Here is a 72,089-nt window from a genome sequence, read left to right as displayed (position 1 = left end):
CCTCTACAATGCAAGCCTACGGCCTATGCCTTCCTCTCTAGGGAAAAGCCCATCTCCCTCCACAGAACTTCCTAAGACTCACCCTCCCTTTCTTTCCTAGGGCTGGCGAGGGGGGGGGGGGGAGCGGAGCTACTAAATTCAGTTATCTTGCTATAACCACTCAACCCATTACCAATGGGTTACATATCAGACTTGTGTGTGTATTATTACAAAGTCTTCATTGATTTCCTCCACAGCTTGACCATGTGGACTGCCAAGATGGTAGCCTAGTTGGCTGACAAATACATCTGCTGAAGTCTAGAAAGAAGAAAGCTTTTTCCTTCTCCAGATGACATCAGGCACGTGATTTCTCCCCGGAATCACACAGGCCATGCCCCCCCCGCCCCCATTCCACCCCATGGCTGGCAGCGCTCTGATGACCTTCCGCGAAAGCAGAGCCCTTTGGGAAGAGGCCAAGGGGTAGGGCTCCTGTGCTGCGTGCCTAGGTCAGCACTAGCTAAGCAGGGACTCAGAAGTTATTAACAGCTGAGCAGAACTCTAAACCTTCTGTTCCTAACACATCTCTAACACCTTTCAGCATCCACACTCGTTATCCAAAGTCATTTGCAGCTGTGAGGAAAGGGGGGTGAGCAGGGTAAATAAATACACAAAGAGTTTCTACGTGGAACGCTCAGCTCAGCACAGCTTGAAGTTTTACCGCCCCCCCATCTTGGAGTAAGGCAACCTACACAGAGCAGGTTTCTTTGTCTTTCCCGCTCTCCTGCAGGAGAACATACTGCTAACGTCAGTCAGGTAGCAGATCCCGGTATGGAGCGCTTATTGCATGGAAAGAGCCATCTTAGTGATGCCGAGGACACAAATAGCTGATAAAGATAACGACCATTTGGGATGGCCCTGACCCAATGGCAATGATTCTTAAACATTCTGAACATATAAGGTGCCCTGTGGATAAGGAACAATAACTATGAACCAGCAGGGAACTCCAAATCCACCAAAGGCAGGAGAAACTCCCTTTGCTTTGACCCCGACATCTGCTGTGTTTCCCAACTTCACTGCCTCTGGCTTCTAAGCATTTAAATGGTGGAAGAGATTGAACATGGAGGCTCAATCACTTAATACTTCACAGAGGCATAATAAAAACTAACTGACTCCCCTCTACCCCTCCACCACACACACACACCAAAAAAATGGTTTACTAGTTTCTGAAGATCTGGCTGAGAGGGTTTCTGATAGATTTTAAGGTTTGAATATTATCTAAGTTAGAGTGTCAAAAAGAGAAGGTAAATGATTGAGCTGAACCACCAATGATTAATGGATACAGCTAGCCAGCTATCTTACAAACATTTATTGAGTATTTCTTCCATCTCCACAATGTCAGCCATTGTACTAGTCACTGAGGATGAAATGATGACAAAGACATATTTCTTGCCCTTGAGATACTCACGGGCTAGTGAAGGAGACAGAGAAATAACTAGGTATCTTGCACATGGTATGACATACAATATCATCATGGCCGGCATGGGATAGTGTGGGAAGCAATGGGAGTGGACAGTGGAGGAAGGAGTTAAGTAGGATTTCTAGAAAGAAGGGATCCTTGGGATAAGTCTTCAAGGACAAGAAGAAGTTAGCCAGCTGGATAAAAATGGGAAGGATATTTCAGGCAAAGTGTACAGCAGGTGCAAGCGTTTATAGAGGAATGAGAATACCAATAGCATTTGGAGAATTTCCACCAGTTCTGTGTGATTGAAATCTAAGCTCAGTGTGGGAGTGTCAAAGAATAGGTCTAACTCAGATTAAGAAAAGTCTTGTGAGTCATGCCAAGGAATTTAAAAATCTATCCTGAGGTTTGAGAAGGAACCTTTGGAGCATTGTAAGAGGAGAGGAATGGGCAGATTTTTTAATATGGCAACACCAGTTGCACACAAATATAGAGGGTAGAGACAGGTAAATGAGTAGAGTGAAGACAAAAGACAGGGAGACCTATGTAGGGATCATTAGAGAATTTCAGGTGAGAATAAATAGGCTCCTAAGTAGAAAAAATAGCAATACGTTTTGAAAATAAACATTTAGAAGTGTTTTTATTTCAAAGTATTTTGATTCCCATGAGTGGTCTCCTCAATTGAGAATGAACCACACAGCACACCACTAATAATACTAATTTCATCACAACGACAGCATCACTGCAAACATTAAAATAGTGAGCTGACTTAGAAACCTAACTAATGCACACAATATTTTTATGACATTTCTAATATCAGGAGGAAGGGGTATTCCTTTGCTTTTTCCTACGCAGTCTCTGACTTCAGTTCTATTCTCATTGAAATAGGAGCTGGTAAGGAAAGGTACTGAAATCCAGTGAATCTGAGTCTGGCGAATTTATTCATACTGAGATATGAATCAGCTTATCGCATTATTCCTTCTATCGTCTTCCTCTTCTACTTCCTACCCTTCCCTCAGCAAACCAAGATTTAACTTAAGCTAAAGGATAGATTCACCAATCATGGAATCTGTTGACGCTGAAGTGAAGAAGAGGTAAGGGAAAGGAAGTCTTAAAGTCACATTCAAGGTCAAACTGGACCACAGAAGGCATTACTATAGGCCTCTCCAAGCTTTGCCATGTGCCCTCAGCCAGGGAATGTGGACTAGACTCCTTTCCTGCGGGAATCTGGTGTCACTAAGAGGCTCCAGGCCTTGAAGTCAGGCAGCTCGGGACCTGGATCCAGCCTGGTTTCTCATTGTCAAATGAAGGGAGGGGGTCCTGCCTGCAGGGACAACAACTTGGAATAACATGTGTGAGGTGCCAGCACAGAGTCTAGCTCAGGGTTTCTCAACCAGGGTGATTTTTGTCCCTGCAAGACATTTGCCGATGTCTGGAGATATTTTTGGTTATCACAACCTGTGTTGGGGAGGTGCTACTGGCTTCTAGTCCATAGAGACCAGGGATGCTGCTAAACAGTCTAAAAGGCATAGGATGGCTCCACAACAAAGAATTACTGGGCCCAAATGTCGATAGTGTCAGGGTTAAAAAACCCTTGTCTAGCTCAATAAATGTTCCTTTGAGCTCCTCTCTCGCGCGATCCCCCCACCCAGTGCAGATGAAGAGGGATCCCCCAGGCAGAGAGATCCATCCTGGGACACAGCCTCGGTGCTGACGGGAGAGGGATTAACCCCGATGATTCATTCTCTCAGCTGCTTCCCCAGCGTGATTAGAATGACCAATTTGTGAGAAGTTGGCTCATGCAGGCTCCCAGGCTGTTTATTTTCCTGTTTATTATATTTTTGAGTGAATTTTAATTTTCCCCAAATTAAGCAAGAAACCCTAACATCTGGTTGGCTCACCCCTTCCCCCCATTGTGCTTTTTTTAAAAATCTGCCCCAGCCATTTCCTTTCCCCATTCTCTCACCGCCTCCTCCCTCCAAGCCCAAAGATGACTGTTTACTGACCGCAGAGCAGGTGTGTGTTCTCAGCCAGGATTCCCAGGGACCTTTAAGGGGTTGTTTTTTCACATGCATAAACCAGTTGTGCAAAGGGCTGCTCTGAGTAGGAGTCTGCATTGCAGATGGGGTCTGAGCCCCTCCCAGGCCCTCCGCCCTCGCTGTGTACACGGTGGGTCCTGGAGGCTCCGCACTGTTTGAGCAGCATCCCCTCCCCCAAGGGGATGCTCCTTCCAGACCAAATACCTGCAAACCCGTGAGAGAGAACAAAGGAAACAGCGGCTCCTCTTCCCATGATTCTTTCTCCATATATATGTATGCATGTGTGTATATGAACACAGCACATGTGACCCGGACACTCAGAGAGATGCATGCATATACAAAAGAGAAAGGTGTCTGAGCAGGATGCTTAGAAAAATGCCAGAGCCGAGGAAGCCTGGCTTCTGCCTGTGGGCTTTCAAGGGCTGATGTTTTGCTGATTCTGCCTGTATGACTTGACATGGGGAGCTCAAGGAGCTGATTTCACCCCCCTCTAGGGCCTTGGTCCCCACTGATGCTCCCGTCAGCTCTCCTCTGTGCTGTTAGGGCTCATCATCCAACCATTCATAACCTATCCCTCAGAATCAAGCAAATGCGGTGATGGACACTGGCCAGAGGCCCTAATTATTACCAGAACGAGATTTTCCAGTTACTTAGCAAATCCTCAGCCTATACATCTAAGCTTAGACAACTATCTTGGGAAAGAGAGGTTACGTGTGGAGAAGGCTTGGGGCTGCGAGGAAGCAGGTGTGAGGAAAAGGACTGGGACACGGAGCTCAGGAATCCGTGATGTTGACACCTGATCAGAGTCGGTGTCAGAACTCAGCAGTCACAGCCCGAGGCCCCGGCTCTGCACCGAGGCCAACACAGAATGAGCTTGTTTTATTCCTTCTTACTCCTGGCAATCTGGTAGAAATGGCACCTGCTTACTCCGATTGCAAGCCCAACAAAATATAGCTTTCATCGCTTTCTAGTGTTCATGCACAGTCCATGCAAAGCCCCCAAAATCAATGGCCATCGATTCCTACGCTAGAAATTCATAAACTTCTTTAAGGTCAGGGATTGATTTTTTACTTTCAGTAAGAAAATGTGAGACTCCAGACCTTTCCCTCCCTTTCTGCCACCTTTCTCATCTACAGGGACACACTCTCTTGTACACATGCTCTTCCCCGCCGGTGTGCATCCTGCCCTCCCTGCCTCAGTACCTCCAGGAGGGAGAAGCACTTAGGTGCAAGGAGAGAGAGAGACACTTAAGCACTCCTTCTGCTACATCAAAGCCTCCTCGCCCTGACCTAATCCCTGGCATTAACCTAATAATGGAACAAATAGATTTGAAGGATGGCGGCACAGGAATGAGCACGGTGGTTGGGACAGACTCCTTAGCATTTGCCAAATCCAAGCTGGGAGCAAGGGATTGGACTTCAGAGTTCACGCCAGGATCAGATCAGTGCCCTGTTCCCACCTCGATTCTGCCCATGGCCCAAGTGCTGGGTGGACGGACACTTAAACTTGCGTCCAAAGGTGGGCACCAGTTGTGTTACCAGAGGTGCCTCCTCATGGTCTGGACCTCAGTTTACCCACATATAAAAAAAAAGTTGAGACTATATCTACCTCCTAGATGGCTATGGAGACCAAATAGATGCAAAAGCACAGTTTAGACTTGAAGTTTCAGGTGAGAACAAGATGGCGATTACTACAGGGCTCTAGGTCTTTCTTAGGTTTTTTGTGTTTTTTTAAAAAATATAGTTGTATTGATTTCAGAGAGGAAGGGACAGGGAGAGAGAGAAACATCAATGATGAGAGAGAATCATTGATTGGCTGCCTCCTGCACGCCCCCTACTGGGGATAGAGCCTGCAACCTGGGCATGTGCTCTGACCGGGAATTGAACCATGACCTCCTGGTTCATAGGTCGAGGCTCAACCACTGAGCCATGCTGGCCGGGCTTCCTCACTCATGTTTAGAATCAAAAAGTTTCAAAGAAATTCATGAATGATATGACTGATGGGGTCATCAGGGATCTCATCTTTCTGTGTTCTAACTTTTATTTTATTGTGGTAAGAACACTTCACATGAGATCTGCCCTCTTATATGAGATTTTTCAACGCATGACACAGTATTGAACCTCTAGGCACAATGTTGTACAGCAAGTCATTAAAAGCAAGTCAGTATTCATCCTGCGTAACTGAAATTTTACTCCCCCTTCCCCTCTTCTAGCCCCTGGCAGCCCCTTTCTATCCCCTGCTTCTGTGAGTTTGGACTCTACTTCATGCAAGTGGAATCACAGAGCTACCATAGGATCCAAAATCTCCCCTCTGGATATTTTATCCCCCCAAACTTGAAATCGGGATCTCAAAGAGATATCTGCACTCCTGTGTCCACTGTGGCATAAGTCCCAGTAACCCAGATACGGACACAATCGAAATGCAACTGATGAAGAAAATGTCTCTCTCTATATATATAGTCGAATATTACTCTTCCCTGGGAAAGGAAAGCCAGCCATAGCCAACAGCATGGGCGCACCTGGAAAGCATTATGCTGAGTGAAAATAAGTCAATCATAGAAGGACAATTTTTTTTCTTTTCTTCAGATTGGACCATTTTTGAGGCTGCCAGGCATGAACTCTGGAGTCCAGCAGCACTGGAGTTGCACCAGCCTTACCACTTGTTAGCTGTTACCTGGGTGCCTAACCTCTCTGAGACTCCAGCCTCATCATTCCCAAGATGCCGTGAGCTGTGGAGTGGATCAGCAAGCAGCCTGTGAGTGGCAGGCACTGGGCCACAGGGGGCTGGTCCAGGTATCACTGCCCTCACTCTGATGACCCCCTCGCTGCCAGCTGTAGGGCTTGTGTTGTGAAGAGGAACCTCACAGCCAGGCCTTCTGCAGGACTGAGGCCAGACCCTTGGATGTCGCTGGCTGGGGGCCCTGTCCAGACCGCTCTCCCTGGCACGGTGAGCTTTCTGGGCAGCCTGAGGCAGCTGACTCTCCCTGCTCCGCGGTGAGCCAGGGGCACTCGAGTCTCTGGTCTCAGCTGCATGGGGGTCACGTGGTTTTGCGGGTGCCAGGCTGTTCAATTAGCAGCAAATCAAGATGTTCAGATGGTGCAGCCACACGCAGCGGGCCAGCCAGAGCCCCTACTTCCCGCTGAGGCCGGCAGATTGCGCCTGTGTTGGCTACCAACTTCCTGTGGGCCTTGCAGGCCTCTCTGCTGCGCGCCAGTCCCCACTCTGAATTCTCAAAGTCCTTTTTACCCTCTGGCTCTGGTCCTGCAGGCTGTCAGGGCCCTTCTGCCAGAGCTGGGGCTCAGCAGGGCCTGCCAACAGGTTCCCTCCCATTAGCAGAGCCCCCTGCTGGCGAATGGATGCAGAGCAGGCAGGGAGCCCCAGGTGGCAGAGGAGGGTGTCTGTGGCCACACAGGAGTTCCAGGTCCTGTCCCCAGAGTCCCCAGCAGGCTGCCTCTCTGGCCTTGGGTTCAGCCATATGACCCTGAGTCACAGCCAACGCTCACAGGGGGCTTGGCAGCTACGCTTTCCCTGCTGGTATGCGAGCTAATGTACCAACCCAGGCATGACCTGAGCCCAGAGTCCGCTTTTGATTATGGCTCCAGCAGACAATGCACCCCAGGTGAACTGGCAATGGCCCAGGGGCGAGATAAGCACTCCTCCAGCCAACCGGCTGAAACCACCATAAACACAGGCAGACTTGACGATCCTGGGTATACCGTGTTGCCCATCTTTAAAGCAAAGAAATAAAATGACTCTCCTTCCTTTCCACACATCCTGTGGGCATCCTTTCATCATCTTCTTTGTGACCTATATAGGATTGTGGGGCAAGGGGAGCACATGGGGAGGGGATGGACCCAAGACTTGCTCACCCCTGTTCCTGTGCTATCCAGCTGTTGGCCCCCTCAGGGCCATGCACTAGGCCCCAGAAGAGGGGCGGAGGGTGGCAGGGGGACTAAGCCAAGCCAGGCAGGCCTCTGTGCCCAAGAGGCTAGGGTCCAGCAGGGCAGCCGGCTCCCCTATGGCGCAGGGAGGATGCGTCTAGGTGCTGTGGGGGAATGAGCTGGATCTAAGGCAAAGGGATTTCAGAGAAGGGCCAGCACCACAGGCAGAGGCCTCACCTCCATTAGACCCTGAAAAAAAACACCACAAATTGAATCCCAGACTGCCTTGCCCTGGGCTTGCCACCCAAAAGGCGGTGCTTTGGAAATACCAGCTTGTTTAATGTGAGTCCTTGGGAAACATGGTTGGGAAATTAAAGCAATATAAGCCCATCCATGATGGGGAGATGGCGTCACCTGCACATTTACTGCTCCCTCTGAGAGTCAGAAATATGGTGTCAGTTACTGTTCTCTATGGAGGTGAGAAATATGGGGTCAGTTACCACTTCCTATGGGGTCAGAAATATGGGGTCAGCTTCTGCTTCCTATGAAGGTCAGAAATATGGGGTCACTTACTGTTCTTTATGGAGGTCACAGTGAGTTGAAACAGTGTCATTCCTTTTCCTCCCCGACTTCTCTTTCCACATCCAATCTTGAGAGACTGGGAAGCTCTCAGAAATGCCAAGCATCCACACTTGCTTTGGGGACTGGAGGTCTCCGTCTGCCAGGCATCAGCAGCTCCCAGCCTGCCCTCCCCATGAAAGAGGAGAGTAGCAGGGAACTCTGTTATTCTTTAGTTGGAGTGGGGACTCCTATGAAGCCCTTTGGGGTGAGCCACCCAAGCTCCTCTATGATATTCTGTTATCTCGTCTCTCTCATCCATGTCAGTATCCAGCACAGACTGGCTGGGACTCCTTCCTGAGGGCTATTGCTGGGATCATGGTCTTTCTTCCCTGTTACTCCCATATCGTCTCAGCAAAGGTCAACAGAGATGTGATTCCTCAAAACGTAATTCAAGTTCAACTTCAGGCTAGTAAGATGCTAACCCACCCCAAAGGTCCTATCACAAAATACTTGGAAAGGACAGTGTGAAGTGCATGTTCTCTTAGCTCGGAGCAAGGGCATGCAGGCGCCAGTCCTGGCTGTGGGTGGTGCCTGAACAGTACCTCTGTGTTGGGAGGTGGCTGGCAGTGGGGTGGGGTGGGAAATGGACCAGGACCTAGAATGGTCAAGTGCACATGAGAAACGGAAACTAATTTTTCAATGTACAAAAGACGTCCTTGCTTAAGGAGTTCTGGGGACTCTGCATTTACACTTGACTTTGCTAGGGTGCCTCATCTCCATACCCTATTCCTCTCAGCTTCCCCTCCTCAGTGTTCATTTTTGGGGGCAGTTGGGACAGCTCCCTCCTGATCAGTTCTCGCTGTGTTCAGTGCAGCGATGCACAGTAAAGACATCATATAGCTTCGTGAAGTTGGAAGTTTGTTGCTGTTTTATTCAACTCTGGCGGCATCTAATCTCATTCTATTCCAATGGATTTATTTCCAGGGTGTGGCCATGGCCCATAGGAGGGTCTCGGAAACAGGCAGGAATTGGACACAAGACGCACACCCCAGGATTATGTAGGGTCCCAGGCCAAGGCAGGCAGGCTGAAGCTGTTACCAGGAGTGCTAAGCCGTAGGAAGCCGGAAAGAAAGCCCACGGCAGAGAAGTCAGTAACACCAGAGACTGGAAATTTTCTAGAACAGGAAAGAGAAAAAGGCAGCGGCTACTCCTTTATTGAGCAGTAGTAATCGAATCATTTTGAGTGCAGACTGTACCCCAATTCCACCTTCGCCCCCAACGTGTCCGGGTCTTGCTGGTTCTTCTTAAAGAGGCCACGTTGGGGAGTGACATGGTTTTGGAACATTAATGACAGCATGGGAGGAGTTAGGGCCTTTCTCTATTGTTATAAATAATTTCTAATGATTCACTGGCCTCCAAAGGCAAATTCTCTAAAGTGTCTCTGGGTCCCTGGCTGAGAATGCCTGATGCGAGCAGAGACTCTGGCCTGGTTTAACCCCCCGGATGTTACACTCACGGGCAGCTGTGGAGTATCCTGTGGGCTGAAGCTGTGATGGCCGGTGTCATTCTGAGGGCAGGGTGTGGACCCCATGGGAGCCGGGGCCCCTGGGACCCCCTAGTCCAGCATTGCACTCACAGCAAGCTGTCAGGTGGGGAGAGGGACCCAGGATGGAGTCATCTCCTCACAGCGGACCACAACTCCCTGCCCTCCTCCTTACCTCGCTGGCTTCTGGAGTTTCTCCAAAGACAGCAGCAGGCACCGATGGCTAATTGCTCCGAAATAGCTAGTCTCCATTTCAGGGCGCTGCTTGCTTTTGCTTTAGGAGCTGGCAAATGAATCCTCCTAGGGATTAGAATAACCCTGTCCTGGCTGCGTTCCCTGGAATCTTGGCCTCTTTCCCTGGCACGTGTCCCAAAGGGATGGAAATCTCTCAGTATTTATCCCCTTGAAGATTCCCCGTGCCTGCCTGGCTCCCGGCCATTCTGCACACAGACGGCCCACTTCCTCCATCCTCCAGGGAGCAGATCATGCCCTGGCTCCCCCCGTCACTCATCACCGCTGAAAGCTGTATCTTCCTGCTGGGGCTGCCCACTGCTCCACCCCCTCCTCCCTGGCCTCTCTGTTGACGCTTTCATCCTACCGAGGCAGAAACACTGTTTCCTACAGCCTCTTTTCCTCCAGAAAGCCCAAGGTGAGGAGGGAAGATCCGTGATGTGTTCTCTGATGAAGAAAGATACGAGCCATCACTGAAACAGTAGACACGTGGGTGATTGTTTCCTCAAGAGCTGTCATTCCTCCTTCCTTCTAAGGAACACGTGACCCTGAGGACAGGGGTCGTGTCTACAGGTGGGTGTGCACCTGCAAACATTCACGTGGGCCATCTGGTGATGACACAGCGCTGGAGCAGAGGAGGGGCAGCCAACACTGCTCACTGCTGCGGGATATTACCCTGGGTGCCTGTGTATCTACCATCCCCTCACCCACCCCACCAGACTGAGCTCCATGAAGACAGAAACTGGGTCTTATAATTCCTTGTAGCTCCTACCACCACTGGTTAACGCCATCACCAAGAATGGAGGCGGGGGGGGGGGGGGGGAGGGAGCACAGGACTGGCATATGCTAAAAGCTCTGATGAATGAATGAACTGTGATGGCCCAGCTTGTATGCTCCTAGCATAGCCCTTTCACTGAGTATTGAGTTTTGGTGTAGGTGGGCCCTGCAGGTCAATGGCCACTTGGAATGTGAGGCTGGCCAGTGAGTGGAAAGCAAAGATGCCGCGTTCCCTCAGTCCTTAGCCACTCATCGCAGTGGGGATTGGGCGAGAGGGTGTGTAGCTGGATCCCAGCGAAGCCTGTGACTGGGTTGAGAGTGTGATTTGGGTACAGGAAGTTCAGCGCATGTTTACTCAAGTCAACCCCACAAGTGCTACACAACATTCCATTCGGGAAGATTCTCCGCTGTTTGCGTCTAAGGCAGGGGTTCTCAACCTGTGGGTCGCAACCCCTTTGGGGGTCGAACAACCCTTTCACAGGGGTCGCCTAAGACCATCAGAAAACACATATACAATTACATATTGTTTTTGTGATTAATCACTATGCTTTAATTATGTTCAATTTGTAACAATGAAAATACATCCTGCATATCAGATATTTACATGACGATTCATAACAGTAGCAAAAATTATAGTTATGAAGTAGCAACGAAAATAATTTATGGTTGGGGGCCACCACAACATGAGGAACTGTACTAAAGGGTCGTGGCATGAGGAAGGTTGAGAACCACTGGTCTAAGGGCACTTACCCTACACAGAGCCCAACTGAGCAACTCATTACAAACCCTCCGCCCCACACCAGCCAGGCCGCCCAGAGGCCCGCCAGTCCCTTCCTCTGCTCCTTGCGCCCTGACTCTCCACTTTGCAGTCCAGGCTGCTGTCTCCTGAAAGCAATATTGTGGCATTGTCTTTGGGTGCCCTTTGCCAAGTCACTGTCGGCTCTCCACGGCAATTCAAATACAATCATAATAAATAAGCAGCAGCAATTCAGGCAGCATCTAATAGATCATATAAAGCCTTTCTATGGCTGAAAGGCCCAATAAGTGGCATTTTATGAGAGAGAAGGAGGGGAAAGCTCAGAGAGAGTGTGTTTGGAAAACTAAACTGTTTTCAAGCAGCAGTTGTGAATTTCCCACATTCAACGTGAATTCATGGTTTCACCGCTCCGGAGCCAGACTGACTCTCCCAGGCAACGATGCAAAGGAGGTCAGAAAGCAGCAAGCGTGCACAAGGGGGGCCTGAAATGTGGTCAGAACAGCTTTGGTGAAATCAGACCCTTCATCAGAAGGCAGGACACAGGAAGAAGGAGAATGTCACCTGGTCTCCCACCGGCAGGGCCAGACAGACTGTGCAAAGGAAGACGGACAAACCCCCATGAGGTGAGGCAGGAAGGCAGGCAGAGGTCTCAGAAGAGGGTGCTCCCAGCAAGAAGACCTTGCTGGGAGCACCCTCTTCTGAGACCTCTGCACATATCTGTGCTCTAGAGCAAGAGAAGCAGGGGTTTGCAGAGGGCTCGCCGTTTATTAGCCTCTCGAAGCCTTTCCTCTTCTGTTAACAGGGATGGAAGTGCCTACTCCACTTATTCTGAGAACCAGTGTCACAGATGGAAGGGACCTGTCACTGCATTCAGCACATTGTAGGTCTAAGAGAGGTCAGTCCTCTCCCATGGATCCCCCAGGTAGGTCAAGGTGGCCCTCGATCAGGGGAAAGCCTTGCTTCCCTTGGGAGTTAGGCCCACACCGGTCCCACGTGGGGCCTGCTTTTGTCCATGTATTATCCTTGACACTGAGGATGTGAAGATGAATGGACAGAGTCCAGCTCTCCACAAGAAGCCTGCAAAGTAATGGAAGAATCATTCCCCGCCTCCCCCAATGCTCTGCCTGTGCCTCAGGGCAACAGGGACTCAGCGGGAGAGGGACCAGGTCAGCAATAGGTCACTGGGAAAAGCCTCAATAAATGGGCTGACGGTTGAGCTGGTTGATGAATGAGCCCCGACAAAAAAATAAAGAAGAAATTTCAAACAGAGGAAAGAGCAGGAGAAAGGGTGTGGAGGGACACCTGTGTGGGGTGGATTTGCAAGTCCCTAGGAGCGCTAGAAGCTCAGGGAGCAGGAGTGGGGGTGGGGTTGTGTACCCCTCTTTCAGCACCAGCCATCTTCACAGACCTGCGCTTCTCCAAGGCGGCCAGACACCACACTGCTCCAGAGTGCTAACCGCACACGGAATCGGGATAACAGGGAGGCCTGGGAGAAAATGATTTGGGGTGCTGGTAAGCGGATTGATGGGCCCCTCCAGTTTAGAACTTGGGGCAGGATTAGAAATGGGTGGGCGTTGGTGGAGGGGGCGAGCTGACTCTATAATTCTCTAATTGAGCTGTGATCCACTGCCCCCTCCCCCATTTTAACACCTTGTAATATAAAGAGCAGGATTCTAAAAAGAAAGCCAAAGATGACAGTTGTAGGGTAAAAAAGGTGTGGGAAATGTGCGAGGAACAGACGGCTCCGATTCTGCTCTGCTGTCAGTAACTCCTGAGGTGTCCGCAAGAAAACCGCATCAGCTGGGGGTGGGGCTGGGGAGACAGAGCCCGGGCTCAGGGACCTGAGGAAATGGGTCGGCGCCTGAGGATTTCTGACCTGATCCTTCATGCCTTCCCGGGAGGAAGTGGCTGACCCAGCTGTCATGGTGCGTCCCACACTGAGGCTGCCTGGCTTTTGTCCCAAGTCTCTTTCTGGCATGGACTTCACAGGCTGTGATGGTGATGCTCTCAGCAAAGTACTAAGCACTTTAAAAGCAGCCTCCAGTGAAATCATTGAGACCCCTGAATTAAGAGGCAAATCGTGCTGGTTGCCCAGTATTCCCTTGAGGAAAGATGGATGAGAATGAGAAAGAGCGTTTGTCTTCTAAACCAGGATGTCCTGCAATCACCAGCTAAGCCCATTTCCAAAGAAAGAAGTAGAGAGTTCCAAGTTATCCAATTCACATGCCATGTTCTCCCTAAATTGTATACCTCCCTTTCTCTCAATAACTGAGCCCATGTCTACGGGGGCTCAGTTCTCCCTGCTCCATCCGGGCGTACAGAAGCTCACTCCCTTCCTGGCCACCCTTCCAGACCACGCACCCAGCCTGTCAGGGGGCAACTCTATCACCATCATGGTCCTTCCTTCCTTAAGTTACCAGACACTTGCCTGCTTGCCTGCATGTGCCCCTCAAGGAGAAACAAGGAGAGTCCTTCTGCGGTGATAAAAAGCTATGAAAGACGAACAGTTATTTCTGGAGTTGAAGATGGGCTTTTGAAGTCCAAGGCAGCACCATTTAGGGGAAGAAATATCTCGCCGTTGACTTTATAGGTTCTTGTGGCCACATCGAGCAAGTGATTCGTTCTCCAGGAACAAATGATGTGCTGGTGTCCAGCTGAGAGATGAGCAGGGGAGGTCCACACCCAGATGTTCCCTCCTCTCAGTGTCCGAAGGCGGGGACAGTCCCACCCTCCCAGGTGCCACACCACTGGTGTCTGCCTGGCATTGGAACCAGTTTCAATTAGCTGAAAATATGTGTTGAGTGTTGTCACAGACACTCTGCAATCCATTTATATGTGGCTTCATAATGCATTATGGCAGGAGATGGGATGAGGGGGGGAGGCGGCAGTGGAGAGGTCTGGGTAGGAGAGAGTTCCTGAAGATTTATCTCTCTAATTATGCTTTGCTTAGGGCTAATATTAAAATTAGTTTGAATTCCCTGAGCACACAGCAGCTCAGGAGCATGTGGGGCACCGGGGATGCTGGCCTCGGATTTTAAATTTGCTTAGGATAGACACACATGGGTAATGGCAACCCCAAGTGTCCCTCCCAGTCGGGCTGCCCCATAGTTCACACAGGGAGGGGAGGAGGGAGCAATGGCACTGCCCTGACTGGCACTGGCAGGTGGCTTCAGCAGGTGAGCCACAGAGCTCTTTGTGATTGTTCTGTGGCAAAATCGCCCCAGATATGGTAAATAATATACAATTCCCAAATTAATACTGAACGGTGTGTCTCCTTTACCACCAGTGTCGGGACGTGTTGTGCTAATGACTGCTGCACCTGCTGAGTGTAATTAGTGACTAATCTGCGTGGGGGTGTAATTACTGGGTAAACACATGATATTTACCAATAACTTCCTGCCAGGTGAGCACAAATGAACACTAGCAGGTAGCTGTTAGGACCAAGTTCAGGTGAAATGAGAACGAGCCTGGACTTGGCCTTAAATCTAGTTGCTAATGAAAACCTTGTTCAAGGGCTGTAACTTCATTTGTGAGCAAACTCCCTACCAACCGCATGCCCTCCTGGTTGGCTTTTTCATCAGACCTCGAAGCACAGATACTAAGCATCCCAAGACATGTTATTTATGTGTGAGAAATAGCTGTGTTAGGAATCGGCAGAGCTCTGTCTGATTCTTGATACCTGGCACTGAGAGAGACACTTGAGATTAGTCCCAGTTTCTTTACCTGTAAAATGGAGATAGTCTAGTTCATGGGCTTATTCTGTCCAGTGACTGAAACACTTGACATGGGGGCAGGGTTAGAAATGTAAAAAGTTTCACAAGTATATGTTATTAAAACTAGGATCCCGGCCTGGCTGACACTATGGGGGCCTGAGAATCTTGTGTGGGAAATTGTAGGTGAGACAGATCCGGTTAGACAGGGACTAGAACCCACCCCATCCACCCAACCCACTCCCACCCTCAGTGGAATCTAGAAAACCTCCAGTACTAAAAAGGGAAGTCAAGGCTTCCCAGACTGCTTCTCCCTCCCACATGTGTCCCCATGCCCTCTGCGTGCCAATCTCGGAAAACTTTCTCATGCATAACTATTAGGCAGAAATCAGAGGAGGAATTAATGCCAGGTCTGAAGACTCCCCAAAATATGTTCAGATATTTAGTTTGAGCTTCTAGTAAAGCTTCTTAGGCAGTTTAGCCTCATCTGTATCCCATCTCCACACACTTATGGAGTTGTGCCAACCCTGGCCATAACATCGAAGCATCACAGATGGAAGAGGGGCATGTGCATGAATGGAAGGAGAGGGTGGTTGATGACTGATGAAACCTGCTAGGCCAGTGGTTCTAAACCTTCCTAATGCTGTGACCCTTTAATACAGTTCCTCATGTTGTGGTGACCCCCAATTTCATTGTTACAAATTGAACATAATGAAAGCATAGTGATTAATCACAAAAACAGTATGTAATTATATATGTGTTTTCCGAAGGTCTTAGGCGACCCCTGTGAAAGGGATGTTCGACCCCCAAAGGGGTCGCGACCCACAGGTTGAGAACCGCTGTGCTAGGTTGTCATCTGACAGACCCATTCCTGCCACAGAGGAACACTTGTGTGCACGCATCCTGTTGTATTTGCCAAGCTCTTCTCACCTTGACACTACCCTGCTGTTTGCCCCCACTTTCACATGGGGCACCTCTGATCCCCTTCTTGTCTTTCCACTCAGCAGTGAACTTCGGTGGCTCTCATCGGACTTTCACTCAGTGTTGTTCCTGCAAGGACAACAGCCGCATTCACAGTCAGCTAATCAGGATGAGGGGCACAATCTGTACCCCCTGAACAGAGTGGAGTTCATTGGTCACCTGCCAGTCAAATCCACGACCACAGCTGAGCCCTAACCAGGTGAGCTCACCATCCACAGACACACACGAGGTAACGTAATACTACTACTTCTGGGCATTCACTTTTGGTGAGACAGAAACAGATACAAAGTTAGGTGATTTTCTCTGGGTATTAACTAAAATTGACATTTTGGGGGTTTTTAAAAAAACATGTTTTTATTGATTTCATAGAGAGACGAAGGGAGAGGAAGAGAGAGAGAAACATCAATCAGCCATCTCCTGCATACCACCTACGGGATGGAGCCTAAAACCTGGGCATGTGCCCTGACCTGTAATAGAACTGGAGACCTCTTGGAGCATGGGAGGACACTCAACCAACTGAGCCACACCAGCCAGGGCAGCACTTTATTTGTGAAGTGCATTTGCCATGGCATGTTTTTACAAACATTTGGGTAACTTGATTTTCACTAGATACAATCTCTATTTTTTCATTTAATTTTTTTTTTACTTCAAATCAGTAATCAATACATTCACATGGCTCAAAATTCAAAATATATGAAGGACATCCAATGAAATTGTTTCCTCTAGCTCCTCATCAACTTCACCAAGTTCCTCTCCCTAATGTCACCCGGTTACCAATTTCTTACGAATCATTCCAGAAACAGTGTAGTACTACGTATAAGCAAATATATCAGTTCTTTCCCTTCTTTATTTTACATAGATGGTAAAATATGATTTATACTCTTCTAGGTCAAGTCTCTTTAGTGGGGATCTCCAAATATTCTTAAATGCTTCAAACCTAATTTTCTGATTTATGTAATATTTATATCCTAAAGATTGGGCCTCAGATGCCTGAAAGATTTTCCAATTCTTTGATTTTTTAAAAATATATTTTTATTGATTTCAGAGAGGAAGGGAGAGAAATAGAGAGATATAAATATCAATGATGAGAGAGAATCACTGATCGGCTGCCTTCTGCATGCCCTGGACTGTGAATCGAGCCTGCAACTGGGGCATGTGCCCTGACCAGGAATCAAACCTTGACTTCCTGGTTCATATGTCAACACTCAACCACTGAGCTATGCCATTTGGACTGATTTTTTATTTATTTGCATAAATAAAAGATATCCATCCATTTCTGGGTGCCTAGTAGGTCAAACATACTATCTTTGCATTTTTTTTTAGCAAACACACTAACTTGTGTCTAAACTCGGAGGTCATGGGGCCTAAACCAGCCATCTCCCCTCACAGAAATAAACACAAAAATAAGAGTTGATGTTGCTCTTATTTTCTCTCACTGTCCTTTAGCAGACACGGTGGCATCTGGTGATTACTGCTGAGGGCAAGGGGCACAGGAAGTAATTCAGCAACTGGTTTGGCAGATGAAGATTATTCTTCCCACTCTCAGCTAAGCCAGCGGGGCTCAGGAGAAAGTCTGCTCACAGTTCCATGGTTATTGGGGGCGGGAGGGTCAGGATTTGGAGTGGAGACTATTTTCTAAGCCCACACTCCTCCCCGCAATGTCTTGAAAGTGCTGGAAAGTCCAGGCATTTTACAGCAACATGTGTGAGTGTTAAGGTGGAGAAAATAGCCTGACGTATACTGCGGCCTTCGTGAGGCGCCAGAAATCAGGCAGAGAGCAGCACTCTCACCTGGTTGGTGACTGTCACGCCTGACTTTGTTGGAGAGATTGTCAGCGTGGGATCCATATTTGTCTCCTCTGCTGGTCCGAGCCTGCACTCACTGGAGATGCTCTAGAGCAGCGGTTCTCAACCTTCCTAATGCCGCGACCCTTTAGTACAGTTCCTCATGTTGTGGTGACCCCCAAGCATAAAATTATTTTCATTGCTACTTCGTAACTGTAATTTTGCTACTGTTATGAATCATAATGTAAATATCTGATATGCAGGATGTATTTTCATTGTTACAAATTGAACATAATTAAAGCATAGTGATTAATCACAAAAACAATATGTAATTATATATGTGTTTTCCGATGGCCTTAGGCGATCCCTGAGAAAGGGTCGTTCGACCCCCAAAGGGTCTCGATAGAGACTAAAGTGGGAGCTGCATGGAAGAGGGGAAACACCTGGAATTAATGCTTAATCATTTTTGCCTCGATATGACATCAGACAACCTACATCTCCACCCTTGCTGTTTATTTTTATCTCCATCTCAAAATTGTTGTAAATAGAAAAAAAGTGTACTTTCAATTATATCTCTAACTAATTGTGGGGAAGGACTCCCTTCTGTTTTCCTCATTGCCCCCTCTCAGTTGGCGCTTTCCTCTGGTGAGCCAGAGGATGAAGACTATAGACCTCACCTGGCCAGTGTGGCTCAATGGTTGGGCATCGACCTATGAACCAGGAGGTCACAGTTCAATTCCCGGTCAGGGCACACATGCCCGGGGTTCAGGCTCAGTCCCCAGTGTGGGGTATGCTGGAGGCAGCCAATCAATGATTTCTCTCATCATTGATGTTTCTATCTCTCTCTCCTTCTCCCTTCCTCTCTGAAATCAATAAAAACATGTTAATAATAAAAAAAAAGACTTTAGCCCTCAAACTCAGACCATGAGTCACTCCCTTTAGTACCCAAAGATGGTGCACATGCAGTATGTTTCTTCCCACTTGGCAAATAGGAAAACGAAGCCACCCTCCTGAAGGCTGGCTCCCTGGAAGGGTCTGCGAGCAGGAGCTCACCCACAGGAGCACATGGGCTGGGGCAGTGGTCAGCAAACTGCGGCTCACGAGCCACATGCGGCTCTCTAGCCCCTTGAGTGCGGCCACAGACGTTTCATTCGCACTGTACGTGCGCGCCCGCACATGGTATTTTGTGGAAGAGCCACACTCACGGGCTGCAGTTTGCCGACCACTGGGCTGGGGCTTTGGGCAGAGGCGGTAAAGGGAAGGAAAGGTGAGGTGTTTCCAATCAGTGCTCAGCTCAAGGCCCCAAAGACACTGCAAACTGTTGTGAGTAACTCAGGATCCGTTTCACTCAGCAGCACTGTTGGTCCCAGCAAGAAGCGCCAGGCCTGGGAATTCCCGTCCCAAGAGAGAATCACATTGGCCAGCTGCTTTTAGCCCAAGATGCAACCCACACCACCAACCTCCCTCCCAGCCCCAGACACAGCAAACATCTGGCTAAAGATCTCCCGATTAGCAAAATGTCCCACTGCTAAGGATCGGCGACTGATTTCTCTGAGGTTTCTGCACATTTCACTCATCCCTGGCAGCGATGTGCTGTCTCTCTCGGCCCGTTGGAGCATGCCCAGACGCAGCCACGTGGGCATTCCCAGGCCGCAATTTCTCTCCTCTTCTCGGCTCCAGTTCTTTCCCCTCCGGGAGCTCAAACTCTGAGCTGTCACACTGCTGTCAACCAGATGGGAGACCAGCCGCAAAGCTGCTAATGCCTCTTGCAAGGACAGGGCCTTTTGTCACAAGCTGGCTTTCTGTGCAGGGGTGGGTGGGGGCCTCTTAGTCACCGTGGTCACTGGAGGGTAAAGGGGCCTTTTTGTCACCAGGTTCCCAGTGGCAAACGGCCCTCATCCCTTCCCGGCAGCACTTCCCCTCGCTGTCCCTTCTGCTCTCCCCGCTTAATTGCAACCGCGTTGTAGCAGCACGCTGACAGCCATGAGCTGCCATTCCAGATGCCGGGAACATGCTCCCAGGTAAGCGCCCTGTAGGATATTTATGGCTTTAATTCCTCAGTAGAGGTTTCTGTTCTGTCACACAGCGACATATGAATCGCTGCTCATTTGCTCCTGTATTTCCACATCAGTGGCAATTACGGAAGAGCTGCTGGCTTCTTGTTCGACCCCACAAGCTCTGATCCCTACACACATCAGACTGAGCAAAGCTGGGAGGGACGGCAGACCACAGAGCTGCAGAGAAGTTGGCTCCCGGGCCTGCAGGCAGCTGTGGATGTGTGGAGGACAGGGGGGGGACATGCCACATGTTTGTTCCCAGGCCATCCAGGCAGCCTCGGTTTCCCCCAATCAGGCGTGGAAGGAGGTTTTCGGGTGGGAGGGGGTGAGAGTCTAGGCCCAGCTGCAGAGCACTGCCTCGGCTCCGCCCAGCAGCCACTACCACCTTGTCCACCTGTGACCTTGGGACAGTCACTTCCCTTCTCTGGCCTCTGCGTTCCCAGTTCTGAAATGAGGACAAGCAGCTTCCAGGCTCCAGGGGAGGGCGGAGCTCACTGGTGCAGGCACAGATGAAAGGTCTACCCAAGACCCAATCATGCTGCTCATCCTGGACCGAGGATGCAATGGGCTCATCCGTCAGCATTTTCACATTTATACACAGGCCTGGCAGAACCAAATACGCCCCCACCTGGGGAGTATAAGTCTCCCTTTCCCCTTTTTTATAATCTGCCACAAGTTCATAAAACAAAGAGGCTTTGTTTTTTCTCTTTCAATTTGTTGGTAAACCTGGCAATGAAATGCCAAGTTGAACAGCAATTTCCCCCCGGTCTGCGCTGCAATTGGCTCTGGGTGGAGAGGCTTTCCGTTTCTACATGTAAATTCTCTCCACACCCTCACTTCCACGCAGAGGCCCCAGACATCCCTGCCTCACCACCACCGCTCTGCCCAAACCCTTGCTTCCTGGAAACGACACCTGTTCATGCTGCGATGACTCCAGTGTCCTCTGCTCCAAAGCCCAGTCACAAAGCCTACACTGCTGCCAGGAACTGTGGCGAGACCCACAGGGGCCACACAGCCAGCGGGCAGGCGGAGGTGGCAGGCCGGCCAGGCAGGGCGGCGCTGGGGCTGGGATGCAGATGTCCTGAGGCCCAGGCCAGGCCTGTTTGTTTCCCAGCCACGCGCCCACCTTCATCTCTCCCCCTCCAGGAACTCGGCTCAGGTTCCAGCTGAGCCCAGACACCGAGTCACAGGTTTAGGTTCTGGTAGATTCTAAACAATTCTGGGGCCAATTACTTCCTAGCTTAGGGACTCCAGATTTAGCAAATAAAAAGATAACAAGTGATTTTTAGTATGTTTCAAACTCTCTATGAAATATATGTTTATACTAAAATATTATTCATTGTTCACCTGAAATTTAAATTTAATTGGGTTCCTCTATGAAAGCTGCGCTCAGGACCCAGTGGTGACCGCCCTGTTCCCATGGCAAGAGGACAGTCCAGTGGTGACAGTAGATGCATTTGGTGATACTACAAATTGTGCTCCTACTTCTAGGCACAATACCTACTCTCTCTAGATTCTATATATTGCTAAGGTCTTTCTTTGATCACCCTTTTATTCTTCACATTTTAATATATTTGTTATTGATTTCAGAGAGGAAGGGAGGAGAGAGGAGAGAGAGAGAGAGAGAGACATCAATGACGAAGAGAGAATCATTGATCTGCTGCTTCCTGCATGCCCTACCCTGGGGATTGAGCCCACAACCCAGGTATGTGCCCTGACCAGGAATCCAACCATGACCTCCTGGTTCATAGGTCAACACTCAACCACTGAAACACGCCTCCTGGGCAATCCTTCACATTTTAAAACTCCCACAGCAGCAGTGGTAGGTGAATAATAACTTAATACACAAAAAAGACAAAAAGCCTGGCATGAGAAAGCCCAACTCCTTGAAAAACCACTATACTCAATACACCGCTTATGGAAATCCATGTCGAAAACCCAATAATCAGTTCCTTCCCTGGTTTTGCAGAACTAAGATATTCTCCTCTTTGAATAATCTAAAACAGTCCCAGTTCATCTTTTTTGCTTTCCTAGTCTGACTTCTAATCAATTTTCTTTCACACTTTCCTATCCCTCCGATAAATCAGATGCCAATTTATCTTCCTCTCCCCTATTTTCTGCCTCCTTTCATTTCATCTCTGGCTCATCACTAATCAGCTTGTGCAAGCATCCACATGTACATTCAGAGTCTATCTGATATTTCTTGTTTGCGACAAGAATTGATACCTCAAATTCATCAGCTACCCAGACAATAAAGACGGACACTATTAACTTCCAGGAAACAAAGCAAAATATTTAAAGCGATAGAGAATTCCAGCTAGTAATGCGATTAATGCCTAATCACATTCGTATGCAGCTTTGCTAGGGCTCCAAGCACATAACAACTTGACTCCTATCTGGTCTTCACAACAGGTGATCTACCCTGATGACAGAGAGTACAGAACAGTGGAGTACAAATGGCATGCATCATCACATTGATTGGTTCTGAATTGCAACGCTGCCAGCGAATGTGTGATGTTACTTAGCTAGTACCATGCAGGCTCAGTTTTCTGAGCTCTAAAATGGGATAAGAATATCCCATGGGTTTGTGATCATGAGTAAGAAGGCATACAGAATGTCTCATTCATGTATGGTGAACTATTATGATCCTCGTTTTATGTATAAGGAAACAGAAGCCCAGTGAATTTTACAAGTTTATTCACGGTCACATAACTAATGAGTGGCAGAGCTGAGATTCAAACCTGGGCATTTATGAATTAAAGCTTCTGCTTGGCCCATTTCATCATGAGCCTTCAGTCCAATGTTCCTCGGAACCTAATGTGCATACCAACTACCTCATTAAAATGCAGATCTTAATGAAGCCTGAGGTTCCCTGCGATCCTGCATCTCTTACAAGCTCCCAGGTGATGCTTATCTTGCTGGTCTACACTTTGAATAGCAAAGATATAGACTCTAAGTATTAACTAGAATTCAGGATTATCCCCATGTGCTGAAGTTGGGCCTCTAAGAAATGAGACTTCATTGATGAGGATAGAATATAAAGGGCCATGACCATTTGTTCAAGGTGTTGGGCACCGACCGTCTGCATGGCATGGTGCCAGGTGCTGGAGACGCAATGATGAACCAGAGGTGCTGGTGAACACTACAGCAAGTGGGCTGCTGTATTTGGAGGATGATAGGGAGACCGGAAGGCGGGACATGCACTTGAAATTATAGAGTAATTGTAGATTATGGAGAACCTCGAAAGATTCATAGAGGAGTGTAACTTAGACCTAAGCCAAGAGGGATCCACATATGGTTCAAAACAAGCAATTAGAGCTTAAATCTGGGTTGAAGAAAGAAGACAGAAATCCAGGACACCAGCTACACGGCTGTCACAGAAACGGAGGCGAGCTGATGGGGACACAGACTTTGGCAGAAACTGTGAAAATGAAACATGGAAAAGAAATATAGGAGACCCTGAGGAGAAGCTCCTGTTCACATGTTGCAGGGAGCACTGGACTTTAAATATGGGGCAGCCCTGGGCTCCATTAGACATCTTCCTCTGTCCTGGCTGACTGTGGTCCTCTCTGAGCTTCCATCTTTTCATCTGTAAAATACCGATCATCCATTTAAGGGGCCTCTGTGAAGATTAAAGATAAGATAATGCCTTTGGAACTCTCAAGCACTATATAAATTAAGGAGCCATTATTATTAAGTTTCTCATGCAGTATCTGACACATTATCACTGAATTAATTAAGTAATAGAAGGATGGAATTTGATGAATGCTGGAATCTAGAGAAAGAAGAAGAAATAACCGAAGGTGGTCATAAAATGTCTGGACTACCAGAATAAGGAAAGAGTTGCATTGCATTTGATGGGACTGGGAGGAACAGCAAATCCACAGGGGAAGGGAGGTTAGGGGTTCATGAATCTTCTGAGAGACTTGGCCCTGCTGAGTGTAAGAGTCCCATAAGCAGGGCATTTCTCTGACTCTCAAAAGCAGCACTGGGATTCCTCATAGTTGCAGTGAAAAAACTTCACATAATTTTTATCATCTCTGTTACTACCCATGGCCATATGGTGCCCAGCTAGATGGCCATGGGTGAGGTTTTGACAAGCATCAGTCTCCTCATCTATAAAATGGGTGCATAAATAATGGCTACCTCAAAAGGTTTCCATGAAGACCACAGTTAATAACACAAGTTCCTCACTCTGTGTCTGCCACCCCTCTCCAGTACTATTGCCATCGTTGCCATTAGGGGCATGTTTAAAACAGAAAACAGAGAAGCCTAAAATGTGTGTCTAGATCAAAACACAAAGAGCATTAAAGGTAAAAAGAACCAAGAGGTCATGGATCCACTCCTGCCCCACCCACAACACCCTTCCACCATTTATAAATGAGGAAACTGAGGCTCACAAAGGAGGCTAGTGATCAACACCATTTCTGTGGAGTGAGCTGCTATATTCTAATACTCAGACTCTCAAGGTTTTCCCAGTGATATAGGGAGTGCAAAAAATCTCCAGGAAGCTAAGAAAAAAACTACCTAAAGCACTGATTTAGATGAGCTTACTCCATGGTTAAGGCCATTCTTTTTATCTAAGGAGAAATATATTTCTTCCAGGCTAGCCTATTAATTAAAATTCAGCAATGTTAATTTTACTGCCAACTTAGGAGATTCTTATTACATTTATTTTCCAGGTAATTGCTGCTTGTACAGGAGTTCATATAGATGTCTTTTTAGATGGCGCAATAGATCAGAATTATAATAGTTAAATTCCTCACCTTTCATTTTGCTTCCCTCTAATTCTGAGTCTGCTCATTTAAATTACACTGGGAACTCTCTCTCTCCTTCTCTCCCTCATTGCTCTTGCTCTAGCGTGCGCTCTAAATGATAGGATCTTTCAATGATAGGATCAACAGAGGCATGGAATATCGAAATAGAGTTTCAGTTTTGTTGTTCATAATTTTATCATACCATTTCCCCTCAAAGGAAACACCAAAAACAGTCCCTTACATATGTAGGGAAATATATACAAAGCACTTTTCCTTCCATCACCCATTTTTGTTCTAATTTATATACCCAGTACAGATTAATACGTTGATACTCAGATGAATGATTTCCCCAATGTCACAAAACTAATACAGTTCCACCTCTTATTTTTTAAATCTCAGCCAGGAGAAAAATTCCAGAAAAAAATTAAAATACACTGTACTGAAGGGAAAAAAAAAAAAGAGCCCAAGCTGGTTTGACTCAGTGGGTAAGGCAGCCAATCTATGTGTCTCTCTCACATTAATGTTTCTCTCTGTGTGTCTCTCTCCCTCCCTTCCACTCGGTCTAAAAATCAATGGGAAAATATCCTTGAGTGAGGATTAAAAAAAAGAAGAAGAAGAAGAAAGATAATGAGAGGAGGCAACTTTATGTCTAGGAAGAGAGGCATCTGAGGGGGGGCATGGAGTCAACAGAACCTCTCAGGTCATCTCCAAAATCAGGGCACTCTGCATCTCTCCTCTGTGTTTCTGGGCCCATCTCCTATAAGGGGAATCTTTTTCTAGGTCTTTCCATAGCACTGAATCCCATGATGAGGCCACACCTTAAGGCACCTCCATGGGATCAGGTCCCAGAGGCACTTTTCAGGGAGAAGCAGCAGGCACCTCCGCCCAGGCACAACCAACTTTGTGGCTGGGAGCTTTAGTGCTCACTGAGATGTGTGGACTTTCCCTCAAAAGCACAATTAACTATATGCTAGGGAAGGAGATGATTGACAGGGGGAGGCGTAGATCAATCTTCAAATCTCAGTGTTTATTGAATCCTTGTTATGTGCATGATACTGAGCATTTTACATGCTTTATCTCCATTTGTCCCAGCAGCCTTGCAAGTTGGACGCTATTATTATTTTTAATGTATTTTTATTAATTTCAGAGAGGAAGGAAGAGGGAGAGAGAGATAGAAATATCAGTGATCAGAGAGAATCATTGACTGGCCGACTCTTGTACCCTACCCCCTTGCTGTGTATTGAGCCCACAACCTGGGTATGTGCCCTGATGGGGAATTGAATAGTGACCTCCTGTTCATAGGTCGACACTCAACCACTAAGCCACACTGGCTGGGCTGGGTACTATTATTATAATTAGGTTCATTTCACAAGTAAGAAAGCTGAGGTTTATATAATTAAGTAACTGATGTGAGGTCACTTGGCTAGAAATTAGTGAAGCCAGGATTTAAATCTGGTGACTCTGACTCCACAGCGCCTGTACTTGAAATGGCTCTGCGAACTGCCCACCTGGAAGTTTTGTTCTGTCCAAATCCCTTTGGTCCTGCAAAGCTGTACTGGGTGACACAGAGAAAGGAAGCGTTGTGTGTATAGCAGAGGTCTCCAAACTATCAAGCTTACACTCAAGGGGGGTGTAAGTTTACCCAACAGGAACCTAGAAGAAAATATTAGCTTGTCTATTTATAAGTAATGTCTCCCTTTGAAAATCTGTATGTATGAGTTTTATAATGTAAGCAACATATTAGTACAATAAAACATAATTTATAAATGAATATATAAAAATATATAGGGTGTTTCTCAAATTTGTTTTACATATAGGGATAAAAATCATCCTTTGTCTTGAGCTATATAGAACTGTAGAACCATAAAATTGGGAAGAAATTTTAGATAACTTCTAATCCAAATTCCTGCTTCTATCCTCCCTGGTTAGGATTGCTAGGATTAACCTTTAACCCTGTATATATGTATTATTTATTTCAGTGAGGAAAAGAGAGGGAGAGAAAGAAAAAAAATATCGGCTACCTCCTGCACACTCCCTACTGGAATCAAGCCCACAAAACCCAGGCATGTGCCCTGTTCCAGAATCAAACCATAACCTCCTGGTTCATAGGTTGACACTCAACCATTGAACCACACCAGCTGGGCCAGCCTTGTCTTAAGCACTATGAGTTTAGTTTTCCAGGTGGCTCTCTCTGCCACTACTTCATGGCAATGGAGACATCAACCACTTTTTCTCTGACTCAGATCTGCATATCCCAGCCTTAGCCCCAGTGAGGTGCTGTGCACTCAGATGACTGGGGAAACACAGAATGGGATGGAGGTATTGGACATGGCCTTTCATGAGAATGTGCCCTGAGACCGGCCCACATGGTGGCTGGGCATATATACCTGGGGAAACAGCACCAGGTAATCAGGAGAGTCACAGCCTCGTGAACACTCTCGTGAGCACAGAAGCCCCTGCAAGGGAAATGCCCTGCAGCCAGTGCTGCTAGACCAACTAACTTGAAGGCTGCTTTTCCTTTCCAACCTCAGCCCCTCCACCTTGGGTTTCTTTCTTGTGCTTATGAATTGCACAAGCCTTCCATCAGCACAGCTGAGTTGCCCTTACACTCTCTTCATTTATAAACAACCATTATTAACATTCCCCCCCCTTCTTTCTCTCAATTTCTTTCTCTCTTTCTCACATCATATCAAAGATAATTTGCAAGTAAATTGTAGGCATCATTACATTTCATTCTTAAATATTTCTAACATATTCCTTCCAAAAAGAAAAACATTCTATATAACCCATAAGAAAATTAACTTCAATTTATTAACATCACCAGGTATACGGTGGATATTTAAGTGTACCCTCTATGTTTAGGTCAAGAGTTGAAATTTTTCTCAACTGTAAATACAATAGAAGTTCAGGCAGGAAAATATCTATAAGGGTTGAAGAGCAAGGAGGAGTCTTCAAGAAGGAAGTGGTTTTGAGTTGGACTGTGAAGGACTGATAATTAATAAGGGAGAAAAGAAGAAATATTCAAGTAGGAGTAGGTATTACATGCAAAGGCACAGAAATGGGAACCAAAATGGCTCCTAGTTGGAGGTGGTACCTGGGACAAAGGCTGCAGTGGAATCAGAATCAGGGAGGTTTGCAGTTTAAGCAATCAAGGAACCAGTTACCACACACCAATAACATTGAACGGTGGCTGGTCACATGAGAGAGTCACATCAGAGTTTTGGAACGCATTGAGGTAGCAAACTAGGAAGAACAATGTTTAAAGTTTTGGAGTCAAAGTTAGGCTGGGAAATTAATCAGTGACTGGAATCCATTCATTCACACATCCATTCTACAAACATTTCCTGAGTGCCTATTACTTTCCAGGTACCAATCTAAACACGGGAAATAGAAGCTTTGATGAAGACAAACAAGGTCTCTGCTTTCCTGGAACTCAGCTGGAATAAGTAATTGAACAAGAAAAGACGAGAGTGATAGCGATAATGGTTGAAGTGGAAGAGAAAAGAAAGGGGTTTAAGAGCGATGGGGGCCTACTTTATATTAGGTGTTTAGGAAGAGCAATCTCTGAAGCACTGTGGTGGGAGAGCTGGCTACCAATTCAGAACAGAGTGTTAAGATTTACACAATTTTGCTAGCACTTTGGTGTCACATTGGCAGCTTTAAGTAGGCGGAATATTTACACCAATTAGCAACTGCTGCGTAGTATCGTGGTGGCTTCTTTTCCTCCGGAGAGCTGGCTGGTGAACACTCACCAGCACCCCACTGCGTGAATCTAAAGTCTAAATGCAGAGGGACTGCAATGTGAAGGTCCAGGAGGGAGCACGCAGAGGCCCTGCAAGGTAGACTAAGGGAGCACAGAGGAGGCTGGAGGCTGGGGAGATGGGGGAGCGGACACAGGTTGAGCGTGAGATCTCAGCAGGCAGACGCTGAACCATTGAGGGCCCTGGACACCTGTCATGACACTGGGGATTTTATTTTAAACAAAAAGTCATTGGAGGATCTTAAGCATAAGGATGGCATCATTTGAATTATGTTTTTTTTAAAATAAATTTTTATTGACTTTTTTAGAGAGAGAGGATGAGAGAAGGAGAGATAGAAACATCAATGGTGAGAGAGAATCATTGATCGGCTGCCTCCTGTACCCCTGCTCCCCACCCCATTGGGGATTGAACCAGCAACCTAGGCATGTACCCTGATTGGGAATTGAACTGGCAACCTCTTGGTACATGGGATGACCCTCAACCAACTGAGCCACACCCACCAGGCATGAATTATGTTTTTAAAAGATCACCTTGGGCCCTAACCGGTTTGGCTCAGTGGATAGAGTGTCAGCCTGCAGTCTCAAGGGTCCCAGGTTCAATTCCGGTCAAGGGCATGTACCTTGGTTGCGGGCACATCCCCAGTAGGGAGTGTGCAGGAGGAAGCTGATTGATGTTTCTCTCTCATAGATGTTTCTAACTCTCTATCCCTCTCCCTTCCTCTCTGTAAAGATCAATAAAATATATTTTTGAAAAAAGTTTTTTTTTTAAAAAAAAGATCACCTTGGTTATTAAAGAATGGATTAGAGGAATGGTAGAGTAACAGAAAATAACTTAGCTGAGAGTTTAGTGCTTATGAAGCAAGGTGTGTACAGGGCTATTCATTGCAGCACTGTATAATGAAAAAATATTGAAAACAACCCAAATGTCTGTCAAGAGCAGAGAAGGTGAGTTGGGAAGGGTCTGTCCATATAATAGGACTGTTCAACAGTTCTTAAAAATAAAGACAATCTTTACTTACAATCAACAAAATATCTTCAAAATATATTACTGAATGGAAAAAAACATTGGTACAAACCAGATTATAAAGGTTGTTGCTTTTTGTACAAAATGGGAGTTGGTGGAGGGGTGCAGAAGTTACAGGTTTTTTTGTATTTATCTGTATGTATATACATTACAAAATATTTAAAAGAGCTTATAAGAACTAAGAACCCAATAGGTCAAACCATATTAAACCGCCACTTTCAGAGGTCAAAATGATTTAAAAAAAAACATTGGCAATTGCATATGGTTTGGCCTAAAGGTTATTTAGTTTTGTTTTGTTTTTGCTATTTGTTGTAGATGTGGTAGCATATTGTGAAGTGCACTTTTTATTGTATGCTCTTTTATGCTTTATTAATCCGTAAGAAATGTTCTTTTATACCCCATTTTAAAATTAGGTAGATAAATGATTGATAGATGAGCGAACAAGAGAGATGAGAGGTTCTTGAAGAAGTCCAATAAAAGTTTATGGTAGCTGAGACTAAAGGGTAGCAGTAGAGATAAAAAGAAGATTTTTTTTGTGTGAGAGTTGATAGAACTTGCTATTAGAGTTTATTTTTAGGGTGATGAAATTAAGAAAAAAGGCGAAGCAAGAAGACAGCCTCAATTAAGTAATTAAATATAGTGGCTTGGGCAACTAAATCAATGGTGTTTTCATCACTTAAAATAAGAAAGGCTGGGGCAGAATAGGTTTGGGGGGGGGTGGGAATCAAGATGCTGAGAAATGTTTAATTTGAGAGGCCTTCTGCACTCACATGGGCATGTCGGTTTGGAGCAGAGAGACACACCTGGACTTCAGGAGAGAGTTTAGGATGCTGAGCTATAAAGCTGCAAGTTACCCCAACTGTCAGAAGGGAGAGGAAGATATTTGAAAAAGAGATTCTGACAAACTCCAAGGTTCTTTCTTTTCCCCGAGTCCTGGAATATTACAAAGCTTGAACATAAGGTAAATCAAACCGGATGTCAAGGAGAAATGAGCAAACCAAGAAAACCTGGACACATTTCCTCACATTTAAACGCCCCTTGTGCCTACATATCATGTATTATTCAACCCACGGGAGCCCACACATGTCATCCAGGAAGTTGGGGGGAAAGGCTTCCAAGGGCGGCATCCCCAGCTCTCCATCCACCCACTCAGGCCTGCAGGTGGCTTCACGCGGCACACCTCCTCCCACTTCTTCAGGGGGAGGTGCGGAGGCACTAGGTTCAAAAGGGGGCAAAACTGAAATGGTTCTCTTTTCCCTCCTCCAACTGGCTAATCCAACTGTAAAAAAATAACTCAAAGGGGCCTAGCACTCCGCGATTGAAGAAGGCAATAAACTGGCCAGGTCGCATGTACGATCGGGAATAAAGAGTAAGTGACAAAAACAAGATAAATGGAAACATGATCAAAATAGAGCCTTTTGTGAGATCTAATGATTGGGATTCTCTGCCTGGGATCCGGGCTCAGAACCCAGCAGGGTCTGAGGTGAGCTTGGCAGTGGGGGACGGAGCAGCGTCTCTGAAGGGCTGCAGAGGAAGCCTGAAAACCCAGGCTCTGAACGCGCCGCGCACACTCATCTTCAGAAGATGGTCCCCCAGGCGCCTCCGGCAAGTGTTGAGCTGTTAGCCTTGCATCCTCGCTCAATTCTAAAAATGGATAATTAAATTCCATCGCTCTAATGAAATTCCCCCTGTCATTTACACTGCAGAGAGTGTGCAGGGAGGCTTCTGGGAGACTGGGGAGGGGGTGGGGACAACCTAAGCAGGAGATCACTTACACAGCACAGAGCAAAATAGAGACGAGTCGTGAACCGATGAGGGTGAGCCCTGAGGGTGACTGGGTGAGAAATTCAGGACTGGAACTGGACAAGATTAGATCAAAGCGTCTCAGGTACCTTAGGGTCAGGGCTGTGCGCGCCGAACAAAACCCGGATAGCTGCCAAATGTGTACTCAGCTTGGTGTTATGAACATCTGGACTTGGCTCACCCTGGAGAAACATACACGTAAATTGAGAGCTAACAGCTCTCTTCCCTACTCAGAAATCTTCCAGAAAATGAGGATGTGACCATAAAAATGCATACGTTGTTCTTACACTCACTGCTGCTATTACTGGGCCCATGACTGACAAGGAAGAGGGCATGAAATTTATGCAAAATTTTAAGCATACATATTTATTAATATACATGTGTGGTTCTTGTTGAAAACTGAAAGCTTAGTGCGCTGAAGATTCTTATAGAAAAAGGCAGAAAATATTAACTCATATTCCCTCTCGGGTGTGTGTGCAGAGATCACTGAGGCCCTCAAGATGACCTTGGACCCCAGCGGTTCTCAACCTGTGGGTCGCGACCCCTTTGGCGGTCGAACGACCCTTTCACAGGGGTCGCCTAAGACCATCCTGCATATCAGATATTTACATGACGATTCATAACAGTAGCAACATTACAGTTATGAAGTCGCAATGAAAATAATTTTATGGTTGGGTCACAACATGAGGGACTGTATTTAAAGGGCCAGAAGGTTGAGAACCACTGCCATAGACGGTTCTGCCCTGGTCAGGGGGACAGCGCAAGCCCAGGAAAGTCTGGCCTGATACCCTGTGTTAAGTTCTTCTTCTTTATCTAACAGTGGGAACTTGCCACTGACCCTCCCAGGGAGTTCATACAGGAACTTGGAGATCCATGGAGATGCAAAAAATATGTACATTCCTATTATACACCTAAGACAGGAGCCGGGAGGAGGTGGGGGGAATGAATTAAGGAAGCCACTGTGACAGTGAAGTGCATTGTTACCTAGCTATTCATGCACTCTTGGCTTTTCAGTTGATGAACTTTTCACACCAGAAGTGGGGAAATTAATCAACTTTCCCTCTCTGCACGTCTTCCTCTATCTTCTCCCCTGTCTCACCTAATTATTTTGTACTCAATATGGACGGAGACATTATTCTCATTTCAACTTTCTCTACAAAGCTCCGCTGTCCTCACCTGACTCTGGCACACATTCTCACCTCCTCCAGCATAACCTGCCTTTAGCGTCTGCAGCAGCTCCTCACATAGACACACATGGGAAGCTCCTTGCCTTCTTTCCTGATCTTAGTGCCATGTTGGGGCCTCTCCTCCCACCTGGTCGCACTAGTGAAACTTCTCCATTTCTCTGGCTTCCCTCAACCCCCTCTTCTCTCCTCCCAGTCATCTGGATGAAAACCATATTGTCCAAACGTGTTGGTGACAACTCTCCCAAGACCTTGTGAAGTCCCTATAAAGCAATGACCTCCGTGCAAAAACTCTCAGGGATGTTGCTGACTCTGCTTGACATGATTAACAAAACACAGGTGATGAGGGGGACTCTTTGGATGTGTTCAGTTTCTGAATATTTCATGACATATAGACTAAACTTCTGGAAGGCGAAATAAACATTGTAATTACTACCCAGGGCTTTCCCATTATGTAGATAAACTCTTCTCTTCTGTGAAATAATCCATTTACATGCCTTCCGAACCATCCTGGGAATTTAAGACCTTTTGAACGCTAAGCTAACGAAGGCCCTGGACATCATCTCCCGGGTTCCACAACCATTTGTGTGCCGGCTGCATTGACATCCGTCCTGTGTGACACATTTACAAAGGACGAGACACGGCCTCGCATGTGAAATATAAGATGATTCTATGTCTTAGGTACTTAAAGCTTATTACCGAAATAGGTGTGCAATGTTGCCGTTATAAATATCATGCTTAACACCTTTTGATTCTTTTTTACTCTGAAGTGTTCAACCTATTATGGAACAAAGAAAGGCTGCCTTTTAAATCTCACTCACTCCGGCTTCCTCCGAGATGGATGTGCCCCCGTCTGAGGCTCAGCCGCACATAAAAGCCCAGCGGTGCCCCGCCGTAAATCTGTTTTACATCAGCTTTTATGGGAGCCAGGCCTGGGCTGGGCTTCATTATCCTCTTTTTTCTTTCTTTCTTTTTTTCTTTGACTTAAAAAGAAATATAATCTCCAACCGACTCAGATCATTTGCTTTGTAAATAACACACATTTGCTTGCCCTTAGAGAAAAACCTCCAGGGATTCTTGGCACCCATGGCATGATGTGACCAGCCACCTGCTTGGGGAGGTACCCCCTGGGGTCATTTTTCAGGCACGGCGCTCCCCCTGACCCAGCCAGGACCTCTGGGCCACACGGCTTTGCTCTGGTGGGGCCATCACCAGTACTAACTCTGCAGGACCAGGTCCCCAACATGCCACGTAGAGAACATGGTCATCTTGAGTCCACCATGTGGTCCTCACAGAAATGTCCTAAAATAGTGTGAGCTTCGTTCTGAAGTTGCTGCTAGGTGCTGTGGTTCTCGGGTCTGATCACATTTGTCCTTTTTGAGCTATGTCTACTCATTCCAGCCTTTTAACTACGCGGTAAAAGATCTGAATTATATTCTAATCAACACCAATTTAATGAAAATTAAGGGTGGAATTATGTGAAGAACAATGGAATATGAGGAGCTTTAGGTTCATCAGCTGAATGATTTGGGCAGGTTCATTTCTCTGAGCTGCCGCTTCCTCATTGTTGAAATGAGTAGCTATTACCAGATCATCTGAGAGGCGCATCGGATTCTGCCTGGCTCTCTGAGACTGGCGTTTTATGACCAGTGTGCCTATCACAGAGGATATAAACCACTAGTCCTTGACTGGGTTTTATCTAGCTTGGGGTAATATTCTTTGGATTCCCAACAATTGAGTCCAGAAAATGTTTTCTTGCTCAGATAGCTGTCTTATCCAGAACATAAATTCAGGAGACTGAAGGATAAATTGAAGCTGAGGACCTTTTATCTAGAAACAATTTAATACTTAAAATACTCTGCTAGGGTTAAAATGGTAGATTAGAAGCACGCAACTTTGCCTCCTCTTTCTCCTAAGAAACAACTAAAACAGAAGTATAGAAAGGAAAAAGATAATATGCAAATCTATGAGAAGAGGAGCTTGGATATGTGGGCATTGCTTACAAACAGGCACTTTAATACATTCCTTGGAGACAGAAAGCAATGCTAATAGCCCTCAGAGGGGCTAACAGATGAGGTGGGATCCTGCTTGCCCCGTGGAGCTCGATGAGGTCTGGGCTGGGAGCGAGCAGGCACAGCAAAGGGAGGAAATGAAAAGTCAAACTGAAGACAAAGGGGAGAAATGTCATCTAAAAAAGTGGAACAAATTGTGGAAAGTTAAGACTTTTAGGTAAGCATGTTGGTACTCTTTGTATGGTTCTGCCTCATACCACCCAGAACCCAAGGTCAGAATTCTCAATAATTCCTTCTTAAATATTAATATACAAATAAGAATTGCTGGAAATATGAGAACCAGCAGTGGGAAAGTGAAGGGGTTAGATAAATAAACAAAGTAAAGGACCCTGGAAGAAAAAGACATAATTTTGAAAACAGAAAATAACTTTCATTATCATCATCATCACATCATCATCAACTGAGAGAGATGCAAGAAGATACTTTCTCCATTATTGCATAAGAATGAGCTCACAGCCCTGGCCAGTGTGGCTCACTTGGTTGTGCATTGTCCCATGCACCAAAAGGTCACCAGTTCAATTCCTAGTTAGGGCATATGCCCGGATTGGGGACTCCATCCGCAGTAGGGGGCATGCAGGAGGCAGCCAATCAATGATTCTCTCTCATCATTAGTGTTTCTCTCTCTCCCTCTCCCTTCCTCTCTGAGCTACATAAAAATATATTTTTTTAAAATGTAAGAGCTAAAAAAATTTACTTCTAGGCCACTGTTTGTTAGGAAAATATTTTAGGATATACTCCATAACCCCAGAGGAGGGAAATGTGTGAGCCAAGAGACAGGGTTTCGTTGAAGAGAGCAGCAGAGGACATACCATGACCGCTGTGGTGTATGAAGTCTAAAAAGTCCAGCATAGAGATTGGAGGATGGAGGATGGAACTCCAGAATAGAGGTGAGCAGGAAGAAATGGGGACTTCTGAGGGTAGACGGTATAATTGAGAGTTTGAAAAATAACTGAAGGCATGACAAAGGCAATGGTCCAAGAGAAAGGTAATTAATTCCCCATGAAAAAAATATTGTACAAGAAATTCACGTTCTACATAAGAAACAATGCAAAACGAGGTATGATTTTAAGCAAGTGGCAGGGTGTGAGAAGAGTCTATTTGACTGGGGCTCTGGGAACAGGCTCTCAGAGGGTGCTCCCACAGGAGGGAAATGTAAGCCCAGGCCTCTCCTTTGCCAGTCACTGAGTAATATTTTTCATGGTTACAATAATGTAAATGCTATTTACTAGTCTTCAACTTTTTTTGTATGTATTTTTATTGCTTTCACGGAGGAAGGAAGAGGGAGCGAGAGATAGAAACATCAATGATGAAAGAGAATCATTGATCGGCTGCCTCCAGCACACCCCACGCTGGGGATCGAGCCCACAACCGGGGCATGTGCCCTTCACTGGAATCAAACCCAGGACCTTTCAGTTCATAGGCTGATGCTCTATTCACTGAAACAAACAGGCTAGGACCCGTCTTAAACTTTTAAAGAAACACCTGTGGACAAAAATCAGAAGTCTTGTTTGGGCCACAGACCAAGAAGAAAATGATGTATTAGCTGTGTGGATGCGAGAAAAGGGGCAGGACAGAGAAGGGGAGGAAAGAAAAAACGGCAAATTTGGGCTTTAATACCCTTCACCATCCCCAGAAAAGATGCAGGAGATACTGTCAGAAGTTGATGCTGCAAAAATAAGGATTTAAGTCTATATAATGTAATCAAATAGGATATTTTAAAAACAATAAAAAATGTCAAATATTGAGAGATCCTGTGTGTGAGAGAAGGGAGCATTAATAATTTAAGTTCTCACCATTCATAATATTGAAGTCATATATGGATACTGACTAAAATTTAAAAATCAAGAAATGGAATTTTCAGTTGATTTCCCAGGCTGCTGTTAGGCCCTAGATTAAAACATGGACTCCACCTTGGCTCCATGTCACAGAGATGTGGGGAGCTTCACAGAAGGGGGGTGTTTGTTCCCACCCCAGAGACTAGGCTGTCATTCCCTTGGGGTAAGTGAGACTGAAGCTCTAAGATTTTTTTCAAGTCCACTGGCCTGAAGGGGATTAAGGAGGGATGGGGACTAGAGGCTGGTGAGGGTGGAGCCAGGGATGGTTTATTTGCATCATCAGCTGCTCTCTACTGTTCGGTTTATTATCACACGTATGTATTCTCTTGGTGGAAATTTAATTTACAACATTAAAAGCAGATTTAATAAAGGGGAACATCACTGAGCTCCAGAGCCCAGATGAGGACAGGTCATGGTGGTTCGAGAGCATCTTAGCCTCCTGGGCCTTGGGGTGGAGGAGTCAGCAGGCGTCCTCCCACCCTTCCCTCCTCTTACCCTTCCTTCCTCTCTTCCTTTACAGAGGAGGACCAGAGGAGGACGGGGAGCAGGGTGAGTAATGGGCTGCCTGGGGTCAGGAAACTACTCAGAAGCAGGGGCAGGACTCACCTTGCCAGCCCACTTCTCCTCTGGGGCTCCCACTGTTCATCTCCCTCTCGCTTTCTCTTCTCCCAGTTCCGTGTTTTCCTTCCCCTGTAAATGCACCCTTTGCACCCTTCGCTCTTTCCTCTGCCTCTTCCCGACTCCCTTCGCTGAACTGCAGGGTGAAGAACAGAGACCACACCTCCCCGGGAACACGGCACCGCCTGACTTCATTGAAATGTGTTTTCTCGTTGCCTCATCTGCTTCGGCCACTTTCTCTTTCAAAATAAACGAACTGATCTTGCATTTTACTTCTGCTTGGTGTTCAGTTTCCTCTCCCCGGGCCAGCCAGTTGCCAGGGGGAAAAGATTTCCTCATCCTGACAGCAGAGACCTCCTTTCAGAGACAAGAGCTGAGCTGAGCACGTGACCACCTGGTGAGATACATCATCTTACAGAGAAGCCCAGGTTACTCTTTGCCTGGCTGTTTCTGCTCTCGGTTTCTTCTTTTCAGTTACCTGAGTGTGAAGGATACATAGATCTCCATCATTCTGCCCACAGCCATGGGGACGTATGACAGGGCCAAACACAAAGGCAAGAGATTTATAGGCCCCAGGAGATCCTAATTAATAGCAACCGCTGGGCCTCCCCCCTGCCTTCCACTTCTGAGGGCCCTAGACATGCAGCCGCAGCCTCCCATAAAGCAGAGCGTGCTGACACGAGAAATAAAATATCGTATTGATGCTCACATAATGCTTTATATGCATCCCTGAGCCATGCCCTGTGCTTAAACTCCAGCCTTTTAGTATAATTTTAGCCTTAGAACTTAACATTTTTACTGCCTTTTTCTCAAAATAATCAATATTGATTTTACTGTGTCTGTTATTATCCTGACATTCAGATTTATTTTCTTGCTTTGCTTTGCATGAGATTGTAGTTTATAGAATTAACATTTATTCTATTCTCTGGGGAGTTCGCGGGATAAGTCTCCTGCCCCATTGGCAAATCATTCTGCTTATACTGTATTGAAAAATAATAATTGGCTTTGCACCCTCATCAGGTTTGAACAGCTCTATTATTTTTATGTTTGCTGGTACGCTGATATCATCTTGCAGGCTTTGGACTGTTAGGGACTCAGTAACCTGAATCCATTTAGTGAGGCCCCGGCTCCCAGCCGTCTCAGAACCTGTCTGCTTTGAACAGCAGCACTAAACACACCGATGCTCCACTTCCCATATCTAATTTTTACCACTGCCTTGTGCGTGTGTTTGTATAGATGCAAGGAACCCACCTTAGGCCCAGATATAAGGTTTCTTCCCTGGGTAGTGGTCACAGGGAATGACTGAACGAAACGATAGCACCAAGAAAGCGAGCCTTTACATTCATATATTCGCTGTGGTTTATGCACTGGAATATTTCACGAGGAAGCTAACCTTTCAAGGAAGCTGCGAGATGTACTGGAGAGAGAATGAAATCAGAAGCCAATGAGCCTGGGACCTACTCTGTAGTAGTTGTATGGCCCTAAACACATTACCTAACTTCTGAGTCCTGTTTTCACAAGAACTAGAGCATGGGAATATGCCTATTGTTTGGTCGCTGTGTTAAATAAACGGCATCGTGTAGAGTGGTTCATAAATGTAGTTATCTGCAAATATGTGTTTATATGAAGTCAACATGTAGGAGTTTTTGCAACACAGTTGTGAGGAGACCCACCTATTCATTTTCTCCTTAATGTATTCACTCAACAAATGTTTATTTAGCACCTGCTCTGTGGATGGCCAGGCTCGGTGCCAGGTGCTAACATTTCAAGTGGGCTCGGCCATCTTTCTCTTCGTGGATCTCAGAGCAGGTTGGAAAAGCAGGCATGGGTCCAATCGTCCCTCAGACAGAAAAACGACAGCTGGGATGAGGTCTGAGGACAGGTCTGAGGAGCTACCAAAGCCTATCATAGGAACAGGACCCTAGGAGGAGGCATTTAAGCAGAGAACTGAAGGAGGAGGAAGAGGTAGCTTATTACTAAGATGGCAAGAAAAGCATTCCAGGCCTAGGCAATAGCATACACAGCAGCCTCCTGGCCAGAAGGAGCTCAGAGAGCCCTGGGAACTGAAGAAGGGTCAATGTCCCTGCAGAGGGTGGGACACATGGGACAACGGCCAGGACAGAGGAGCCACAGCCCCACCAACGAGGCCCAAAGAGCAGGATCAGATGGCAGCGTTGGTTCTGGGTGATGAGTTTATGAACTGCCTGCATTTCCTCCTTTACAATTCTTTTATATTAAAGAAAAAGACTAATAAATAGCCACCCCGGAGGTAGGGATGGAAGTGAGAAAACATGTGCCAGGATGGAGGCGGGCGAAATCAAGAGCAGGACATGCAGAGGACGATTTAGGGCAGTGATGGCGAACCTATGACACGTGTGTCAGAGGTGACAGGCGAACTCATTTTTTTGGTTGATTTTTCTTTGTTAAATGGCATTTAAATATATAAAATAAATATCAAAAATATAAATCTTTGTTTTACTATGGTTGCAAATATCAAAAAATTTCTATATGTGACACGGCACCAAAGTTAATTTAGGGTTTTTCAAAATGCTGACATGCCGAGCTCAAAAGGTTCGCTATCACTGATTTAGGGAGAAGTCTGAATTGCGGTTGCACAGGCAGGCATGTGCTGTGTCCCTCATGAATACATCCAGTGCATGTCATGGGGAGACGTGGGATTTGGAGGCACTGGGTCTGATAGGGTCACAGATGGACAGACAGATTGCATCTGTGAAGAGGAAAAGCAAAACAAACAGAAACAAAACCAGCATGGTGCAGTGAAGCCGACACTGGCCAGGCTCAGGGCTTATTCCAGGGCCCACCCGTACCTCCTGGGATTAACCAATGGTGAGTCTGCTACTCTCATCTCCAAAGACATCTTTATCTTGGGCAGATCGCTTCTCAGTTTCAGGGACCCTGCAGTTCCCTCCTGCAGCTGATTTGCCAAGTTCCCGCTGCTCCAACCTCCTGCCTTTTTCTCCAGCTGGACCAGGAGCTGTTAGAGGCCATGCTCCCCAAGAGCTCCTCCAGATCGGGGTGACCTCGGTTCTGGGGGAGCTCCTCCAGGTAGGGCCAGTCTTGGTTCTGGGCAAGCTGCAGGCTGGGGTTACCTCAATTCTGGGGGGACCTAGGTTGGGGTTACCTCAATTCTGGGGGACCCAGGTTGGGGTGACCTCAATTCTGGGGGAGCCCCAGGTTGGGGTGACCTTGGTTCTGGGGGAGCTCCTCAAGGTCGGGGTGATCTCGGTTCTGGGGGAGCTCCTCCAGGTCGGGGCAATCTTGGTGCTGGGGGAGCCCCTCCAGGTCAGGGTGATCTCGGTTCTGGGGGAGCCCCAGGTCGGGGTGACCTCGGTTCTGGAGTGGCCTTGGCTAGAGACCCCTGGAGCCGGCAGAGCGCAGGAACACGCTGCCACACCGACCTGCTCGTCTGACCCTGACACTCAATTAGCGGAACAGACGGTGTCTAACGTATGCTTGACACTGATATGATTTAACGTTAATAACTGCTTTTCAAATATTTATTACAATGGCTGTTTTAATAAATATTTCATGAACACTATTTTTTTCCCCAAAAAACCCTCTGTTGCCAGCTTTGCTGCCTTAATTTGCCTTAATGAGGATTTTAAAAATTCAGTGATAAATTGCTTCTTGCCAGTGCACAGGAGGTGAAGAGGGCGCATATGGAATATCCGTCATCTGGGGCGGCAAACCCAGGAAAAGATGAAGAACCAGCACAAAACCCCCGCAAGAGGGACAGACAGCTGCTCCTCGGCTCCTCGGAGGAGAGAACCCAACCTGCCCTGCATTCGGGGGGACACGGGGCAGCATTTCCACGACAGAGAAGGACGCAGAGCCCTTGGACAGGAGACTGAGGAGCTGGGATCTCCTAAGAAATCCTGGAAGACAGCCTGCAAAGGGAGAATGGGGCCAGCCTGCTCCTCGGAGGGGTGGAAGGAGGGACAGGGAAGCCCTCGGGTCCTCTGCGGCCTGACAGTGGAGCACTGGGGCCTGGGTGTAGCTGGCAGGAGGTCTCAGAGGCAGGAGAGGGTTCCCTGCCCCTCCCCCACTGTCACCTGAGCACCCTGCCCCCCTCTTGGCATCCTGTTTCCCAGGTTGCCTGCTCTGCCAGCACCTCCCTGTGGGACCAGTCATGCCCCCTTCCAGAGCGGGTCCTCAGAGAACTAATGAAAGCTATTCCTCTCTGCAGAAGACAAATTCGGTGGCTTCTTCCTTTTTTTTTTTTTTTTTTTTTTTTTTTACTATTTCTGAAATTGGGACACCTCTCCCAATCCCTGTGCTTGTTGCCTGTGGAAGTGTGCGCTTTACAACAATGAAGCACGCTGTCACGGAGCCGGTGCTGCATCGAAGAATGAGAAACCACAGTACATTGCGGGGCCAGCAAGACCCAGTAAGTTTGCAATGAATGCCTTCCTCACCAGCAGGGGTCCTCAAACTTTTTAAACAGGGGGCCAGTTCACTGTCCCTCAGACCGTTGGAGGGCCGGACTAAAAAAAAAAACGATGAACAAATTCCTATGCACACTGCACATATCTTATTTTGAAGTAAAAAAACAAAACGGGAACAAATACAATATTTGTATTTGCATGTGGCCCACGGGCCGTAGTTTGAGGACCCCTGCTCACCAGGACCCTGGCACCTGGGCCCTGAGAGCTTCCAGCTGCCACTCTCTTCCACGAAACAGTGCCAAGGACGGCACTGGGCATCCTCACTGTGGCTATCAAAGTCTACTCCACCCCTCTCCTGTCATGCTGTGTTCAGACGACTGGATCCTGCCTGAGTCCCCACACCTTAATCTGGCCAATCATCCTTCATGGCAGGACTTGAACCAGCTCTCCATGCCCCGTGTGGCTATGGAGAGGCATTGGCACCTGCTCGCTCTGGTTCCTGGGCCTTCCTGGACTGGGGGACTGGCCCCATATGCTTGCCCAGGAGCAGAAGAGTTCCCTTAAGTGACAGGCAACCCAACTAAAACCCCCTCTACCTCCCTCAGCCTGCCTCTAGTAGGGGCCACTTCAAGGACTGTGCATGGAGCCACCCCCAGCCTTTTCACTCCCCTAGATCCGTCTCAACCTGGTGTTTTAGTCTTCTGCATTTTATACCCAGCCCTGTGGCCTTAACTGACTTCAAATGTCATGGACCTCCACAGAAGGAACAAGCACAGCGAACACTATCAGACCTTTACCGTGTGCCGTGCCACATGCGGTGAATGCGAAGAAGAAAAAGGTGTGGAGCCCTAAGCGGTTTGGCTAAGTGGATAGAGCGTCAGCCTGCGGACTCAAGGGTCCCGGGTTCGATTCTGGTCAAGGGCAGGTACCTTGGTTGCAGGCACATACCCAGTGGGGAGTGTGCAGGAGGCGGCTGATTGATGTTTCTCTCTCATGGATGTTTCTGACTCTCTATCCCCCTCCCTCTCTGTAATAATTCAAATACATATACATATATATGCATATGTATACATATATATGTATACATATATACATATACATCATATACATATACATATACATATATAAAGGTGTGGAGAGGAGAGAAACAAAATCACAGGTTCGGGTTTTTCAGTTCTATGATCTAGACATGTACAGAGGCTGTGAGTTCGGTATGTACACTGCCGGTAAAGGTGCTGGCAGAGGGATACAGGGGGACACACACAGACTAAGTGTTAAATTGACGAGGGTTGGCCATGTGAACAAAGAGGTGGGTTTGATGTGGGGGGAGGGCACGTCAGAGAAAATGAATAAGGTGAGCACAGGCACCCACTCCTCTATCTCCCGATGAAGTTATTATCTGCACAGTTTAGTATTGATGGAAAATAAAATATGAGTCAGGAAATGCCAGGGGCAAGGCTGGAGAGTTAGGCAGGAGCTGTGTCACAGAGGAGCTCATTTACCTTCTTAAGAAACCCTTGTCTTATCCTGTAGGTAATGGGGAAGCATTGAAGAGTTTAAAAAGAGAAATGATACACTTAGATTTGTGTGTCAAATCATCAGTCACTCAGGGAGCTCTGGAAAGAATAAGTGTTGAGCAGGACAAAATAAGAAAGCCTCTTAGTCAATAACACCATCGTTTTATGTAGAGAAGATGATGGAGATCTTAAACCAATAACAATAGAGCTAATATTTATTGAGGGCTTGTTATGTGCCAGACCTCATTCAAATTCAATGTATTACATATTTAATTTTTACAGTAATTCTATTAGAAAAGCACTATTAAAATTTATATTTTACAGAAGAGCAAATTAAGTCCGCGGAGGTCAAGAGCTTGTCCAAGGCGGTACAATCAAGGGAGTTTCAGGATGAAGGAGAGAGGGAAGATTCAAGAGAGATTTAGAAGGGCAACTGAAAAATTTAAATGTAAGAGGGAAAACTTAACACATTCAGTTTGGAATCTGAGTGTGAGGTGTACATGGGACTTCAAGGCAATAATTACATCCAGGCTGATGCCAAGATAAAGCGGAGGAGTAGCCTAGGGTAGAGGAGAAGATGGGGATTGTCCACCCCGACCTGGCAGCTTGAGAAGCATGTCTAAATGCTGAAAATACCTCTGCCTGGGAAACTGTCCTCAGGGAAAATGATCTGATTCCCAGCTTTCAGAGTTGTTGGCTGTTCCTCAAAATATAAAGGCCCAGGCCTAGCCTAGTACAAACCACTGTACTTTCCAGCACCTTGGGCCACCTCTCCAGCTGAGCTAGGCAGCCACCAACCCCTTCACTTATTCCTCGCCAAGGCCTTTTGCTCACCCTTTCCTGTTTGACAGCAGCTGGAAGAGTGACTGTATCACATGGTCAGATGAGCCAGTGGCAAATGGGCTCGGCTCATGCCAAATGATGGCCTTCCATTTTCCCCCGGAAACTACTGACTGAGCTTAAAAGAAATGAAAAGAAAAAACAACCTGTGATGGAGCTGCCTGATGCAAAGGTTGAGGCCTGCCTGACCCCCAGCTGCAGAGAAGCTATTTCCACTCCCCCTCAGGCGGAGCCATCACAGAGCAGGACAAGGAATGTTTGGAAAGCAGGACGGCTGACCACACGGGCTCTGATTAAAGTTTGTGTGTGCGAATCCTGCAGTGTCAATGGCCTCTTCTGATAAATTTAATACCCTTTTGGTTTAATGGCAATGTGTGATGGCTATTTGTGATCCTAGCAAACCCAGAGGAGTTACAGTCAGCTTAGCTTGGGAGCCGTGATTCAGGTTTGAAAGGAGGTTTGAGCAGAATCCTCCCAAATGGCCATCGACCCTTGGGGGGAGGGCGTGTGGACTGAGAGGAGAGGTGAGCCAAGGAGAGCATCCAGGTGAGAGTCAGTGTTTCAAAGGCTGGCAGGGGAAGGGAAGCCTCAGAGGAAGGAGGAGCCGCACAGAAAGGATGGACAAAGCCCATGTGATGTCAGAGAGGAAGGAAGTGGGAACACAGCAGGCCGGGCCAATGGGCCGAACCTGGGACAGGTTACTGGCATCCTATTTAGGGCCAGGAAGCCTGATTGTAGGGCAATGAGGGAAAGTACACAGAGTGAGGAGGTGGAAAGAGTACAGACTATTAAATTGGGATAATAAGGGTGGGAAAGAACTTCAAAAGTTGCTGGGGAGAGACAGTGTTTAAAAAGATTTTATTCAATGGGGTATATTCATTTCTGGAGCTGCTGCAACTGATGTCCACAAACAGGGTAGCTTAAGACACTAGAAACGTATTCTCACACAAGTCCCAAATTGAGTGTGGGCAGGGCTGCACACCCCCTAAAGGCTCTGCGAGACATCCTGGTCCCCATCTCTTCCAGGTTCTGGGGCTGCTGGCAGTCCCTGACTTGTGGCTGCTCCACTCCCACATTGTGGAGGCTCATTTTATGCCTCAACTTCACTAAATCACAGGATGCCCAGGTATTTGCCTAAACATTGCTTCCAGGAGTCCCCAGAGGGTGCTCCAGTGGGATTAGCATTTGAATCCTGAAGTGAGTAAAGCAGACTCCCCTCTCCACGTGGGTGTCCTCCTCCAACCCCAGGAGGCTTGCAGAGAAGAGAAAGGCAGAAGGGAGATTGCTCTCTCTCCTGACCCTTGAGCAGGGGCATGGGCCCCCTCCTGCCCTAGACTGAGACTCACTCCATCCGCCCGCCTGGTCCTCGGCCTTTGACTCCAATGGAACTGCACCAGCAGCTTCCCTGGCTGCCCAGCTGTGGACATCAGGTCGTGTGAGGCTCCTCGGCCTCCATCATCATGTTAGCCAGTGCTTCATAGTTAACTCCTCTCTCAATCTCTCTTTCTCTCCACGGATTCTCATATATCTATAGTATATAATCACATATACATGTATAATCATATTCACATATATTTACATATATAATCCTGACTAGTACAATTGTCGGTCTCTGTTTTTGCCTCTCCTCTGTGTATCTGTTTCCAAAACTTCCCCATCTCTCTCTCATAAAGTCACTTATGATTGAATGCAGGGCCTATCCAGAGGACCCAGGATAAACTTCTTCCTCCACACATTTAACTTAATCCCATCTTTTGCCACCTAACGTGACAGCCACAGGTTCCAGGGTCTAGGACAGTCGTGGGCAAACTACGGCCCGCGGGCCGGATCCGGCCCATTTGAAATGAATAAAACTATAAAAAAAAAAGACCGTACCCTTTTATGTAATGATGTTTACTTAGAATTTATATTAGTTCACACAAACACTCCATCCATGCTTTTGTTCTGGCCCTCTGGTCCAGTTTAAGAACCCATTGTGGCCCTCGAGTCAAAAAGTTTGCCCACCCTGGTCTAGGAAGTGAATATATGTTTGGAATGGCCTTTTGTCAGCCTGTTAGGGGAAGCAGTATACTTCCAGAGAGAGGGGAAGAAATTAAAGGGAAGAAAGAGTTCAAGAAGTGGGAAGAGAGGAACTATGAGAGAACAGTTTGAAGGTGGGAAGCATTAGGGGTGGAACTGGCCGAGAACAAGTGAGCACACTGGTGAGTCATGTTAAGTTCCAGAGCAAGAATCTTCATGGCTGACAGGTTAATGTGCCATTTCCTTCCACCTGTTGGAGCAGTTGTGGGTCATGTGGGAGCAGTTGTGGCTCATGAACTCAGGGCTAAGTTTCTGCTGGGCAGTGTGCTGCCAGCCTCAAAGCTGTAGTTGCCCCTTGTGGGGAGAATGGCACAGTAGGGTTGCGAGTGGCAGCCCACTCCCAGTGCCTGGCCAGTGTGGGCAAGGTTTGTCAGCCCTGCCACCTGTCATCTTGGTCATATCAGAGGACATATATAAGAGGCAATGGAGGTGGGACATGCAGAGTTCCAGTGGCAATCGGGATGGTATTACCAAGAGGAAGGGACTGAGGCAGGAATGAGTGTGATGCGGACTTGGACTTGGGGCTGCAGTGGGCAGAGAGGTCAGGGGCAGAGGGAATTCTGCCCTGCAGGAGTGCCCAGGGCCAGGAGGTTGGCATTGACAGGAGGGGTGAGACTGCTGGTAGCACCCTGGCCTGTTTGTTGAGTCTTCAATCAGTGTCTCCACAGGCTGCTGCCCACTTTCCTCAGTCACCACGACTTCACCTACCAGGGGTGTGTTCTCAGACAGCTCGCTTCACCTTGCTGAGTCTCAATTCTTTCACCAATAAAATGGGAATAAAAAAGAACCTACCTGCCTCACCTTGCTGGCGTGGCTCAGTGGTTGAGCATTGATCTATGAACCAGGAGGTCATGGTTTGATTCCTGGTCAGGGCACATGTCTGGGTTGTGGGCTCAATCCCCAGTGTGGGGTGTGCAGGAGGCAGCCAATCAATGATTCTCTCTCATCATTAATGTTTCTTTCTCTCTCTTTCTCTCTCTCTCTCTCTCTCTCTCTCTCTCTCTCTCTCTCTCTCTCCCTCTCCCTCTCCCTCTCCCTCTCCCTCTCCCTCTCCCTTTGCCTTCCTCTCTGAAATCAATAAAAATATGTTTAAAAAAATTTTTAAAAAGAACCTACATATATCAAAGGGTTGTTAGGAGGATTCACAGAGTAAAGCATTTGGGACAGAGCACAGCAGGTGATAGATTAGCCCTCAATGCCTGGGTCTGGGACTTGGGCCTCTGTGTGACCTGACACTCTATCCGTAGTGAGTGCCTCCCCCTCTCAGGAGTCCACCTTTCTCAACATTCTGCAAACCCCATTCTCTTGGTTGCCAGCGAGTGGACTTGCTCCCCAACTTTCCCAGGGGTATGCTGCTCCCCACCACTGGACACGGAGGCTGCACAGCATCCCCATGGTCCTGCAGACCCCCCTCTCCTGCCTGCAAAGCCAGGAGCCTCTGCTTCTCTCCTTTAATCACCTTTTCTCGCCTGCTCCTCTGCAGCCCAGGTACCCAGACAGCGATTTGTTCCAGATGCCGGGCAATTTGTGGCGCCCTGCTCAGCATGACAAATATTTCCCCAATGCTTATCGACCTCCGAGGAAGCTGCTGGGTTCAAGCCTGCCAGCCGATCGCCAACACTTAGATGGAAACATGTGGGCCTTTAATTATCATCGTTGAAACCTGGGAAGAGCGGCAGCCATCAGAGGTAGAATTCTTGCTGGCTCATTCCCTGGAAGTCGTGCAGCAGGTGTTTGACTTCCGAGGGGTCTCCAGGAGGCTGGGGGATGCGCCTGACAAATCCAGTGTGATGCCCAGCTGCAGCAGAACCAGCAGGATGTAATATGTGGTCCGAGAGGGAAATCGATTGAATCAGGCCCCTCCTGGCTCTGACTGAGGCCCAGTGCTCCTGGCCCTCAGCATAGGGGCAGATGACAGCGGGAAGGTTGTACCTCGTGACTCAGAGTGTGGTCTGAGGACCAGCAATACCGCGGATCTTTAGAAATTCAGATTCTCAGGCCCTGGCCCAAATCAAGGAAATTCCTGAGTAATCCCTGTACAAAAAACGGTTCAGAGGCCCTGGGCTATGGGACTCACTAAAAACCCTATCCCTTCTCCCATCCCCAAATATCTCCTTTCCGAAGCTCTGTTAGAGAGGCTTGCAATGTCTACATGAATCAATTAAGAGGAAAAAAAATTTTTTTAAAGAGCTTGCACTATAGAGCCCTCTTTACAATAGGGTCCCACTTCTGCAGGCATTGGGGACAGAGCATAGCAGATTATAGTTTAGCCCTCATTACCTGGGACCCGGACCTCAGAGCGAGTGCCTCCCCCTCTCTGTGAGTCCACAAACTTCCTCGTCGCCTTGTGACTGAGAAAGTGAGATCTTCCCTGAAGCCTTTGTTTCTCACCCACAGGGCGTTTTTCATCGTCCACAGCAGCAGCTCTCTCAATGTTTATTGCAAGCCCTTGTATTTGTTTCTTTAATCACCAGTGATGTGAACCAGCCCAGAGCACACTGAGGTGGCTTCTGGTGGGAGATGTCATTAACATGTCAGAATGCCTGCCTGGTATTTGTACTGCACAGCGATCTTCAGGCGTGGCTGCCGCAGTCGCAAAGATTGCAGTGTAGTCTGTAGTTTCTTTATGCCAGCGATTAAAAATAATCTTAGATTCCCAAATAGTTCTCTGTGGGATGGATGTTTTTTCTCTTGTGACCCTGGTACCCAGCTCAGTGTCAGGCAGAGAGCCAGGTCCATGTCTGCAGGATGGCTGAGCGCGCCTGCCCTGGCCTGAGGGCCTGCGACGAGCCAGGCAGTGAGCTAGTTCCTGCCACTCTCTCTTTCCATTGCTCCGCCTCTGTGTCTGTCTATCTCTCCTGACTGGTCTGTACTCTGCCTGGTGATCCCACCCCTTCCCAAGGAGGTACAACTGGCAGGTAACTGAGCAAGCAGGTCATTGGCTCCAAAGCTCACCTCTTCAAGTCATATCACCTCCAGGTAAAGGGCTGAATGGGCAGGTGGTGGATGGTACAGCCAGAGACCATGACAGGGCTCCTAAGCAAGGCTTGCTCTAAAGCAGCGGTTCTCAACCTGTGGGTCGCGACCCCTTTGGCGGGCAAACGACCCTTTCACAGGGGTCGCCTAAGACCATCCTGCACATCAGATATTTACATTACGATTCATAACAGTAGCAACATTACAGTTATGAAGTAGCAACGAAAATAATTTTATGGTTGGGTCACAACATGAGGAACTGTATTTAAAGGGCCAGAAGGTTGAGAACCACTGCTAAAGGGACTCCCTCCAAATGCCTTGAGGGTAAAAGCTGGTTTGGATGGGCCTTGAGAACACCCCAAACCGGTACTAAATGGGAGAGCAGCAGCCACTGTTGTCCAGTCAGGGGAGCCAGGCTAAAGGAGCGGGTCTGCCTGGTCCACGGCTGTCCCTCATACCCTTTGATGTCAAGGTCAGCGGGCATGTGAGAACACCAGCCGATTAGGATTCAGCACAGGTTCCTAAGCAAGTGCCCGGTCCCTGCAGGGGGGACGAAGCGATGGAAATTAAAGACAGAAGTAATGACCAAAACCCAGGTTCAGTAAGTGTCGAGGTTAAAACTAGCCAGGATTTGTATAGCCTCCCCTACTACCAGCTTTGTCCCCATGATTTGAGAAGCCCAGAATGCCCCTTAATGCATGATTAAAATATCTTCTTTCGGTTCCCCCCTCTCTCCTTCACCTTTGTGGTCTCAGCCAAGACCGGAGACAATTTGGGGCTGCATAATCATGGCTGCTGGGGCTGCGAGCTGCCACACACACTCTCCTCAGGAGGGGCTGATTACCATATTAAGCATCTTTCACTTGACAAAAATCAGTAAGAATGTTTCTTTCCATTTTCCCCAGAACGCAGACAAGAGAGTCAAGAGGGAGAGGCGGGAGCCAATGAGGTTTAAATCATCAGAAACTTCTCTCCATCTTTCATAACATGTATTTCCTTTGATGCTAAAATCGTTCTCTACTTGGGTTTTATTTGTGTGTTCTTTTCTTTCTTTCTTTCTTTTTTTTTTAACTGCCATTCAGAGCCTTTGTCCTCCCTGCAGAGCCCTGAACCTGCCCACATCGATTGGAAAGGTCTCCAGGCTCTGGCGGTTTGAATCATCACACAGCCTGGGCCCCAGAGGCTGACCTGCCTGCCAACTCACATCTAACCAGTTGGACCCAAGCATCTCACTTGTGATTGGCAGCTGGCTTGAGAGCATCAGATGTTATTCACCATTTTCAACAAACAACCCAGGAAAGAAAAGTGAACCCCAGAAGCCAACTCTGCAACTGCAGTGCTTTCTGACTTGGGGGCAAGTGAAGCAGAGACTCGGATCAATTATGTGAGTAATTTGAGCTTCAAACACATTTCTCCTAGAAACACTCAAATAATTGAAGTGAAGGAGGCTTCAGGGGGGACCTACATCAATAACTTCCTTCGTCGGCCTTTTCACTTTGTCTACTTGACCCGGATAGTGTCAGTAAGACCATAGGATGTAGGAAGAATGGAAGTAGTTTATTATTAAGTGGCCATGAGGTTCTGGGCGGCATCTAGGTCTGCACTCAAGGAGAGCTGGGCCTCCATGTGGTGCAGTCCTGGAGTAGTGTTTCATGCAAAGGGACACAGCCTGGAAGTCATAACTAAGTTTAAAAGAAATTGCCAATTTAACTCTCTTAAACTATATAAAGAGAATCCAATTAAAAAAAAGGCAATATTTTCTTAAAACAAACAATCATAACACATTGATTCTCAACTCCACTGCTGCCCTGCCCCAGAGCTCCTATGGAGCCCTCTCTGGATACCCCCAGTCTCTCCCCATGAGGCCCTGCTCTTTTATTCCTTTCTCTGTTACCTCCCACTTCTCTTGTCATGACTCCTTTTATTCATTTGTTTGATTCTGCATTACACACACACACACAAAACGAAGAACTAGCTGTCAAAGGCCAAGTTCTCATTAGGAGGAAGCGAAGGAACTGTGGAGGCTTCTGACAGACAAAACGTTCTTAGGTGGGCCAGGGCTCCTGGGGTGCGGGAAGGGGAGGCTGGGAGTGTACAGGCTGGTGAAATGGGTACCTGTCTCAAAAGCCATGTGACAACCTCGAGAAGAAGATATTATCTCTACTTCGTGGTGAGAGATGGTGAGTTGTCTAAGGTCACAAACCTTACAGATGACAAAATTAGATCCAGGGTGTGTATGACAATAAACCACAAGTGTCCCGTGGAAGAGATATAATAAACCTGGGATGATAACCAGGAGGACAAGATTCATACCATCTATTTCTCATCATTCTTTAGTGAAGCAGATGTAGGGGTGGGAGCGAGAACAAAGAAAGCTGGACATGACTCCTCATTGGCCTGTGATCCAATATTACCCTTTTAACTCTGTGTAACACTAGTTCAGTCGGTTCTTTCTATTGTAGATGGGTGTGGTCTGGCTTTCCTTAGTAAGTGCAAGATCATTCATTCCACAAATATTAAACTCCTGCCATTTTAGAAACCATGTGATGAAGTGGACAAGCAAATAGAAACAGATGATCCTTGCCATGAGAGACTTGGAGGTAAGTTGGGGATCCAGGTATTTAAACATTTAAGACTGTATTAGGTGTGCAGGGAAAAAGAGCTGGAAACATCCACTGGACCTGAGGTGATCAAGAAAGACTTCACCAAAGAGGTGGCATTTGACGCTACACTTAGAGAATTGTGTGCTACTTACCACCTTCTTTAATAGTTTCTGTTACCTTTCAAGGATATCCTGAGCTGCCTTTAATTTTCATATTTAACCACTGTGTTCCGCGCAATCCCCAAAGAAACTGTTATGTTGGCCAGGCCCCCAAATCACACCCTCCCAGGACAAGACACATAGTACAATCCTATTTTCTTGATAATAAAATCACAATTTTATTATCACTGACATGGCTCAATGAATGTTTTGGGGCACCTATTGATTATAATTGTGAGCTAATAAAGACATAGCCTCTGGTTTCATGGAGCTTAATGTCTATTGGAGGAGATAAATGTTAATCATATATTTGTAAGGTATATGCAACATTTCATACACATGAGTGTAAAATTTCTATTGTGCCCTGAGAAGATAGAAGAAAGGGATCTAATTTGGGGGGGAGGGGTGTACAAGAAAGGTATTCAAGAAGGGTTACTCAAAGAATTGATGCTTGAGCCAAAACCTGAAGGCAGGAACAGGAAGAGCAGAGCAAGAGGCTGTGGTGGGAGGGGCCAAGCAAAGCAAGGGGCTGGAGAAGAGCAATGTGCTTGGAGAGGAGAGAGCCTGGGAAGCAGAGGCCAGATGAAACCCAGAGACAGGTGGGCCACGCACTGACCTGTGGGTACGTGAAATATATTACTCTTGATCCTATGAACAAAGGGACGCCAGTGATGGCATGACATGGTAAGATCTGCACTTTGAAAGGACCACTTGAGCTTCTACTTGAAGAACACAATGCAGAGTGGCAGGAGAGAACGCGAGACAAGTTAGGAGAGTGCTGCAGTGCTCCCGGAAAGCTGGAGAGGGAGGAAGAGCAACGGGCTTGGAATAAAGAAATAAACATGCTTTGGCTCCGAAGCCTGTCTTACTAGTCAGGGCAGCCTGAGCATGGGAATTGTTTTGGTTTGGTTTTCTTTTTTCATCTGCAAAACTGGGAAGATACTTTCTTGCCTCCTTCCAGGTGCTTTTGAAGATTAAATGAAATCGGGAAAATGAAAATACAAAACATACCGTAATAGGACCTTCGTAGCAAAGAAACGATTGAAATGTGTGTATCAGGGACCTGCTGCTCTGAGTAGGAGCCGTCAAGTATGTAAACCCACCCAAAAGAAACCCACCTGAAGAAAAGAATGGTCATTATTGATTTCTTTTTAAATATATTTATATTGATTTTAGAAAGGAAGGGAGAGGGAGAAGAGAGAGAGAAACATCAATGATGAGAGAGAATCATTGATAGGCTGCCTACTGCATGCCCCACACTGGGGATTGAACCCACAACCCTGGCATGTGCTCTGACCGAGAATTGAACCATGACCTCCTGGTTCATAAGTTGATGCTCAACTGCTAAGCCATGCCGGCCAGGCAAGTATGGTCATTTTTTAAACTGAGCATGTATTCTTGGGGGGTATCTGAGAGAGAAATTTGGAGGAAATGTTGACAGGAGAAAAAGAAGAGAGAGAAGAAGCAGATAAAGGGAGAGAGGGAGCAGAAGAAAATTGGGGAGGAAGGGAAATGGTGCTAGGACAGTTTTCACTTAGCTGTTTAAAAGAGAGAGTGGGGGGAAAGAACCAGAGTGTGCGTGTAAAGAAAATACGAAGGCTTCATTCCCACCCTCTGGATGTGCTCTGCCTCCAGTTCCCTCATCTCATGGATCTAGTTATGAATCAGACGGCCTCCTTTTTGAATGAGCCATGATGTTCTTTCCTTCCCTTTGTTTAAAAAGCTACCTCCATTGTCTTTGTTTCCCCCATGTGAACCGCTGCATAATTACTCAGTTGATAACATTCTCCTGATGAAAAAAACAAGCCAAGAAAATAAAGACTCATTCTGAATTTTCAGGATGCTGATTCCAAAAAGAACAAAAGTGATATTCTTATTTTGTTCCCATTCTGCAATTGTATAGCAACTTCTTGGCTTTTTAAATGATGAACAAGTAAATCCTATTATTCACCCGAATAAAAAAAATCTACCAAAAAACCCTTGTGTTATAACAAATGAAATGCCTTGAATTAACGAAGTGCCTGGAACATGGAGCAAAAATTCCCCACCAATATCCAGAGACGTGTTCTCCAATCACTTGCAAGTCTCCTCAAAGTTACTTTTTGATATCTGCTCACTGGCTTCCCCACCTTTTTCCTGCTGGCCCACTCCCACTGATGGCTTCGTTCCTAGAACCTTCATTCCGTACAGTGTCAAATGCCGCTGAGAGCTTGGAGAGATGTGCTTCAGTCTTCCCACGCCAAGCCCCGCCGTGCCAACTGCATGGGCATCCAGGGCGACCGGGCAAGCACCACCTGCTTGTTGGCTTCCTTCCCTCGCACCTGCCATGCCCACTTCACCCAAGCTGTGGCAACCCACCTTGAAGAGTCGCCCAGTCACCTTGAAGCAGCAACACATCAGCGTGTGAGTTCTGCACCAACAAGATTGAAATCATCTTGCCAGCCTGCCAGATAATGATCTTAATAAGAAATTTTCTTTGAAAACACAGACTCTACAAACTACCTCTTGATCTCCAAACCTGAACCAAGAAAACAGCTCCCTCTCAAAATATGATCTGGGAATGAAATTAATATTGATTATGAGGGATAAAAAGTGCTGCATGGGAGAGAGTAAAAATTATCTCAGCTTAGGGGGTGGGGAAATAACATAAGAATAAAAATGAAGTATTAGCAAAGCACTATAAAATGACAAAGTCCTGTGTTGTTAAATCACTAAGTTAATTAACAGAAGATTCTGGAGAATATATTAAGTTACTGCTGAACTGCATGATCTGTTTTTAAAATATTCAACAAATTAAACAATTCAGAAGGCCTTTTGAGAGAGGAATCTGAGGGAAGGAGACTGGATACTGGATACTAAAAAATAGGATTGGACTCCATGAAGTTAATTCATTCATCCATCAAACGCATATTTGTATGAACCTGCCATGTGCGAGTGAGAGGTGCCACAAGAACAAAGGGCAAATCACTGTGCCAGGGCGCCTACGGACTAGCCAGAGGGGAAGGCAGCAAGCTAGTGATTAATTAAATCAGAGGCAGGTCACAATGGGAACCAGAGACAGAAACAGAAATAAAGATAGAGACAGAGGAAGAAACAAAAATGAAGACGGAGACAGGGGGAGAGAGGTGAGTTCTAGAGGAATCAAGAAATTGCCAACCGCCCCACACAGCAACCTACACAAGGGTGGAACAAGTGGGCAGTTCCTGTTTGTATTTTGAGTTTCTCTGTTCATGAAATACAAAGCTGAGACCCACTCCCTAGTGGAGGTGGAGCCAAGGCAGATAAAGGACAGAATTCCTGTTGCCAATCTCCCAGACAGAACAGATGCCTCAGCCAGAACTCTAGACTATTGAAAGGAAAGCACTCCTTTCACCTCCCTCTTTGGTGAAAGATCCCTAGGGCCTGGGTTTTCAGTGGTAGAGGTTCAGATGTGAACCCCTGAGCACTGGATGCTGAGCTGATGTCTGGAACAAAAAACTAGTCTAGGAGCCAGAAGGGAGAAATTACTTACTACTTGCCATGAAGTACTTATGGAGAGGACTCTGAACCCGAGAGTGCAGGCCATAGACTGCAAGGTTCCTTAGAGGTGTGTTATTTTCTGTTTACTACGAAGAGGCATCAGATCAGAGCATTTACAGTTAAGAGCCATGGAGGCCAACTGTCCTCAGTCACATCCTGACTCCACCACTGATTAGCTGAGGAATCTTGGGACAGTTGTTGACTCTCTGACGACCTTCCTTCATTCTCTTTAAAATGGGAATAATCACAGGGCTTACCTCATGGGGTTGCTGTGGAGATCAAATACGTTTTTGTGTGTAATGCACTCTAGACAACCCCCTGCATGAAGTAAACACTCAATACTTATTTGCTATAAAATATTTGTCATTTAAAGAAGTCCTTAATTTTAGTAAAGTCTCATTTGAGTAAGTATTTATAAAATGTTAAAATAGAGTGAAAACATTGGGCCTTGCAGCGGTATATTGAAGGGGTCTAAAAGGAAGGGTCTTAGAGTGACACTGTCCCCATTGTGCTGAATTGGCCAAAACAGAAGCCAGAAAGAAATTACACTGAGGCATTTCTAGAGGAAGAACCAGAGTCCGGAGTCCAGGACCCCTTCTCTACTCGGAGAGCCTACTTTCAAAAACAGTCTGAAAGGGTCTGCTTTTTAATTTTATTATGAAATTTTATGCTAATACTCCAAAGGAGAACTGGAAGTCACGTCATTCTCTTGCATAAAATCTTGTACTGACTTCTGATTGGAATAAATTACATGCACCTATCTTTCTAGCTAATTTCCAGTGAGAGTCTAGGTATTATGTTAGCAAGAACCTTGCTTTCAGGTCATCTCACTGATCCAGGTCTACTTCCCTCAAGTCAGTTAAGGGCAGAGGTCATGGACAAGGGCACAGAAACACATCTACCATGACCACCACCACACCGGTGTTATGCATTGAAAATGTAAAAAAATATATATACTGAGGGGAACCTATGAGAGAGGAGTGGCAGAGAACATGCAGCCTTGAGAGCTCACCCTCTAAGAGCTCTGTGTAGGCTGGACATGGCTACATGTACCCTGGGAAGGGCCCTGAGAGAGACCCTGTCACTTCGTAAAAACTCGTGTCCCACTACACATGTATAGGAGAGTTGAGAAGGGACAGGGGAATCCAGGCAACAATTTAACACTGGGAACTTCCTTTTCAAAAAACATGGCAGTGCTAGAAAGAAGGACGGGCTCTGGAGTCCAGCTGTTCCACTGAGCTAAGTCAGGACTGCCTAGTTGGCATCTTGCTGAGCTGTCAAAATAGGGAAGAATGAATCTCCAGGCCAGAACACCTGATCCCCATAGGCCCAATGTGTTCTACCTCATGTATGCTTATGGCTTTCCCTAAGCCAGCACATCCACTTTCATTATCTTAATTGCTACCCGTAAGTTAATGTCTCCTACTTCCAAATTTCCACCTTGACTTCTAACCAGAGCTTTAGACAGATCATTTTTCTTGCTTGTCTCACAATACCTCATACTCAGCATATCTAAAAGGTGCCCTCCATTCCCCAAAACCTTCTCCTCGGCCTGTCTTGTCATAATTGATTGTTCCACCATCTACTTTGACAGGCCCACCATCCAAACCAGAAACCTGACAGTCACCTTTGTCTCTTCCCTCTAAGTCACTTTTCATATTAACTCATCACTGTGATGGTTCATTTTATGTCCCATCTTTCCTGGGCTAGGGGATGCCCACATAGCTGGTAAGCATGATTTCTGGGTGTGTCTGTGACATGTGTCTGGAAAAGATTTAGCCTTTGAAACAGTAGCCTTGAGTGGATTGTCCTCACCAATGTGGACTGGCATTACCCAATCCATTGAGGGCCCAGGTAGAACAGAAAAAGCAGAGGAAGAGTTCATTCATCTGAGCTGAGACATCTGTCTTCTCAGCCATCAGACATTGGACGAAGATGCTCCTTGTTCTCAGGCTTTCAGACTCAGCTGGGACTTATCCCATGGTCCCAGGTTCTCAGGCCTTCAGACCCAGGCCCAATTACATCACTGGCGGTCCTGGTTTTCCAGCTTGTAGATGCAGATCATGGGACTTTTCGATCTCCATAATCAATTACCTAATTTCCATAACAAATCATGGAGGCCAATTTATATATAGGATTTTATCCTATTGGTTCTGTTTCTCTAGAGAAGCCTGACCAATACAATCACTAAGTCAGACCAAATGTACTTTCTAGTTTTTGAATTCTTCTCATCTGCTTCATGCTTTCAAGCCAAGGCCTTAATTAGATAATTAGATATTCATTATCTCTTGTCTGTATCATCTCATTGTCATTTAACAAGTCTCTTTACCTCAAACCTTCCATATCATCATTACCTGTCTGAACTCCAAGTATGAACATGTTACTTTATCCTCCAGTTTTAAATGTATTAATGGGCTTCACTTTAAATCTTTTAAAATGGCCTACAAGGATTTTCACAAACCAGTTTCTTAGGATTCCTCTTCCTTTACTGTGTTATACCTTCAACATGCTGAAAACAATGTGGCATTTCCTGCTCTTGGGCTGGCAAACATAGTATTCTCTTTCTTAGGAATATTTTAGAGTTAACTAATTATCAACACAATCAGCAACAGAAATTTGGTGATTATTTATCAAGAAGGTACCAAAGTATAGAGATATCTGCACCGGGTCTGTTTGTGCCAAAGGAGGAACTAGGAATTCTGGAAAATCTTCTCCAACCTAATTGACCCTGTTTCCTGGTTGGTGTGTTTTATCACTGACACCACCCATATCAGGGTTAGCAATAACAGTTTTATAGTCATTTCAACATTCATATAAAATGTCCTGCTTTCTTCTGACCAAGGGACTCTGCTTACTTATCCAAGAAGCATTCACACCTCCATAAACTACCGCACCCCCTCAGCTTTGCAGAGACCCCGTTTGGGTTCTAGTTTTGACAGGACTTTGTCTTCACTGCAGCCTCAGTCACCAATCCTAAATTTTTATCCTGACAGGCAGAAAGGACCAAAGGCCTTGAAGAAGCTTCCAGTGTTACTCCACCCATCACTGGGAGGCTCCTCATAAGGTCACCTGGACCTTCATACAACAGAAGAGCTGAGCTCTGTATGTGAGTCACCTCCCTTATGCAGGTGGCCCAGCCACTGACAAACCTCCTAGAAATGTGGTCTCACAGGCTTCCCAAGGCCAAAGAGTTATACTGGATTCAAGTACAAAAGCATCCATTCCCAGACAAATAAAGGACAAATTTGATTCTCTAGTAATTTCTTCTAATCTAACCTTCCAAAAATAAAGTTAACTCCATTTTCATCACCAAGTACCACTATATCCTCTAAATCTATCTGTTTTGTTTTCATTCATTTTTACCCTGTATCTCCAAGTACAAGTATTCAAAAATCTCCTCATGTCCATGTGCTGTGGGAAAAATGAGCAGTTCACTCTGCCTGGGAGATGGGCTGCCTTGTTGGAGGATGTCTGAAAGGTCCAGTCTCCAGAGATAAACCAAATAACAAGCCCACAGGTTCTGAGGATTTAGCTTCTCTGCCACCCTCTCTCAATGTTCTACTTCTAGACTCACCTATTGCCTTTCTTGCCTTTTAATGACCGTGCGTGTGCGCACGCACACACGCTACCCATAGTATAAAGCTCAAAGCTAGGTTTTCAACACATATGACCAGCCCTTTCTGATCTGGTTCCTGTCTATCCACCTGGTCTCATCCACCTCAGATAAAAGTCAGGGTGCTCAGGCTGGAGTGTACCTCAGAGACATGACAGCACAACCAGCTATTTGAGGAGCATATTAGGGGGAAATATAGCTTTCCATAGAAATCAGCTAATAATAATGACTCAGGGTTTAAAAACTGTTCTTTGAAAAAAAGTGCATCAGCAAATAAGCGTCTTTAGCAAGAAATGCTTACACTAGCATAGATGTGTTGAGTTCAGAGCAATATGGGAGATACTCAAGGAGTACCTGGACTAATCAGAACCAAATGGGTTAACCACCGTAGGGATTATCAGCAATTCCTTATTGAAAAGCAGCTGAAAGCCTGCGCTTCCTTTGCTCGATGTTGCGGTGGAAAATGGACTGTAGACAGTTCTCATTGCATGTTGTGAGTGCTGTCACACTTAAATCCTTTTGTCGCCTTCACAAAGCTCCACGTAGAGTATCTCTCTGGCCATTGTAAGATGGAACTGCCGGGTCCTTGAGGTCAGATCCTTCCTGATGACTGGCATTTAGATTCCAGCACACAGCCCAATGGGACTAGGTGTGCCCACCACTTCTGCACAGGGTTGTCTCAATCAGTCCTCTCCAGTGTGATCCCACACCGAAGTGGCTTTTGTTGCAAGCCTCCTTCAGGAAAACTCCTCTGTCTCCAGGAAGGACGTGGGCTGGCTGATACCCCATCTCCTGCCCTGAGACACCTCGCCTGGCCTCAGCCTAATCACCATCCTCCTCCTGCTCCATTCTCCACCCTCACACGGACTCCCTGGGACCATGGCCAGGCCTGAACTGGCAAGAAAGGGGCATTGCAGCTGGGTTCCTGCCCCTGGTCACCTTCCAGGTGCATGTATGATCACTAGGTCCCTCTCTGGCTATCTAACCAAGTCCAGCCTGGCCTTCCTTTGAACTTTACCCTGCCTACACAGCCAAGCCCACGTTTAAGAGGTGGGCCCCTCCCTGCCCCACCGGAGCCGTTTCCCTGGCTGGAACTCTTCTCTATGGCCTCCCCGGGCAGGCTGCGTACACAGTTTGGCTGCGGCATGTGTTTCGTATAGGACAGTTATGGGAACTGGGGCTATAAAAGCAGATTGGGGTCAGCCCAGAGAGGCCCGGGAGTGAGAGAGGAGGCAAAAAGCATCCTTCCTCGGCTGCCCAGCCCCTCCCGCAGCGCAACCCCAGATTTCATTTCCCGGATAGGGAGCAACTCCATTAAACTACAAAGCATCACTTGAGAGAGGATTATTTTCTTACCAAGGTGACTGGGGGGTTTTCAGTTCTGAGACTTTATGATCACATTGTCTCACAGGCAGCTTGACAACGTCTTATGTCTCTGACACTGGAGGGATTTATTCACTTGAAGCGCGGCCCTGAATCCTTGCCGGGCCCTGTATGTAAAATCGGGCTTTAGAAGTAAACACTGCGTTGCCCTTCTGCCTTCCTTTCTTCTGAGAATCTGCAAGCAGCGCCATCTCAGAATGAAATAAGTCCCCTGCTCCTAGCTTAATGGAAGGTAGATGTTATCCTGGCTGCGTTTCAGAGGCTTCCTGCTCTGTAGGATCGGAGCGATAATATCCATACCTCTTTCCATCCAGAAATGTAAAGAAGTTTGAGTGGATATTAGGGTAGAATTATTCCACTTGGAGGTCTTGAGAAAGAAGTGAGGATGATCCTTTGTTCTAAACACCACCTCTGTGCCTTCTTGCCTCATCCTTTCCCCCAAAACCTCTTTCTACTCCCCAATCAAGCACAAATCCATGTATCCAATGATAAAAGCATTGGGTTAGCATGGCTGGTGTGGCTCAGTGGTTGAATGTCAATCTATGAACCAGGAGGTCACGGTTCAATTCCCAGTCAGGGCACATGCCCGGGTTGCAGGCTCAATCCCCATTGGGGAGCATGCAGGAGGCAACCAATCAATGATTCTCTGTCATCATTAATAGTCTATCTTTATCTCCCTCTCCCTTTCTCTCTGAAATCAATTACAGAGAAGAAACCTGAGCTTGGTTATTTCTTCTGGCTCTGGTTGAATCCTTCAGGTGACGAGGAGCTCATTGACTCACAAGACAGCCAGTTCCATGAGAGAGAGCTCTTTCTCGCGTGAAGTTAAAATCTCCATCCTCGTAATTGTTGCCTTTGGGTCCCAACCATGGTCCTCTGGAGGATCCCTGAGCAAGTGTTATTTCTTCTCCACATGACAGCACCTCACATATTTGAAGGCAGCTATCATAGCTCCTTTTCATTATTTTCCTCTCCCACATGAGATAGGGTCAGACCTTGGCAAGCAGGAAAAATTGTTCACAGTGACTTGTAATATTTCCATTTCTTAAGGAAGAAATAAACATGGAGCAATTTGTCACCCACTTACTGTCCTATTTTTTCAGGTAAAATAAATGCTATTTTCAGTTCTGAATCTACCTTGGTTAACTCTTTGTTCTTAGGAAGCACCGAATGTGCTTATGCTCTGAAGCTTTCACTGACCCTACTCTTGGAAAATGTTGGTTGCTCTCTCCTCTGTGCTCCCACGATGCTCCATTTAAATCATTGCATTGTTTTGTTTCATCTCATTTATCCCCAGGCCTGCCTCTCAGGACTCTAAAAGTCTCAAGCAGAGCCCATATTTTAATCATGGTGGTATCCCCAATGCCTATCAGAGTGCCTAAAACTTGGTAGCAACAAAATAAATGTCTGCTGCTGTATGAATGTGGTCTATACATCATAATAAAGAGGGTTGTCAAGATTTCCTCAATGCCCTAAACTATTGGGAATCTGTTACTTTACAAAGTTGGTTTATTATTTCTCCTGTCAGTTTCAGGTCCCAAAAATATGGAGCACGTGTACAAATGTGGAAGCAACTTTGTATATATATGCCCCATAAAGAAGATCGATGCCAGCACTCCACTGTGCTTATCTGATGACTAACATCAGTGGTGACACGTAAAACTATACAGTTAAAAGACATTAAAGTACTGCTTAGATGAAAACAGATGAAATAGATAGAAACTGCTCAAAAGGCTGCTGAGAAAAAAAAATCTTTAGGCCCATTCTTTAAAGCATTTACATAAATAATCCTGACTAGATATGCACTTATTTTTTAAAAAATTTCTGGTGTGAGTGTATGTGTGTTTGTGTGTAATATTTTGGAGTTATATATACACACGTGTGTGCGTGTGCACATGTGTATGCACACACGTGTATGTGTGTGCATGTGTGTGCCTGTGTAATGTGAGGGGGAGTGGTATTTAGCCATGATGCCCACTTTCTTCTCCTGCTTCTTCAATGTTTTAGGAGATTGTTAGGTTGTCTTCAAATACCCTTTGTATCACTTGTAAGGGTATTTGTAGAAAGGGGACTGTAAGTGGTAAGGATAGCCAGGGAGTTTAGATATCACAAATAATAACAAACATGGTAGAGTCCCAGGGAAGGGGTGGTAAAGTTTAATTACTTTGTTCAGTTTCCTATCTACTTAGAACAAGAGATAATGGCTTATGCCAAGAAAACAATCAGTTAAGGACTCATCCTAACTGGCCATGTTTGATGTAAGAAAACTGCTGTGTAAGCACGTTTGACAAAAGTTTCCCATACTCAAATTCCATGTTAAATGTTCAGTAAATTTAAGAGAGAGAGAAAGCAAGCTTAGCCCTAACCCTTTCAAACAAGTGCCAGAAGTCCTTCACTGGAGAAGCTAAAGAATGATTTCTACTACTGCATGAAAAAAAATAATAATAATAAATCCATCTGTTGATTGAGAGATTAGAACACTGGTCGCGTATTGTATCTTCAGTGTAATGGAGAAGAGGTGGTCAGGGTATGTCACATTGGAACCATCTCTGCATCTACCACTTGTGTAATTTTAGAATAGAGTGAAGGCATAGGACACAGAAGAGAGCTTAAAGCGGGCTGAAATGCTAAGAGAACGTGCATGGAGGAGGGCAGCTTTTTCTTTCTTTCTTTTTTTTTTTAGCAAGGGAGGCACCTGGATGCCAGGGACAGGTAGCAGGTGACATTCTATACAGATTAGTTCAGGCAATTAAGTAACTAGCCAAAGAAGCAGAGTTTTCTGAAATGCTTAGTACTCTAAAGGCATAAAGCAGCCAGAACAGGTCTTTAGATTCCAAAGTCATTCCTGGAGGGTACAACTGTGGGCTCTTGACTCAGATGGCCTGGGTTCAAATCTTGATCATTGCACTTCCCAGCTTTGTGATTGCTGGAAAATAGTTTAGCCTTTCTAACTACGGTTTCCTGCACATAAAAGAATGTAATAATGCTATCTATATATACACAAAATATAAAAAGCCAGCTACCATAATGCCGTAACGATCGGAACAACCAGCGACCAGAACACCAGGCCCCTGGCCCAGGCTGGCCCCGCCCCCCAGGGAGCAGTTAGGGTCGCCCCTAGGCAACGTGATAGGGTGCGAGTTTGATGGGGGAAAGTCGAAGAAACAGGGGGGGAGGTCTTAAGGGTCTGGGGGTTGGGGTGGTCGGCGGGAGTAGGCGTGGGGTGTGCTGGGGAAGGAAGAGGAAAATCCAATTAGAAAACGGCTCAGCACAGTACCTTTCTCATTGCGAACCAGGAGGCGCCAGCCGGGGACTGAGTGGGCGGTTGTCTCATGAGTCCGCTTGGGACCCACATGTTCATGGCAGCGGCTGTGCTCCCGAAACCTCAGATTCCAAATAGTAAACAGCTATCAACGCCACCCCAAAAAATCCTCTTCAGCTAGAGGCCCTGGACTTACAATGCGACTGAAGGAAACACCACTTGAGGAGGAGCTAGAAAAACCAGAAGTGTGTGACCAGAGGATTGTGGGATTGTGGAGGCTGCCTGGGCACCAGCCGCTAGAACAGTGGTTCTCAACCTTGTCTGCACATTAGAATTACCTGGGAATCTTTTTAAAATCCTGATTTCTGGGCCTCATCCTCCGGAAATTCTGTTTCTTTGTTATGGGGTGGGGCCACAACATTAGTAACAAAGAAACAGAAGTTCCGGAGGATGAGGCCCAGAAATCAGGATTTTAAAAAGATTCCCAGGTGATTCTAATGTGCAGCCAAGGTTGAGAACCACTGACCTAGAGGGTGGATGAGGCTAACAGGTATGTGACTGCCCTTCTTTGAGAACCACATTTCCATCCCCCAAATTTGCCAGTTCCATGTGAGCTACTGCGTTCCTATCCAAGTCCACCTTCTAACCACCGTTGATTTGCTCAAGATGCTACACCTATAACCAGTTGGACCAACAGCTCCCTTCTCCTTGATTACTGGAGTTTATGAGAGATTCATATGGGCCTCCTTCATTTCACTAAAGCCATAAATCTTGAATGTTACAGGTGGTCATGTTTTTTGCCATATGTAGAAATTGATATCCAACATGAGACAAAGATGCCAACCCGCAGCAGGGAAAAACTGATCTGCAAGATGAAGAGGCTCCTGCCAGCATTTCAAGTACCAGCTATGCTTCCTCCAGAGACACAGCTGCCTCTTGGTCTGCCCAGATCTGCTTTGCTATTCAGACTCCATGAATCCTATAAGATACCCCAAGGTACTTACATCAGGGTGGCCACTTTGCTTTAGCCAGTTCTTATTAGGTCTCTGCTGCTTTCAACCACAGCGGTCTTAGCCATCTTACAGAGGTATAGGCAGGATGGGCAATAAGACTTCTCCAGAACACACCTTTACACGTTGCTAACAGCTCCAACCAGACTTGGCCAGGATTCTCATTTGTAGCATCAGCCTCAACAGAAGCCGCCTGTGTAATACACAATAGAATTGATTATTTTGTTGACATATATTGAGTGCCTACCGTGTGAGAGGCATTAGGCTCTGTGCTGGAAATCTAATAAAGAATAAAACAATTTGCTGGTAGAGCCATGATATTTCGAACTCATTTTTATCATGGAATTCTCAGTAAGAAGTGTTCGCTCTGACTGAACACGCTACCTCAACCCACACACCACCACTGCAAGACAAGAGCATTTGCAAACCCAGAACTCTCCCCCTCTCCATATGCTTTGACTATACTGATATACTTAAGCCAAACAGAAAGCACTGGGGTCTGCCAGCTTCAGTGATTGGAAGGAAGCCCTCTGGAGACTCTTTCCTATCACATTTGGGACTTTCTTTTCCCTTGATTCCCACATGTAATTATAGCAAATAAATACAAGTCAAATCAAGCCATTTTTAACAAGGTGCCTGAAAGGATAAGAGAAACTATATAACTACCTGGTCTCCACATGTGACTGCTAAGCTCCTTGAAGACAAAGAAGCTACTTGATTTCCTCAATATTTAACATTTTCTGAGGCCTTTCTAAGTGTCCTTCACTATTCTAGGAGCTGGAGGTTCAATGGTGAGCAAAGAAACAAAAAACAAAAAAAAATCATTCCAGTGTAAAGATGAAGAATAATCAAACCATAGGTTACCTAGGTTACATAGGCCAGGTGATGACTAGGGCTATGAAGAGCAATTGTGTGGGTTACAGGAAGTGAGAGACCCTAGCCAGGTGAGAGGAAGCATTTCTAAGTAGTAGGACAGGGCTAGAGATGGAAGACATCAGTAAGTAGTTGTTATTTAAAGCCATGGAAGTAGGAAGTAAACTTAGGTCGGACAGAGGTATAAAAACTGAGCCATACAGCATTCCGACTTAAGAGATTGTGGTGATTAGGAGATACTAGGAGTGGAAACTCAGGCGTGACCAAGGAGAAGGAGGAAACCAAGAGGAGAAAGTTTTCCTAGAAGGAGGAGCAAAATAACGCTGCAAAATGTGGGTGAGAAGTCAAGTAAGATGTAACGTGAGATGACCTTGACAAAACAATTTCACTAGTGGGGTGGAGACAACAAAATCTTTAGTGGATTGAGATCAATAAAAATCTGGAAATAAAGAAATGGAGTACAGACAACCATCTCAAGGAGTATTACTGAGAGGAAAGCAGAAGATGCCAACTAGACATCCCTGCTGGGTGATGAGGAGTGAGGAGCAAGGTTCTTGAGCACTGAAGCAGGAGGGAATCTAGCACACAAGTGGGAGGGTCTGCTTTAGATGGGGGCAAGCCCAAAGCTCATCAACTCTTATGGGAACAAAGGCAGAATATGTGGGTGCAGATGTAGGAATTGCGATAGGGTTAGGGTGGTCGATTATTTCTGAGTACTGCTATGTCTCAGTGAAATAAAGTAAGAAATTATCTGAGAGTAGAAGAGGAAGTTTTGTTACTTCAGGCGAGAAATGAACATGTGAAATAGTCATCTCAGATGGGGGAAAACTGACTGACTAAGGCAGTGGTTCTCAACCTTCCTAATGCCGCGACCCTTTAATACAGTTCCTCATGTTGTGGTGACCCCCAACCATAAAATTATTTTCGTTGCTACTTCGTAACTGTAATTTTGCTACTGTTATAAATCGTAATGTAAATATCTGATATGCAGGATGTATTTAGGCGACCCCTGTGAAAGGGTCATTCAACCCCCAAAGGGGTCACGACCCACAGGTTGAGAACCGCTGGACTAAGGGAATTGTAGGATGGGCCAGCAGTGCTAAAGATCCATTGGATATTTTTGGTCTCAATTTAAAGGAACCCCAAAGGTCTGTGCAGTAGCCACGGAGGTGTGTAACTCAGACCCCCTTTCAAGACAGAACTTGAATCAGCTGGAGGAGGGCAGTTAGCTGACAGCCTCCCTATGCAGTGGGATCTGACAGGCATTTGAGTCAAAGCCATGCTCTTCTTGGCAGATCCTAGCCTAGCCCATAACTGAGCACAGAAAAGGTCTCCTCATGGGACTGCTCTGCACCGTGCTCCTTACTGGGCTGGCCAAGACTTTCTGAGAATTGCAGCAGGATCCAAGGCCCTCCTTCCTCTCTCACGTGTATCAAATTCATCCCGTTCTGAAACTTTTCCTTGACTACCCTGGTCCCTTTTCAACTTTATCATTCAGATGGGTTACCCTTTCCCCTGCCCACTTCAAACTCCATTGGGCATCTGCTTCCGAGAAATTCCACCTAACACCACATGGTCACGAGTCTTCTCCTCCAGGCTTCCTCAGTTGCTCCAGTCATGATCCACACATGAAGTAAGCTCGGGACTGACTCTCCCAGGTGAGCATGAAGAAATAATAGAGGAGCAAAGAAATGGAGAGTTCCTGGCATATGCAGATTCATCTTGAACATGGAATCCACACTGGTTAAGGAGAGGAATGAGACCCTGAGAATGGGGATATTTCCTAAAATGGTGAGGGAGTCAAGCCATGCAGTCAGGCAGGCTTATATATCTCACAACCCTCCCTTCCTTGGAGAACTAGACTAGGGAATGTGCCATGCTCAGCTCAGGATTAAAGAAGACAGACAAGAAAATAAGGCTGGGGCTAAGTGGGATGCCGCTCTCAGATGGAGAGACATTGCCACAGCCTGCAAGCCAAGTCTTTATTTTATAGCCAGATTCCATGAGGCAAAGTAAGGGCGTGGTCAAGATGTTTACAATGTTCTCATGGGTTTCAAATCTACTCAATTACATGCATTTGAACTCTATCAAGCTTTGTTTTGGCAGCACTTGCTGCACCTCCTGCAGCCTCCCTCACTTAGCCACCTGGGACCTCAGGTTTGGACCATAAGGTCAAGTTTACAACTATCGCCTTTGGCTATAATTGTGCTGGGAGGGCTTTGCCCTTCAAGCTGGGACTTGCACGTGTCTTTGCCACGGGAGGCCCTTGCCCTCTCATTAGTCTGAGGCTTGAACCTGTCCAAACGCTGTAGCCGCTCTCCACAAGGGAAGACAGGGGCTGCTGCTGCAGACTATTCTTCATGCTCTTCTCACTTTGGGCCACAATCCTGAGAGGTCAAAAGAACAAATTGATACTGCACACTTTCTGTGTGCCAGGCATTGTGCTAGGCACCTGTCTCTATTATTCAAGTCTCTGAGCATTAAACAATAGATAGGTAAGGTGAATATCATTTTATCTATTTTCATTTGTGGAAAACAAAACAAAAAACAGAGACTCCAAGAGAAATCGTATAGTTAATAAGTGGTGGATGCAGGAAGAGGCTTCAAAGCCTGAGCCATTTCCACAATACCTCATGGCTGTACTTGTCAGCTACAACTTACATATCAGAGCAACGAATTAATCTCATCTTTTGTACACAGAGTTTATACAGTATGCAAATGCATATGTAAATGATCATTCTAATTTATACAAACAAAGATGCAAATGGATCCGTAGGTTTACAGGAAACTGGTAAAATTACTTTACCTCAGTTGACCCATCCTTAGGGCTCTGGCAAATCTGAATCACCCTAATATAAATAACCCCGGCTTTCCATCTGAGAGCTATCCCTTTGGCATTTACAACATTGAGTCTCTGGACCCCACCGAGGATATTTAGACTCCTCATGATGCTCCTCAGGACTAAGATAAATGCACAAAACAAAACCTCTCGGGAATTTTCTGTCTCCAAACAATAAGGCAAGAATCTATGCCTGAGTACTGTCCTTCGGGAAGTCAGGCCCCCACACAGCTCTGGCCATTAGCAGCCTGATTCCTATAATCACAGATTTACCTGAACTTCGGGCACCCAGGATTCACTTTCTCTGTTCTCACCTCCCCTATGCAGATGAGGGTTATGAGCAGGAAGCTTCATCTGAGAGGTGCTGGGAAAACTACTGCTGCCACCTTCCTCCCACTCAGTTCTCTGGGGCCTACGGTCTGGAGTCCCACCAAGGTTTAGTGTCACCATTAAAATGTAAGCCCCCTTAGGCTCATGAGCTTTTGTCACCTAATACTTATGTCAGATGAAAACGCTGATTGAGATGTACTGTAAGGCCCTAGCTGGTTTGGCTGAGTGGAGAGCGTCAGCCTGCAGACTGAAGGTTGCTGGGTTTGATTCCAGTCAAGGGCACATGCCCAGGTTGCTGGCTCTATCCCCAGCAGGGGGCATGAAGGAGGCAGCCAATCAATGATTCTCATCATTGATGTTTCTCTCTCTCTCTTTCTCTCCCTTCCTCTCTAAAATCAATTTAAAAAATTTTTTTGAAAGAAATGTACTGTAAGATGAGGTCAAGAGGGAGCAGGGTGGAAATAGGCAAAGGAACCCTAAATTGGGGGCAATGGACAGGCTAGAAAGCAAATACTGCCTGGAAAAGTGACTCCCTCAAGGCCATATGCCTTCTGCTGATGGCCCTTTGCAGGGTGGGACTGGTGATTTGCCAGCCACCCCTGCTCACTCACCCTGTGCTCCAGCATGCCCCGTACTGGCTGAAGTTTCTCAACCAGACGTTCTCTTCCTTGCTCTGAGCCTTTGGCATATGGGTCCCTCTTCCTGAACCCTTGCCTTCCCACATCTACCTGGTTGCTAGTTACCAGCCAAGAGTCCATGCCAGCACTGTTCCTGTGTCATTGCCCTCCAGGTGGGATCTGTGCTAGAGGCCTCCCCACTTGTACTCCCGGCGCAGTCCCGGAGGACAGAGAGCCTGTTTATGTATTCCCATATTTCCAGCGTCTAGCTCAGTGTCTTAAACAAATCGTTTTAATAAGTATTTGAGTGACTCCAGGAAACTCCATTACCCCATTTAGCACATTGTCCAATAGCTGTTAGAGTGTCTGTCCCCGGGCCCCATGAGACTGTTACACTTGAAGAATCGTGTCTGTCTGTTCCTGTATCCTGGGGAGCTTGGCACAATGCCTGGCCCAGGAGGGATGCTCAATAAATAATTTTTGAGCTAATTAATGAACTTATGCCAAATGCATGTACACCGGTAAACTGGATTACATTCACGGTGGGAATGGCTTCTCCTCCTTCCTGTATCGCTGTCCTCGGCTCTCACTGGAACCTTGTTTGAGCCACATGGTTGACCCTCTGCACTGACACACCCACAGCCAATGACCCCATCAGCGGCAGCTCTGCACCTGGTTAAACACCCAGCCCCACCTGCGTGCTTTATTATCCCGAGGCAGGCACACATCCTCCATCGCCTCTTCTTCCCTCCTTCTTCCTGCTGCTTCTGGAATGAAGGTGCTGTGGGCCCGGCCTCACTCTGACACTCATTACTCTGGTATTGATGGCCTTCCACCTCCCTGTTATTCTGTGAAGATTAGAAAGCAGAGACCTTTCTTGGGCAAGGGAATGGGTTTTGTCAGTATTCTGTGCGTAACAGCAGAAAGTATAATAAATTCTGGCAGTCAATCGAATATGACATGATAATGAATGTTAACATCATGTGCCCCCCTTCGCCGACAGAGGGGAAAGTCATGTTAGATTACAGCGACACACAGGCACGGTGCGATTTCTATTTGCCTCGCTCTCTTTCTTCTCCTTTCCCAGGTTTGACCTGGGTGCCTGCTCGGCTCCACCCCTCCATCCCCAGCTTCATTTGCCAGTGTTGCTCAGAAACATGGCTTCAATTCCCAGGGCTCCGCATCTTGTCTGTAAGAAGCCTGACCTCAAATGGAACTTCCCTCCCCCAGACTTAACCGAACCCCCTCCCCTGCCTAGAGAGCCCTCTTGCTGTGGCAGGGCAGCGCCCCCCCCGCCCAAGCCTGCAGCAGGCTGAGTGGGATAACAACCCAGGAGTGCACCGTGAGGTGAATCCCAAGTTCAATGCCAGCTCCATGCAAGTCGGGGGGGAGAGGGGGAGCAAGATGCCTGCTCTTCCCCCACACTGAGCATATGAGACAGAACCCGAACCAAAAACCTGCTCCTTTCTTAGTTTTCCCTCAAATGACTTGGTTGCAGGTGCTTGGCCTGCTATTTTGAGTTTAAAAATCTGCGTCCCATAATCTAATCTATGGGCTCAGCACTTTCTCAGTTGCATGTTTATGAATAAAGGTCATAATGTTTAGATGTGTGTTAACAATCTTACTGTCATTCACTCCATTCGGCTTTTCTAGAGGAACATGTTTTAGCAGCCCCAGGTTTCTCCACTAGCCAATCAGAACCTGTCCTCTTTGGTCAGCCAAAACATGTGATAATTGGCCTTTTATCACAGAGCTAAAGGTGACCTTCAACTAACAGTAATCATTAATAAGCCATGATGATATGGCAAGCATTATACCACTTCATCAATACACTTAAACATATAATATACACTATATATATAATAATACATATTCTAAGTGTCAGAGCCATAAAGCCATGAAGTGTCCAGAGATAGCATTAGTCCCTCCACTTTACCCATCAAGCAATGTATAAGGAGTCACCATGGAGCACATAACTAGGCCTATTCTTTCATTGTGTGGGGGCATCTCCAATACTCATCAGTAGAAATTGATTGAAGATACAGAAGTCTTGCTTGAATAGTTTCAGATAATGGAAAGGTAGAAAGGATGGCTAAGTTAATAATAACATATTATTATTATTGACATCTGATTATTACTTTATAATTTACAGAGCACTTTTGTCTACATTATTTCATTGGGTCCTCAAAAAATAAAAAAAGTAAGCATTAATACTACTACTAATTTTACAGATGTGACCTAATCAACACTCACACGCAACGTAAGTACTTAAAATACAGACTAAACATGAGGTCCCCAAACAACAAAGTTAAATTTAATGATGATTTTAGTGTTGTTCAGGTGTCACTTTACAGTTTTAATCTATTTTCACATACAGTTTTAAAATTCCATTGCAAAAATATGCAGACATTTTAAAAGATGCCTCTTTAGCCCAATCTTCCTATATCTTGATATATTTTTCATAGGGAAATAAACCAAATCAAGGCATCTGTACCCAACAGTCTCCATTTCATCACATTGTCTTCTCTAAGACAATAAGGGACACGTGATGCAGGGAGTGGGAGTTCTTGGGCCCTTCTCCCCAGACCAGCCTCAATCCAGGGACCACTCCCACCTGCCCTTGCTCAGCTCTGCCCCTCATTTGATTGTTCATGGGCTGGAACCAAGGGAACCTCATTTCAACAGTGAAAGGGCAGTCATTGCCTTGAAAGACAATGGGCAGCTGTAAACATATTTCCTCTCCCAGCTTCTCTGCCTGCCCATGATGGAAAAAGCTAGGCGGAAAATCTTATCTAGGTTGGGGGAGTACAAAAAAAAGGCTGACGTTATAATGTTAGTTGGAGAAATAGGACTGAAAATTATACACACACGTATACACACAGGATGACCTCAATTGTGTGTTTAGTATCTTTTTATTGATTTCAGAGAGGAAGGGAGAGGGATAGAAACATCAATGATGAGAAAGAATCATTGATCAGCTGCTTCCTGCACACACACCCTCCACTGGGAATGGAGCCCACAACCCAGGCATGTGCCGCAACCAGAGATTGAACCATGATCTCCTGGTTCATAGGTCGATGCTCAACAGCTGAGCAACGCTGGCCAGGCTCAATTATGTTTTAAAAAACTGTTTTTAATGACTTGAAGGCTATTTATGCTCCTGTTGATGGTAACTTTGACCTTGATAATTATTATGTCTTACTTCTATACTCAGAAAAATATGATCAACAGAATGGGTGACACTGGACTAAG

This window comes from Myotis daubentonii, chromosome 19, assembly GCF_963259705.1.
Source record: "Myotis daubentonii chromosome 19, mMyoDau2.1, whole genome shotgun sequence".
Taxonomy (NCBI): Eukaryota; Metazoa; Chordata; class Mammalia; order Chiroptera; family Vespertilionidae; genus Myotis; species Myotis daubentonii.
Note: the sequence above shows the minus strand (reverse complement) of the source record.